At 42.9% G+C, this 72,089-nt stretch overlaps 2 protein-coding genes across 5 annotated transcripts in view; both read left to right on the top strand.

Moving 5' to 3' along the window:
- LOC103115793 (insulin-like growth factor 2 mRNA-binding protein 1) overlaps positions 1 to 5,488 on the top strand; it is a 24,856-nt gene extending 19,368 nt beyond the window's left edge. For 2 of the 4 annotated variants that reach the window (XM_060184160.1, XM_060184159.1), the window contains exon 10: positions 1 to 665. This exon is cut by the window's left edge and continues 5,872 nt beyond it. Coding sequence is in view for 2 of the 4 variants with exons in the window: in XM_060184158.1 (XP_060040141.1) it covers positions 5,213 to 5,341 (129 nt within the window). In the remaining 2 variants the exon portion in view is untranslated. Of the gene's footprint in view, positions 666 to 5,212 lie in introns of those variants that run through there. The other 2 variants (XM_060184158.1, XM_060184157.1) reach the window with 2 other exon arrangements.
- Positions 5,489 to 22,285: 16,797 nt separating this feature from the next.
- On the top strand, positions 22,286 to 69,246 carry LOC103115800 (beta-1,4 N-acetylgalactosaminyltransferase 2; the record flags this gene model as incomplete). The annotated part of the gene is made up of 7 exons (XM_060184156.1): positions 22,286 to 22,541; positions 49,869 to 50,063; positions 51,011 to 51,145; positions 56,538 to 56,644; positions 60,180 to 60,217; positions 67,474 to 67,654; positions 69,160 to 69,246. Coding segments are annotated over exons 1-7 (757 nt in total), but the record flags the coding sequence as incomplete, so codon positions are not given.
- Between the last annotated feature and the right edge of the window lie 2,843 nt (positions 69,247 to 72,089).

The following is a 72,089-nucleotide window of genomic DNA, read 5'->3' as shown; positions in this document are numbered from 1 at the left end:
TTTTGTTTTTGTTTTTTATTTTTATTTTTTTTAGCTACATACCACTTTGTTTCTGCTGTTTCAATTTCAAAATAAAAGCAATCTTCTATTGAAAGTCAAGTGTGTCTTTGTGTCAGGGAGGGTTTTCTGGGTCTGGGGTCTGAACTGTTTAGACTTACAGAGATTGAGTTATGAAAGCAAAAGATTTCAAATGCATAGTGGGCATCCTTTTTAAAATGCTATTTTTTTATTTCTTTATTGGGGGACTAATGTTTTATAATTGATGGTAAATACAGTAGTTTGTACATGCATAACACTTCTCGGTTTTCCACACAACAACACAGCTCCCGCTAGATCCTCTGCCATCCTGTTCCAGGACCTGAACTCTTCCCCCACAATGGGTATTTTTTTTTAACTTAAGAATCTAGAGTGACGAACGCACTCCCCCCAAGATATATTTCTTTTTTTTTTTTTTTTTTTAACGATTTAGGAGAGGGAGTGGGCAGAGCACTGGCATTTGCAGTGCTGGAGGTTGAACTTGGGTCTTCATGCTTTTGAGTCACTACTTCTTGGACCACTATTCATTTCTTTTTGAAATATGTATTTATTCCCTTTTGTTGCCCTTGTTTTTATTGTTGCAGTTATTATTGTTGTCATTGTTGGATATGACAGAAAGAAATGGAGAGAGATGGGGAAGACAGAGAGGGGGAGAGAAAGACAGACACCTGCAGGTGGGGAGCAAGGGGGCTTGAACCGGGATCCTCATGCTGGTCCTTGCACTTTGCGCCACGTGCACTTAACCTGCTGCACTACTGCCCGACTCCCTATTGATTTATGTTTTACAACAGATAAAGGCCAGAGTGACCATACTCTGGCATACATGGTGCCAGTAAGTCAAGTTCATGGCTTTGAATCCAGAGTTCTACTGCTATACTACCTTCCAGGATGCTGGAGTGGCTTAAGAAGAAGTGTGTGCCTTCCTTAGTTTGCTTTGTATAATAGAGTAGAACCACTATCTGATTCCTGGACCAGTCCTTTCCCACTCTTTTATTTATTTATTCATGAGAAAGATAGGAGGAGAGAGAAAGAGCCAGATATCACTCTGGTACATGTGTTGCTGGGGATTGAACTCAGAATCTCATGCTTGAGAGTCATGCTTTATCCACTGCACCACCTCCCGGACCACTCTGTCTCTCTTCTTACCCCTTCCCTCTCAATTTCTGGCTATCTCTATCAAATGAAGATAACAAAAATAAAATAAATAAAAGGGAAGAGGAATTGGGTTGTTGGAAAAGTCATGTATTTTTCTATGTGAAAATATGTCGTGACTTTTCTGACTAGCCAACAGATAGGGAGAGCCAGAGTATCAATGCAATGCTCAGGATCAAACTTGGAATTTTATGCTTTAAGGTCCAGCACTATCCACTGCATCACTACTTGGGCCATGGAAGGTGGGGGAGGCGGTGATGTCCTCTTTACCTCTATAAGGAAACAGTGGTGTGATCCGGGAGGTGGCATAGTGGATAAAACACTGGACCCTCAAGCACAAGGTCCTGAGTTTGATTCCTGGCAGCACGTGTACCAGAGTGATGTCTGGTTCTTTCTCTCTACCCTCCTATCCCTCTCATTAGTGAACAAATTAAACTACTTAAAACAAAAAAAGGAAAAGAAACAATGGCTACTCTTAAGAGGTGTTAGCAACCATGGCAACTGCAAGAGGAAGCTCTAATTTGCATCAGAATGGATTTGTGCTTGGGCACAGGTGCTCAAACCAGGATCCTAATGCTGGTCCTTGCGCTTTGTACCACATGCAACTTTCCTATTTTTTTTTTTAAGATTTCTTTTTTTAAATGTTTATTCTTTTATTCTTTCTCTCCCCCTCTGTCTTGCCCTCCTCTCTCCATTTCTGTCTGTCCTATCTAACAGCAACATCAATTACAACAATAACAACTACAACAATAAAACAACTAGGGCAACAAAAGGGAATAAAAAATATTCTTTATCACTCTGGGAGTATGGTCATTGTGGGATGCAGAAGGTTGAAGATCTGGCTTCTGTAATTGCTTCCCTGCTGAACATGGGCATTGACTGGTCGATCCATACTCCCAGCCTGCCTCTCTTTCCCTAGTAAGGTGGGTCTCTGGGGAAACGGAGTTGCAGGACACATTGGTGGGGTTGTCTGTCCAGGGAATTCTGGTTGGCATCATGCTAGCATCTGAAACCTGGAGGTTGAAAAGAAAATTAGTATACAAAGCGAAACAAATTGTTGACCAATCATGGACCTAAAGGCTGGAATAGTGCAGGTGAAGAGTTGGGGGGGGGGGAACTCTTGTAGATAGCTAGTAGGCATATTTTAGTTATATTCCAAAGGCCCTGTGGCTATACTAGTGGGTTTCTTTGGGGGTTTATTGCTTGAGCCTGAAATCTGATATGCAGGGGAATCCTAATTATTGTCTGGGAAGATGATGTCATGGCTGGCAGAAGGACCATTAAGATGGACCCTTTGATTTAATTTAATTTAAGCCCCCAGCTCCCCACCTTCAGGGGAATCACTTCACAGGCAGTGAAGCAGTTCTGCATGTGTCTGTCTCTCCCCCTCTCCATTTCTCTGTCATATCCAACAACAATGACATCAACAACAACAATAATAACTACAACAACAATAAAAAACAAGGGCAACAAAAAGGGAAAATAAATATTAATTTTTTTAATTAAAAAAATAAATTCTTAAAAAAAAGAGTAGCCATTGTTTCCTTTTTTTTAATAGTTTAATTTGTTCACTAATGAGAGGGATAGGAGGGTAGAGAGAAAGAACCAGACATCACTCTGGTACATGTGCTGCCAGGAATCAAACTCAGGACCTTGTGCTTGAGGGTCCAGTGTTTTATCCACTATGCCACCTCCTGGATCACACCACTGTTTCCTTATAGAGGTAAAGAGGACATCACCGCCTCCCCCACCTTCCATGGCCCAAGTAGTGATGCAGTGGATAGTGCTGGACCTTAAAGCATAAAATTCCAAGTTTGATCCTGAGCATTGCATTGATACTCTGGCTCTCCCTATCTGTTGGCTAGTCAGAAAAGTCACGACATATTTTCACATAGAAAAATACATGACTTTTCCAACAACCCAATTCCTCTTCCCTTTTATTTATTTTATTTTTGTTATCTTCATTTGATAGAGATAGCCAGAAATTGAGAGGGAAGGGGTAAGAAGATAGAGTGGTCCGGGAGGTGGTGCAGTGGATAAAGCATCTGATTCTCAAGCATGAGGGAAGAGGGTAGCTCCCAAATATGGGAAAGGGTAATAAACATTGTTGATTGTAAACCCTATCGATCTGATGTGATCTGGGGCCCATATTCAGCTTAGGAGCCTATGTGACCTCTGCGTCCCTGTAGATCTGAGCTCACGTTCTGTGGTCATCAGTAGGAATGTTCCAAACTGCCCCGATATCAGGACCCATCTTCTTCAGGTGTAGCATAGAATATGTTGCCTCCCTTCGCAGGATGGAACATTCTCTACCATTGTTGATCTAAGTTGAGGGCAAGGTCCTATGGGGGCCCACAAAGGGGTCTATTGTGTTGTTCCTGATAGAGATGACCAGTAACGATAGAGAGAGGGGTTTATTCAAGGTATAGGCCCATCGTGTCTGTTTGGGAATCTCAGGACTCCTCAATTAGGGTCCTCCCTCTCTTTTTTTTATATTTTATTTATTTATTCCCTTTTGTTGTCCTTGTTGTTTTATTGTTGTTGGATAGGACAGAGAGAAATGGAGAGAGGCGGGGAAGATGGAGGGAGAGAGAAAGACAGACACCTGCAGACCTGCTTCACCACTTGTGAGGTGACTCCCCTGCAGGTGGGGAGCCAGGGCTCGAACCAAGATCCTTGCTCCGGTCCTTGTTCTTAGTGCCACATGCGCTTAACCCTCTGCACTACGGCCCGACTCCCTTTTTCTTTTTTTCTTTTTTTAAAGAGAGAAGGCAGAGTGAAAGAGACTTACCACTGAAGCTTCTTTTAATGTGGAGGCCAGACTCAAGCCTGGATTTGAGCAAAGCAGCACACTGTCCAAATGAGCTGTTATTTCACCGGCCTAGAAAAAGTTGTCTGGACAGCCATGTTTCTAGTTGTAACAGAACACAAGAGAGGGTGGTGGCAGTAGTGCACTGGGTTAAGCGCAGATAGTACAAAGCGCAAGGACCTGCTCAAGGATCCTTGTTCAAGTCCCCAACTCCCCACCTGCAGGAGGATCCCTTCTCTCTCCCTCTTTCTCTTTCCCTCTTCTCCATTGTTTAGAATTTCTCGAAGTGACACATTTATTTATTTATTTTTGCTTCCAGGGTTATCACTGGGCTCAGTGCCTGCACTATGAATCCACTGCTCCTGGAGGCCATTTTTTCCCCATTTTGTTGCCCTTGTTATTGTCGCCATGGATATTGTTGTTGGACAGAGAGGAATCGAGAGAGGAGGGAGAGATATACTTTTATTTTTATATTTATTTATTTATTCCCTTTTGTTGCCCTTGTTGTTGCTATTGATGTCGTCATTGTTGGATAGGATAGAGAGAAATGGAGAGAGGATGGGAAGACGGAGAGAAAAACACCTACAGACCTGCTTCACCGCCTGTGAAGTGACTCCCCTGCAGGTGGGGAGCTGGGAACTCGAACACAGATCCTTGCTCTGGTCTTTGCACTTTGTGCCATGTGCACTTAACCTGTGCACTACCACCAGACCTCTACTCTATCTTTTAAAAGTAATATCTGTTTAAGAGGGCCAGGCAGTAGCATATGGAAAAATAGCCTCCAGGAGCAATGGATTCAGATTCGTAGTGCAGGCATCAAGCCCCAGGAATAACCCTGGAGGAAGAAAAAAGTAATAATATCTGTTTTGCCTTTTAAATTAACATTTTGGGGGGCAGGGGAGATGCTGGGCTAGCTTCGCAGGTGGGAGAGAGACAACCAGGGACTCATGACTGAGTGCGACGCAGTTCAATCTTTATTGAGTGGGAATGTAGTGTGATCTAGCTTCGCAGGAAGAGAGATTCTGGGCCTCTCAGAGTTGGAAGGCAATTCCACTGTGTTCAAACAGAAGAGCAGCTGTATATATACTCGCCAAGTAGGGTGGAAACAGGATGTGACGTAGAGAGGGTGGAGCGAAAAGAGAGCAGTGGAAATCAGGGTCTGTCTAGGAGAGGGGACAAAGCAAAAAGAGGGGTTTTGCATGCATTTTTCCATAGAATTACTCCAAATCTGTCTGGGATCCTGCCCACCATGTCCGGCAATACCCACATGATGGCGCTGATATCCCTGAGGAAGAAGAAATACTGCAAGAGGACTGGCTGCAGGACACACCCCAGGATCTATAATATGACATGGCAAAATCTGAAAAATCTGATTCACAGAGCTCTCCCCCCCACCCCAATGTCTTATGCTTATTCTATGACTGGCCAGTTGTGTTTTGTGAGTGAGTGAGTTGAAAAAAAAAATTGAGTGACCAAAATTTTTTGTACAATCCATTTTTCTCAGAGTACTCTGAAACTTAATTGACTTAAAAAAAAATGTTGGATGCAGCCATGATTTCTAGAGACATCCAGAAATAGTCCAAAAAATTGTCTTTTTTCTCTTGATTTTTTACGTCTTGGAAACTAATCCTGAAAACTGTATGACTGACACTTCTATCGGACTTATTGGTACACCTCTTGGATGCTTTATACAACTTTACAGCAGCTTCCCTTTATGTTGATGGGTTTCTCAAAGACTGACCGCAGCAGTCCATGGACTTTGCAGCCATCTGCCTTGGGACTCTATAGGCCACATCCCCTCGCCTGCAGGCCCTGTCCCCAGAAGCAGGAAATCCCCCCTCCTTACTAGGTCCTCCTCCCAGAGGCAGGAAACGCCCTTTGAGGCATGAAACGCCCCCAGAGGCAAGAGATGCCCACAGAGGCAGGAAAAACCCTTTGAGGCAGGAAACGCCCCCTCGGGCCTCCCCTTGGCATTACACTGGTTCTTGCTGCTCTCCTATTTGTTCCTCCATGTCTAATGCCAGTTCTTTGGAAAATGCCTGCACAATATAGGTTTATATTCACCCCAGACTACTGATACTATGGCCATTAGTTAAAAAGAAAGGTGGAGATGTTGGTCTGTTTCTAAATTCTGCTTCTAAGACCCCTAATGTTGCACTGCTTAATTGCTGAGGATCCAATGTCCTGGTTCTGGGGTGGGGTGGGGGGGAACAGTGGTCTGAGAGGTGGCCCAGTTGATAAAGCACTGGACTTTTTAAAAAAATATTTATTTATTTTCCCTTTTGTTGCCCTTGTTGTTTTTTATTCTAGTTGTAGTTATTATTGTGTTGAATAAGACAGAGAGAAATGGAGAAAGGAGAGGAAGACAGAAAGATAGACACTTGCAGACCTGCTTCACAGCTTGTGAAGCGACTCCCCTTCGGGGGGGGGGCTGGGGGCTCGAACCAGGATCCTTACACCAGTCCTTGCGCTTTGCACCACCTGTGGTTAACTCACTATGCTACTGCCCAGTTCCCACCCTTGTTTTTTTATTGTTGTTGTTGTTGTTATTGATGTCATTGTTGTTGGACAGGACAGAGAGAAATGGAGAGAAGAGGGGAAGACAGGGAGAGAAAGACACCTGCAGATCTGCTTCACCACTTATGAAGCGACTCCCCTGTAGGTGGGGAGCCAGGGGCTCGAACCAGGATCCTTATGCCATTCCTTGTGCTTTTTGCCACCTGCACTTAACCGCTACTGCCTGACTCCCAGCACTGAACTTTCAAGCATGAGGTCCTAAGTCAATCCCCGGCAGCACTAGTACCAGAGTGATGTTTGGTTCTTTCTCTCTTTTCTCATTAATAAAATCCTAAAAAAGAAAAAGATAGAAAGAAAGGAAGGAAAGAAATTAAGGGAGTCAGGCGGTTTAACACAGGTGGCACAAAGCACAAGGATGGGCCTAAGGATCCTGGTTTGAGGCCCTGGCTCCCCACCTGCAGGGGAGTCACTTCACAAGTGGTGAAGCAGGTCCACAGGTGTCTATCTGTCTTCCCCTCCTCTCTCCATTTCTCTCTGTCCTACCCAACAACGACAGCATCAATAACAACAACAATAATAGCTACAACAATAAAACAAGGGCAACAAAAGGGAATAAATAAATATAAAAAAGAAGAAATTAAGTTTTCAACAGTAAAATATAGTAGTTTGGGGCACTGGGAGGTGGTGCAGCGGGTTAAGCACATATCATGTGAAGTGCAAGCACTGGCCTGAGGATCCTGGTTCAGCCCCCAGCTTCCCACCTTCAGGGGAGTCGCTTCAACAAGAGGTGAAGCAGGTCTGCAGGTGTCACTCTTTTTCTCTCCCCCTCTTGGTCTTCCCCTCCTCTTTCCATTTCTCTCTGTCCTATCCAACAAAAATAACAACAATAATGATAATGGTAACAATAAACAACAAGGGTAACAAAAGGGAAAAATACTCTCCAGGAATAGTGGATTCGTGGTGCAGGCACTGAGCCCCAGCGATAACCCTGGAGGCAAAAAAAAAAAAATTTTAAAGTACCTATAAATATACATATTAGTTTGTATATGTTAACATTTCTCAGTTTTCCATATAACAATTCAACCTCCAGTAGGCCCTCCTCTGCCATCAGTTTCCAGGACCTGAGCCTTCCCCACCATCCCAGAGTCTTTAACTTTGGTGCAATTCAAAGACATTTTCATGGATGATAGATTTTGCGCTGGGGAGATAGCATGATAGTTATGCAAATAGCCTTTCAGGGCCAGTTGGTGGCACACCTGGTTGATTGCAGATGTTATAATGGGCAATGACCAAGATTTGAGCACCTGTTCCCACCTGCAGAAGGAAAGCTTTGCAAGTAGTAAAGCAGTGTTCCAGGTGTCTCTGTCTCTCTCCCTATTACCCCCTTCCCTCTCAATTTCTGGCTGTCTCTACCCAATAAATAAATAAAGGTAACAAAAAGCCTTTTATGCCTAAGACTCCAAAGATTCCAAGTTCAATTCCCAGAACCACCATAAACCAAATAGGTAGATTAGCAATTGCTGGACATTGTTGAAAGGGAAGATAAAGTGGGTGAAGGAAAAGGGCAGCAAACTTCCAGGTTTAAAATAAAAAATCTGTGGGCTGCAGACATAGCCTAATGGTTATGCAAAATGACTTTCATGCCTGAGGCACCAAAAGTCTCAGAATCAGTCCCTAGAACCCACTGTAAGCCAGAGCTGATCAGTGCTCTGATAAAAAATAAATAAGGGCAAGTAGCTATATCAAGTAGACAACTGGATACTCAGGGTTGTATAATGAAGAATTTGTCTCTAGCCTCTGGAACGAAAGCTTTAAAATCTTTGGAATTTCCCAAATGATACTTACTATGTCTTTGTTATTGACTTATGAGCCCAGACAAGTTTATGTTAGTAAAATAATATAGGATGGGGGCTGGCCAGAAGGATCAGCTCTGTGATTGAAGGGTTGGAGTTTAGAAAAGTGGTGTAGAGGGAGTCGGGCTGTAGCACAGCGGTTTAAGTGCAGGTGGCGCAAAGCGTGAGGACTGGCCTAAGGATCCCAGTTCAAGCTCCAGCTCCTCACCTGCAGGGGGTCACTTCACAAGTGGTGAATCAGGTCTGCAAGTGTCTATCCTCTTCCCCCTCTCTGTCTTCCCTTCCTCTCTCCATTTCTTTCTGTCCTATCCAACAACAATGACATCAATAATAGCAACAATAAAACAAGGGCAACAAAAGGGAATAAATTAAAAAAAAAGTGGGAGACAGCCCTTCCAATCAAAGCAAAGCTGTTAAGACTAAATATTTTACTTTTTACAGAGGAGTATAATTTATATGACTCAACTGCTACAGTATGGAAATATTACTCACTTCTTCAAAGTCTCCAGGTCATTCAGTCTTTGAGGAATGACTCTCAGTGAGATACAGCAGATGTACCTGCATGGGCCACTTGGGACAGAAACATAAATAGGGAGGCGGAGCTACGAGCAGCAGCAGATCGCTTTCTCTCCTCTCCCAGATCAACTAGGAATACCAAAGGAGACCACCCGGGTCCGAAACAAGACAGGACTAGAATGACCACAGAAACCCACTAAATCACTGGTGAGTACAAACACGTGTGGCTGGTGACAGAGAGGAGAGAGGAGCCTAAGGAGAGATTAAGTGACTGCTAACAGTTCAGCAGTTTATCAGTTGAGACACCACCTCTAGTCTGCTCCACCAACAAGGGGACAGCTTAAGGGAGGAGAGGACTCCCCAGAGACTCACCAAGTGCAACTCTGAGTCTTCATTGCTACTACCCTCAGAATCTGGAGCAGGAAGGGACACCAGGGGACAGAGATCTAACCAGGAAACTCAGGAGAAGACCTATACCTCAGTGGCATAGCTGAGGGGCTGTGAAAGTGTCTTTGCATAACCACTGGATTATCTCTGCCACACCCTGCTTTATCTCTTGGTCAGGAGTCAGTGATTAAGCTGATGCCTATTGATAGTTTAAAAGCCCTCAGGCTCCCATAGCCTACAGGGAAGAAAAAAAAAAAGAGGCTTTTAAACCACTGAGCTCCAACTCAGGGATTAAAATACTAGTGAAACAATTGTTAACTTCCACCACTGTGACCCTTTAATTAACTTACTTAGACACAAGTCAATCCAGGCAATAGTGATCAGTAATTTGAAAAGTACTGATAAATGGAACTCATAACATAATATATAAAATGGTTAAAACAACAAGAAAAAATATTGGAGAATTGAACCAGGACAAGAGTCCAGCTAAAAGTCCTCCAGAGGGTGAAGCACAAAATAATGAGTTCAACATCCAAACATTAGCTAAGGAAATAATAACAGGAGTGAGTAAATAATTTGAAAAAATTGTAATCAGAAATACAGTAACAACAAATGAGACTATGGAAGAAAATACTAATTATCTCATGGTTATTAGAGAGCTGAAAGCTGAAATCGCTGAGCTAAGAATGCAACTAGCTGAACAAGCTAAAACAGTATCAGAACAGGGCAACAAAAAAACTCCAGAAAGCAGTAGAGGGCAGAGAGAATAGAATCAATGAGGATGAAGACAGAATTAGCAAGATTGAGGATGAATTAGAGACAACTAAAAAAGAAGTAAGAGATCTCAAAAAGAGATTAAGAGATGCTGAAAACAACAACAGAGTCCTATGGGATGACTTCAAAAGAAACAATATATGCATTATTGGCATACCAGAGGAAGAAAGAGAAGGAGAGGAAGAAAGCATTTTCCAGGCCATAATAGCTGAAAACTTCTCTAGTCTAGACAACATCAAAGACATAAAGATTCAAGAAGTCCAGAGGGTCCCAAACAGAATTAACCCAGACCTAAAGACACCAAGACATATCATACTTAGAATGGAAAGGAATAAGGATAAAGAAAGGATCCTCAAGGCTGCAAGAGAAAAACAAAGAGTCACCTACAAAGGAAAACCCATCAGATTAGCAGCAGACTTCTCCATACAAACACTACGGGCCAGAAGAGAATGGCAAGATATCTATTGAGTGCTCAATGAGAAAGGGTTTCAGCCAAGAATACTATATCCTGATAGACTGTCATTCAGACTAGATGGAGGCATCAAAACCTTTTCAGACAAGCAGCAGTTGAAGGAGTCAACTATCACCAAGCCTGCCCTGAAAGAAGTTCTGAAAGGTCTCCTATAAACAATCAGACCACCACAAATAGGACATATATCAAAACACTCTAAAACTCTACAAGAATGGCATTAAAATATCTTCAATCTTTGATATCAATAGATGTCAATGGCCTGAATTCACCTATTAAAAGACACCGAGTAGGAAGATGGGTGAAAAAACACAACCCAACAATATGCTGTCTACAGGAAACCCACCTAACTCAACAAGACAAACACAGACTTCAAGTGAAAGGATGGAAAACTATCATACAAGCCAATGGCCCACAAAAAAGGGCAGGAACAGCTATTCTCATATCTGACATGATAGACTTTAAAATAGATAAGATTAAAAAAGATAGGAATGGACACTACTTAATGCTCAGAGGATCAATCAAGAGGACTTAACAATTATTAACATCTATGCACCCAATGAGAAGCCATCTAAATACATCAAACTTCTACTGAAAGAGCTACAGCAATATATTAACAGCAACACAATCATAGTAGGGGACTTCAACACCCCACTCTCTCAACTTGACATCCAGGCAGAAAATCAATAAAGACATAAGGGAGCTAAATGAAGAGATAGATAAACTAGAACTATTGGACATTTTCAGAGTCATTCATCCCAAGAAACTGAAATACACATTTTACTCAAATCCACATGGGTCATTCTCAAGGATAGACCATATATTAGGCCACAAAGACAGCATCAGCCAATTCAAGAGCATTGAAGTCATCCCAAGCATCTTCTCAGACCACAGTGGAATTAAACTAACACTTAACAATCAACAAAAGATTAGTAACAGTGTCAAAATGTGGAAGCTCAACAGTACACTTCTTAACAACTTCTGGGTCAAAGAGGAAATAAAGGAAGAAATCAAAATGTTTAGAGACTTCAATGAAAATGAAGACACAAGCTATCAAAATATTTGGGACACAGCTAAAGCAGTCCTAAGAGGGAAGTTTATAGCTATACAAGCACACATTAGGAAACAAGAAAAAGCACAAATAAACAGCCTGATTGCACATCTTAAAGACCTAGAAGAAGAACAACAAAGGAACCCTAAAGCAATGAGAAGGACAGAAATCACTAAAGTTAGGACAGAAATCAATAACATTGAGAATAGGAAAACCATACAAAAGATCAACAAAAGTAAATGGTTTTTCGAAAAAGTAAACAAAATCGACAAATCTTTAGCCAGACTCACAAAACAAAAAAGGGAGAAGACCCAAATAAATCAGATACTAAATGAAAGAGGAGATATCACAACAGACACTGCAGAAATTCAACATATCATGCGAGGCTTCTATGAACAACTATATGCCACCAAGCTAGAGAACCTGGAAGAAATGAATGATTTCCTAGATACCTACCAACTTCCAAAACTAAGTAAAGAGGAAGTGGATAACATGAACAGGCCCATCACAGCTAATGAAATTGAAACAGTTATCAAAAATCTCCCCAAAAATAAAAATCCTGGACCAGATGGTTTTACAAATGAATTCTACAAAACCTTCAAAGAAGAACTAATACCTCTACTTTTAAAAGTCTTCCAGAAGATTGAAGACACTGGAATACTCCCTGCCAGCTTCTATGAAGCTAACATCACCCTGATACCAAAAGCAGACAGGGACACAACCAAAAAAGAAAACTACAGACCAATATCTCTGATGAACATAGATGCAAAAATATTGAACAAAATTCTAGCCAACCGGATACAGCAGTATATCAAAAAGATTGTTCATCATGACCAAGTGGGGTTTATCCCAGGCATGCAAGGTTGGTTTAATATACATAAATCAATCAATGTGATCTACCACATCAACAAAAGCAAGACCAAAAACCACATGGTCATATCAATAGATGCAGAGAAAGCCTTTGACAAAATACAACATCCCTTTATGATCAAAACACTACAAAAAATGGGAATAGATGGAAAATTGCTGAAGAGAGTGGAGTCTATATATATCAAACCTACAGCCAACATCATACTCAGTGGTGAAAAACTGGAAGCATTTCCCCTCAGATCAGGTACTAGATAGGGCTGCCCACTATCACCATTACTATTCAACACAGTGTTGGAAGTTCTTGCCATAGCAACCAGGCAGGAGCAAAGAATTAAAGGGATACAGATTAGAAGAGAAGAAGTCAAACTCTCCTTATTTGCAGATGACATGATAGTATACATGGAAAAACCTAAGGAATCCAGCAAGAAGCTTTTGGAAACCATCAGGCAATACAGTAAGGTGTCAGGCTATAAAATTAACATTCAAAAGTCAGTGGCATTCCTCTATGCAAACACTAAGAAGAAATTGAAATCCAGAAATCAATTCCTTTTACTATAGCAACAAAAACAATAAAATATCTAGGAGTAAATCTAACCAAAGAAGTGAAAGACTTGTATACTGAAAATTATGAGTCACTACTCAAAGAAATTGAAAAAGACACAAAGAAGTGGAAAGATATTCCATGCTCATGGGTTGGAAGAATTAACATCATCAAAATGAATATATTACCCAGAGCCATCTACAAATTTAATGCTATCCCCATCAAGATCCCAAGCACATTTTTTAGGAGAATAGAAAAAATGTTACAAATGTTTATCTGAAACCAGAAAAGACTTAGAATTGCCAAAACAATCTTGAGAAAAAAGAACAGAACCGGAGGCATCACACTCCCAGATATCAAACTTTATTATAGGGCCATTGTCATCAAAACTGCTTGGTACTACAACATGAATAGACAGACTGACCAGTGAAATAGAATTGAGAGCCCAGAAATGAGGCCCCACACCTAATCTTTGTCATCTAATCTTTGACGAAGGTGCCCAGACTATTACATGGGGAAAGCAGAGTCTCTTCAACAAATGGTGTGTTGGAAACAATGGGTTGAAACATGCAGAAGAATGAAACTGATTCACTGTATTTCACCAAATACAAAAGTAAATTCCAAGTGGATCAAGGACTTGGATGTTAGACCAGAAACTATCAGATACTTAGAGGAAAATATTGGCAGAACTCTTTTCCTCCAAGTCTCTGATTGTCAGAGAAATGCAAATAAAGACAACAATGAGATATCACTTCACTCCTGTGAGAATGTCATACATCAGAAAAGGTAACAGCAGCAAATGCTGGAGAGGGTGTGGGGTCAAAGGAACCCTCCTACACTGCTGGTGGGAATGTCAATTGGTCCAACCTCTGTGGAGAACAGTCTGGAGAACTCTCCGAAGGCTAGAAATGGAACTGCTGGTGGGAATGTCAATTGGTCCAACCTCTGTGGAGATCAGTCTGGAGAACTCTCCGAAGGCTAGAAATGGAACTGCTGGTGGGAATGTCAATTGGTCCAACCTCTCTGGAGAACAGTCTGGAGAACTCTCCGAAGGCTAGAAATGGACCTACCCTATGACCCTGCAATTCCTCTCCTGGGGATATATCCTAAGGAACCCAACACATCCATCCAAAAAGATCTGTGTACACATATGTTCTTGGCAGCACAATTTGTAATAGCCAAAACCTGGAAGCAACCCAGGTGTCCAACAACAGATGAGTGGCTGAACAAGTTGTGGTATATATACACAATGGAATACTACTCAGCTGATCTTGGATGGACCTTGAAAAATTCATGTTATGTGAAATAAGTCAGAAACAGAAGGATGAATATGGGATTCTCTCACTCTCAGGCATAAGTTGAAAAACAAGATCAGAAACAAAAACACAAGTAGAACCTGAAATGTAATTGGCATATCACACCAAAGTAAAAGACTCTGGGGTGGGTGGGTGGGGAGAATACTGGTCCATGAAGGATGATAAATGACATAGTGGGGGTTGTATTATCAAATGGGAAACTGGGGAATGTTATGCATGTACAAACTATTGTATTTACTGTTGAATGTAAAACATTAATTCCCCAATAAAGAAATAAATTAAATTTTAAAAAGTGGTGCAGATACAGATTTGATAGTTTGCGTGGAGATGGTATGACATGTGTATTTGATTTCTAACAATTCCATGCGCCTGGAGTCATGCTCACAATTCTTTCCTGCTTTTCTCCAGACACCTACTATCAGATATTTAAGAATGGGCATATTAGGCTTCTGTGGTTCTGCAGTGTTTATCATTTGAGGAACCCTTTTGTCTGGCTGAATGGATCTACAGACATGGCCTTAATCCTTCCAGAGGCCTTTACAAAGGGATGTGATTGGCACACTTGTTGATTCAGTCTTTGCTCCAAAGTAATGTGGTAGATTACAATAATGGCCACAAATTCCTCCCATTGTGTGCCCACAGAAAGATGGATTCTGTTTGTCATGCTTTTAATCTGGGTTTAGCCAGGTGGCTTGCTTTATGTAACAGTGTCTTGACAAAAGTGATGAAAGCAGAGACTTAAAACAAAGGGTTTTATCTGTTCTTTCTAAGTATAGGTATGTTCCTATCACCTGTGAAGAAGTCAGCTGGAAAATGGGAGGGAGGCCAGAGCAGAAATCAGTACTTCTTACTGAGTTACCTTTTACCCCTCAACCTGGTCTAGGGTATTCTTAGGTCACTCAGTGTTAGACAGTCAGACTTGGGGGTGAGATTCTCTTATGTCATTCTTCCCCAGCTCCAGCTGAGCCAAGAGAGCTACCCTGAGAGAATCATGAGAAATAATATATTTCTTGAGCTTGGGAGATAGCATAATGGTTAGGCAAACAGCTTTCATGTCTGAGCTCTGAGGTCCCAAGTTCAGTCTCCAACACCACCATGAGCCAGAACTGTGCAGTGTTCTGGATAGGAAAAACAAACAAACAAACAAAAAAAACACATACTCATCTCCAGGCTGGCTTTTTCAAATATAGACCAAGAGGCAGAGAGAGTGAAAAAGACCATAAACTATTGGGAGCCATAATGAGACTGCACATCACGCCCCTAAGATGGCGCCGGCCACGTGGTGGCTAAACCAGTAAAGTGGTAAATCCAACTGAACAGACTGCGTGCTGTACACGTGAACTGTTTTATGATTGATAGAAGGCTGCATGATCTCTGAATGCTGTATGCTTGCTTAATGCCCATTGGCTGACTATGTAACAGTGAAAGGTACTTAAGGTGGCCATAAGAAGGAAATAAAGGAAAATTGAGGAAGGAGACTCTGGTGTCCATGTCGTTGTTGCGGGTCGACAGCGACAAGTGGTGCCGAAACCCAGGAATCTCAAAGCGGTCTGTGAGTAAACCGAAAGCTAGTCAAACAGACTAGGGAGCTGCGAGAAGTGCAGGATTGTGATCACAGGTTAAGCTGCTTTGAAGCAGGGAGTCACCATGGGAGGCTTTCAGTCAAGCCAGCGCATGGAGGGAACTATTAAGAAATTACTGAAGAGTAATGGGACCCCCATTAAGATGGGGACCATTAGGACTTTCATGTCGACGGTAGGAGAGGTCGCTCCATGGTTCCTGGAAGAGGGACTTCTTACCATCCCGCAATGGGAGCACCTTGGAGAAGTTTTCAGAAAGATAGAGGACAAGGAGGGCCCCCTGAGGCTGGGAACTTTGGGATTGTGGACCCTGATCAAATCCTGTCTAGTAAAGAGGGGAGAATCAGCAGACGCCTGTGTGGATCCCGGAAAGGCTGACCTGTGCTGTGACGCATAAAGATGACTCCCCCACATGCCCTGCTGATCATGATGATGGTGATGATGACGGCCAGGGCACAAACGCGAACCCTGTGGAGTCTGGCCCGCGCGTGGCCATTCCCCCTGCCAGTGACCAATGAGTCCAAAATCCTGCCAGCCTTCCTGTCCACAAATGCCTCCACGGGACTTCCTACAGTGCCTTTCAACCCGGCCACAGGATACTTCAATACCACAGACTTTCTACTCCAAGGGACTGTCTGCTTTCAAGCCCCCGGGGTCTCGGCAGACTCTGTCGGACCCTGCGTGACGCTTTTGAATCAGACCCTGGGACATTTCTCCAATAGCTCTGGGCGCCCCTGGGCAGTCACAATGACTTCTGCCACTGTCCTGCGGGTCTGCCCTCATCGGGTGTGCAACTCCACCTTGCAGGTTCCCTACCTTTAGCAACAGCTATTTTGGAGGATATAACTACTCCTTTGTCAACGCTACGCAGGGTGCCCCAGTCAACCCTTGGCAAGTGTGGCTGTTCTGCACCTCGGGCGGGGGTTGCTCGGACATTTCCCCTTTCCCCTTTGTACGGGGGGCTACGTGGAAAAACTGCACCTATTCTTATACTTCCGGAGAGACGTTTGAAACTAATGTTTCTCCTTCTGAATGCAGTGCTACATTGAACTTCCCCCCTACACCTGTATGTGTACAGCCCCCATTCATGTTCATTGTTCATGCTTCGGTTAATACCACTCGGCTGCCTTGTAAGTCAGGGAGATGTAACCTGACACAATGTTGGAACGGTATGGGCACAGCTGTAGTGGCCAGGGTACCCACTTATCTCCCTGTACCCACTAAGATAGAGGAAGGAGAGTTAGAGATTTTGCTCCGCCCCAGGCGAGATTTTGGCATTACAGCGGCAATTGTTGCTGCCATTGCTGTATCTGCCACCGCCGCAGCGGCAGCAGGCATTTCCCTAGCTACCAGCATACCTACTGCAGAAGCTCTAAATAATCTCACCGCATCCATGGCTGAGGCCTTACAAACCAACCTAGCTGTTGTTCAACACCTCAGAGCAGGTATCATGATTGTGAACCAAAGGGTAGACCTTCTCCAAGAGTCAGCTGAGCAAATAGAGGGTATGCTGGCTGCTCATTGCGTGCAGAGCATGCCTGGAGTGTGTGTCACCAGTAAGGCATGGGTCAATAACAGTCTGGCAGCTAATCACTCCAGGCGATTATCCCTGATGCTCAATGGCACCTGGTCCGCTGAGTTTGACACGCTGACCAAGACCATGAGACGCCAAATTTTCTCCATTAATACCACCAAAGTGCAGATTGCCACGGCAAAAGAGTTTGCCGCTTATGTGCTCTCAGCAGTCTCCCACCTAAAAGAATGGGCTGGAGTAGGGGTCCTCGGGACAGCGCTTGTGGGTGCCATCATCCTGGGCCTTTACTGTCTGTGTCGTCTCAGAGCACAGGCTCGAGTCGAATGACAAATTATGGTCCAGGCCATGTTGGCTATGCAAGGTGGAGAGACCCCTCAAATCTGGCTAAGCATGCTGGACCAGTAGCCAAAGACGGGTAAGTTCCCTGGGGTTCCTATACCAACCTAAGACAGGTGGCGTGCCAAGCTGCCCGGCCGCTGAAGACGGGTAAGGGTACAAACAGTCTGGGACAACCTAAGACAGGCATGGTCTACTGCTCATTTTATTATATATAAACAGGGGAGCTGTCGGGAGCCATAATGACACTGCACATCACGCCCCTAAGATGGCGCCGGCCACGTGGTGGCTAAACCAGTAAAGTGGTAAATCCAACTGAACAGACTGCGTGCTGTACACGTGAACTGTTTTATGATTGGTAGAAGGCTGCATGATCTCTGAATGCTGTATGCTTGCTTAATGCCCATTGGCTGACTATGTAACAGTGAAAGGTACTTAAGGTGGCCATAAGAAGGAAATAAAGGAAAATTGAGGAAGGAGACTCTGGTGTCTGTGTCGTTGTTGTGGGTCGACAGCGACAATAAACATGAAAACTTCAGTGTGATGGAGGCCAGGCTTGAACCTATACACATAGCAAAGGAGCACTATCCAAGTGAGCTAGTTTGCCAGCCTGATGGTTCATTTACGTCATAAAATTTGAGTTGAGAGTAGTTTTCTAGGGAACAAGAAGTGACTGATGAAGGCTGAATCTTTTAGGAATTGTTTTTAATTTAATTTATTTTTTGGTAGGACAGAGAGAAATTGAGAGGCAAGGGGCAGATAGCAAGAGAGAGACAACTGCAGACATGTCTCACTACTTGTGAAGCTTCCCCTTTGCAGATAGGAACTGGGAGTTTAATCTTAGTTCAAGTTTGATATCATGTGTCCTCAACAGGGTACACCACTGCCTGCTCCCCCCAAATCACTAGGCTACCTACCTCCTCAGTCTTTTTTTTTTAATGATTTAAGAGAGGGACCAGAATGCCACTTTGCTGTGGCATATATAGTGCCAAAGTTTAGATTTTTGGGTACACAAATTAGTTATTATGGAAAGTCAATACTTATTTTTTTGAAAGCTTTATGCATTAGTGAGAAAGATAGGAGGAGAGAGAGAGAGAGAAAGAACATCACTATGGTACTGCTGGGAACTGACGTCCAGACCTCATGCTTGAGAGTCCAGTGCTTTATCCACTGCTCTACCACCCGGACCACAAGTCAATACATGAAGTATGGTTTTTTTTTTTCTCTTTCTTTCTTTTTGTCTCCCCCCCCCCCCGCCAGCTGGGGTCTTGTGCATGTGTAATTTCACTCCTGCAGGGCTAGGGCTACTTTTTCCCTTTTTTCTTTAACTTTTTCTCTTTTTCTTTTGCCTCAAGAGTTATCGCTGGGGTTCAGTGCCTGCACTACAAATCCACTGCTCCTGGAGGCTATTTTTCCCCTTTTTGTTGTCCTTATTATCGTTATTGCTATTGTTGCTGCTGTTGGTGGTGGATAGGACAGAGAGAAATTGTGAGAGGAGGGGAAGACAGAGAGGGGAAGAGAAAGATAAGATACCTGCAGACCTGCTTCACTGCTTGTGAAGTGACTCCCCTGCAGGTGGGGAGCCAGGGGCTCCAACCGGGATCCTTGCACAGGTCCTTGCACTTCACGCCATGTTCACTTAACCTGCTGCACTACTGCCTGGCTCCCACTTTTTCATTTTATTTATTATTTTTTTCTAAAGACAGTCATTAAAAAATTATTTATTTATTTTTCCTTTTGTTGCCCTTTTTTATTGTTGTAGTTATTATTGTTGCTGATGTCATCATTGTTATATAGGACGGAGAGAAATGGAGAGAGGAGTGGGTAACAAAGAGGGAGAGAGAAAGATAGACACCTGCAGACCTGCTTCACCACCTGTGAAGCGACTCCTCTGCAGGTGGGGAGCTGGGGGTTTCAACTGGGATCCTTAGGCCGGTCCTTGCGCTTTGTGCCACCTGCGCCACTGCCCGACTCCCCACTTTTTCATTTTTTTAATTTTCAGAAAAAGAAAGGCAGAAATTGGGGCCAGGTGGTGGTGTACCTGGTTGAGTGCACATGTTACAGTGTGCGAGGACCCAGGATTGGGCCCCCATTCTCCACCTGAAGGGGGAAAGCTTCAGGAGTGGTGAAGCAGTGTTGCTGTTGTCTCTCTGTCTCTCTCCCTCTCTATCACCCACACCCTTCCCTCTCAATTTCTGGTTGTGTCTATTCAATAAATAAATAAAGATAAAATATAGCTACTTAAAAAATAAAAGAAAGGCAGAAATAGGAGACATCACAGCATGTTGGCGCCCACAGTCCAAAACCATAGCTCTCAAACAGCTCTCCTCCTATGCAGAATCTATAGAGCAGAGCTGAGCAGCAGCCCAAGGGCCAGTGAGAACCTGAGGCTTTTAGAAAAGGAGCTGTGCAACTGGCATGTAGATATACCCCTCAGCTCAGACCCCAGCAGACCTCAAGAGACCATAATACCTGGGACTAAAGTGAGCTTGCTCCATTTTCCAAAGAATGTCAATTTATCCACCCCATCATCTGGGGCCCTAGTTGGGGAGTCCTGGGATTCCCACACAAACACGATGAGCCTAGACCTCGAATAGATCCTTCTCTCCCTTATCACTGGTCATCTCCATCAGGAACCCTATGGGGGCCCTCATAGGACCTGGCCCTCAATTTGGATCAACAATGGTAGGGAATGTTCCATCCTCTAAATGGGGCTTGGATAATACACTCTTATCTACCACCTGAAGGAGATGGGTCCTGAAATTGGTGCAACTCGGAATGTTCCTGCTGATGACCACAGAATGCAAGTTCAGACCTACAGGGATGTAGAGGATACATAGGCTCCTATGCTGAATATGGGCCCCAGATCAAATCGATGGTGTTTACAGTTGACAATATTTATATACTTTTCCCACATTTTGGAGCTACTCTCTTCCTTGATCCAGCTTTCTAGCCCTTTTTCCAGCCATGACATCATCTCCCCAGACCTGGGTTCACCTGCATATCAGATGTTAGGCTCAGGCAAAAACTAATAAAGTCATGGGCCCTTAGGAATACACCTGAAATAGATCTACTAGCTGTTTCCAAAACAGAGACCCCTAATCTTCATCTGCAATATCCAGCCTTTAGGTTCATGACTAATCAACAATCTGTATGGTTTTATATGTTAACTCATTTTTCAGCCACCAGGTTCCAGATGCTACCATGATGCCAACCAGACTTCCCTGGACAGATGACCCCACCAATGTGTCCTGGAGCTCTGCTTCCTCAGAGCCCTGCCCTACTAGGGAACAAGAGAGACAGGCTGGGATTATGGATCAACCTGTCAATGCCTATGTTCAAAGGGGAAGCAATTACAGAAGCCAGACCTTCCACCTTCAGCACCCCCTAATGACCCTGGATCCATATTCCCACAGGGTTAAAGAATAGGAAAGCTATCAGGGGAGAGGATGGGATATGGAGCTCTGGTGGTGGGAACTATACCCCCTCTTATCCTATAGCCTTTTCAGTGTTTCCATTTTTATAAATAAGTAAATTAAAAACAATTTTAAAAAGAATGTCAGCTTACCATAAGGTGGAAATGTGGGGTAGATAGCATAAAGGTTATGCAAAGAGGCTCCAAAATCCCAGGTTCAGTTCCCCACACCACCATAATCTAGACCTGAGTAGTGCTCCAGTAAAAATAAATAGGGGAGAGAGTAGATAGCATAATGGTTATGCAAACAGACTCTCACACCTGAGGCTCCAAAGTCCCAGATTGAAGTCCCCACATCACTATAAGCCAGAACTGAACAATGCTCTAGTAAATAATAATAAATAAATAAATATTTTTAAAAGGTTCAAGTGGCAAAATATAATATAATATAATATAATATAATATAATATAATATAAAGGAGAAGGGAGAGAGAAGTGGGAGAATCAAGGAAAGCTTGGATTTGGGCAATCAGGAAGGGCTTGCTTCCAGCCTCTTTTTTAAAAAAAAAATTTTTTTTTATTTATAAAAAGGAAACATTGACAAAACCAACCAGCCTCTTTCTAGAATCTTGTCCTGATGGACCAGCAGGGACAGAGCGTGCAGAGGAAGCTTCTAGTGCCCTCTGCAGCATACCAAGCCCATCTTTTATTTTAGTATGCATCTCAAGGGACGTCCTCTCTTGCCCCAAGGCCATGTTATATCTTGGGACCCTGTTTCACCGCCCACCTTCTGACTGTACGGAAGTTTAGGTAAAAGGAGAGTCCAAGGGTTTCTCTGCAGAGTTCTCCCCAGTGCCACGAGTCTGCCCAGAACTGCGCTCAAGGTGCCACAAAGCTCGACGGGGCTCCGGGCTATGGAATCACTCCCGCAAGGCTCGAGGATTCTCCACTTACTACTTATAACTTTGCCTAGGCTCCCCCACCGCCACCCCAAAAGTGGGAGCTGATAACTGTCCTCACTACTGACAGCGATTGTGACGAGTAAATGGCACAGGCGTGAATAAAGTGCTCAGCACCCCGGGGACTGCAGCCACTGCGGTCACCTTGGCGGGCTCTGGGCCACGCCGGGGCGGGGCTGCTCCCCGTGGGTGGTTCTCTAGGCCCCTAACATCAACAAAAATGCCTGGAAGGACTCAGTCGGAGATTCAGGAAGCAGGAGGGGGTAGGCGGTGACGCCAACTGGGACCGGCCCAAACTCGTGGGATTCCTCCAAGTGGCCTGCGCCCGGACGACCTTGCAAGGGCGCTGCCAGGACCTGGCAGTGCACGGGGCTGTTTGACCAGCTCAGCTGGCAGAGGCGCAGGCTCCGGGATGACTTCCACCTGGTGAGTGTCTCTGGAGTAGAGAAATGTGGGAGCTGAAACTTCGCTAGCCAGGTAAAGGGGCGCGGGCGCAGGAACCCAGGGCTAGAGTGAGCGAGTAAACGAGCGGGGGCGGTAGATCTCCAAATTAGACCCCACAGGTCAGGATAGGGAGATAGGAGAATAATTATGCAAAGAAAGGCTTCATGCTTGAGGAACCAAAGGTCCCAGACTCAATCCCCCATACCACCTTAAGCCAGAGCTGAAGAGTGTTCTGGTAAATAAATAAATAAATAAATAAACAAATAAACCTTGTTTTACCATAATCTGTTAAATAAACAAACAAAGCCCGATATATCCCAGAGTGGGTGGTTAGGGCAGCGCAGAGGGCGCGACTCCTGGAGACACAGGTGGGGAGCCTCTGCTAGTTCGCCCACTTTGTGCCCCCAGGAGACACCGGGGAAACGAGGAAATACCACCCGAGGGTGCTTCTAGCGGTGGGGTTTGCGCGGCTTGGATCACGCGAGGGAGGGATGGGGTTGGCGCTGGAGGTTGGAGACCAAAGGCTCTACTCTTGATCCTTTTCGGGCAGCGCAGGAGCTGAGACATTTATCTTTCCGTAGCTTCAGAAGACAGTCCAGAATTTGGGGAGGTGATTTTTCAGGTCCAGGAGCACAGGAGTGCTTCTGTATTGTAGTTCTCCTCCCTAACGAGCATTTCAGGAGTAGCGTATTAATCACTGGAGGGTGGGGGGCGGGGGGGGGTAGGTGGGTGGGTGGGAGGGGGCGGGAGTAGACTCGGAGGCCTAATGAAGGATCAGAAATATATTTTGTGCCTTTTTATTACCTACTCCCCCCCCCCCCAACTAGAGTAATCATTAAAAATGCTGGCAAGCTGCAAGGAAATGACTGGTAGAGCGTGGGTTTGCTTATTTGTGGCTTCTGGGTCATCCCCCCCTCTTATATCAACTAACTAAAATGAATCTTGTAGAAAAATTTTTATTATATTTATTTATTGGATAGAGACAGCCAGAAATTGAGAGGAGGACGGGAGATAGAGAGGGAGAGAGACAAAGACACCTGTAGACATGCTTCACCACCCGCAAAGTTTTCCCATTGCAGGTGGGGACTGGGGGCTTGAAGGCAGTCTTTGTGCACTGTAACATGTGCACTCAACCAGGTGTGCCGCCACCTAGCCTCTAAAATGAATCTTTTATTTTTATTTATTCATTGTTGGATAGAGACAGAGTGAAGTTGAGAGGGGAGAAGGAGATAGGGAGAAAGAAAGAGCACCTGCAGCCCTGCTTCACCAAGAAGGAAGCTTTCCCCCTGCAGGTGGAGACCCGGGGCTTGAACCCTGGTCCTTAAGCATGGTAACATGTGCACTTAATCAAGTGCACCACTGCACAACCCAAACTGAAATGAATCTTAATAACTAACTAACTAAATAAAAAGAAACACTACCAAAGTACTCAGCACATGCCTTTTGGTGATGGGTTCCCTGTCCACACAGCACAGCAAATGACCCAGCAGAGAGAGAAAAGGAGGAACAAAGAGAAAAAGAAAAGAAAACACTGGCAAAGAAATTATCCCCTAAGTGGTCAGAGAGGTGGCGCAGTGGATAAAGCATTTGACTCTCTAGCATGGGGTCCAGAGTTCTGCTCCCCGCAGCACAAGTACTGGAGTGATGTCTGGTTCTTCTCTCTCCTCCTATCCTCATTCATAAATAATTTTTTTTAAAAAAGGAATCATCCCCTAATAACACAAAACCCATTAAGGTAATATTTTATCAGTTCTAGACTGAAGCATGAGCTGAACAGAGGCTGTGGCAATGACACGTTCCTGGTTATGTCTTTATGTCTTTCATTTCAGAGGCTCCTTCACTAACTGCCACACAACCCTGCCCCCATCCATTCTTTATAGAGTGGCTGGTATCAAGCTCCAAATGAGTCCTGGCACCAGGCTCCAAAATTGGCAAGTCCTGAGCAAACTTGACTGTTCCTTCACATATGGACAGCTAGAACAGCCACAAAAGGTCTTGTGTTTATTTGTTTTTGCCAGGACACCGCTCAGTTCTGGCTTATGGTGGTGCAGGGGATTAGACTTGGGGCTTCAGAGCCTCAGGCATGAGAGTCTTGTTTACTACTTTTATATCTATAACTATATAGGTGTCGTTCCCCTCATCCCCTATGGATTTCATGCTGGCAAGATTCTGCTGGTGCTTGCAGACTTTTTTTTCTTTATTGGATTAATGGTTTATAGTCAACAGTAAAATACAATAGTTTGTACATGCATAACATTTTTACATAACAATCCAACTCCCGCTAGGTCCTCCTCTGCCATCATGTTCCAGGACCTGAACCCCCCACCCCACCCCCACCGCCCCCACCCCAGTCTTTTACTTTGGTGCAATACACCAACTCCAGTTCAAGTTCTGCTTTGTGTTTTCCCTTCTGATCTTGTTTTTCAACTTCTGTCTATGAGTGAGATCATGCCATATTCTTCCTTCTCTTTCTAACATGATATCTACAAGCTCCATCCAAGACAGAGTAAAGAAGGTGAATTGACCATGAGCCTGAGACTTTGGAGCCTCAGGAATAAGAGTCTCTTTGCATAACCATTATGCCATCTACTCCTGTTCACGTTTCTCAGTTTTCCACATAACAATTGAACCCCTCTCTCTGTCCTCCTCTGCCATCATATTCCAGGACCTGAACCCTCCCCCTTAACCCCAGAGTCCTTTACTTTGGTGCAATACCCAGTCCAAGTTCTGCTTTGTGTTTATTGTTCAATTATTTATTTATTTTTTTTCTCCAGGGTTATCACTGGGGCTCTGGGCCTGCACCAGGAATCCACTGCTCCTGGAGGCTATTTTTCCCCCTTTTATTGCTCTTGTTGTTTACAGTTGTTGTTGTTCTTATATTGTTGTTGCTATTGCTGTTATTTTGTTGTTGGATAGGACAGAGAGAAATCAAGAGAGGAGGGGAAGACAGAAAGGAGGAGAGAAAGATAGACACCTGCAGTCCAGGCTTCACCGCTTGTGAAGTGACCTCCCTGCAGGTAGGGAGCTGGGAGCTTGAATCAGGATCCTTGCACCAGTCCTTGAGCTTTGCACCATGTGCGCTTAACCCGCTGTGCCACTACCTGGCCCCCCCATTACTATTATTTTTTGTAATTGGATTCATTTCATTGAAGATGCCTTTAAAAATTAGATGGAAAAGAGTCATGCCAATATTTTCTTCTAAGTATTTGATAGTTTCTGGTCTAACATCCAGTGGGTGCTGAAATCTCCTACTATTACTATGTTCCTCTTAGTGTATTGCTATAGTTCTTTCAGTAGATGTTTGATGTATTTAGATGGTCTCTCCTTGGGTGTATAGGTGTTAGTAACCATTAAGTTCTCTTGATTGACTTATCCTCTGAGCATTAAGCAATGTTTATCTTTATCTTTTAAAATTTTATTTATTTTAAGGTCTGTTGTATCAGATTGAAAATAGCTGTTCCTGCCTTTTTTTGTGGTCTACTGGCTTGTATGATAGTTTTCCATCCTTTCACTCTTAGTGTGTGTTTGTCTTGTTGAGTTAGATGGGATTCCTGCAGACAACATATGGTTGTGTTGTGTTTTCTGATCCATCTTCCTACTCTGTGCCTTTTAATAGGTGAATTTAGTCCATTGACATTTACTGATATTATAGAATGGAGATATTTTAATGCCATCATTCTAAAATTTTAGAGTGTTCTGATATATGGCATGTTTATGATGATGTGATTATTTATAAGAGACTTTTCACAACTTCTTGCAGGGCAGGGTTGGTGATAGTTGATTCCTTCAACTGTTGCTTGTCAGAGAAGGTTTTTTTTTTTTTTTAAGAATTTATTTATTCATGAGAAAGAGCCAGGGGCTCGAATTGGGATCCTTGTGCTGGTTCTTGCGCTTTGTGCCATGTGCGCTTAACCTGCTGCGCTACTGCCCAACTCCCAAAGTGTATAATATTTCTTTTGGGGAGTCAGGCTGTAGTGCAGCAGGTTAAGCGCAGGTGGCGCAAAGCACAAGGACCGGCATAAGGATCCCGGTTCGAATCCCTGCTCCCCACCTGCAGGGGAGTCGCTTCATAGGCAGTGAAGCAGGTCTGCAGGTGTCTATCTTTCTCTCCTCCTCTCTGTCTTCCCCTCCTCTCTCCATTTCTCTCTGTCCTATCCAACAACGACAACAACAATAATAACTACAACAATAAAACAAGGGCAACAAAAGGGAATAAATAAATAAAATAAATATTTAAAAATATATATATATTTCTTTTGAAGTCATTCCATATGTCTCTGCTATTTTCAGTTTCTCTTAATCTCTTTCTGAGATCTCTTCTTTCTTAGTTTTCTCTAGTTCATCCTCAACCTTGATAATTCTGTTTTCTGCCTCATGTATTCTATTCTCTCTCCCCTCTGTTGTTTTCTGTAGCTCAACTACTTTGTTACCCTGTTCTGATATGGTATTAGTTTGTTCAGTTAGTAGTGCTCTTAGCTCAGCTATTTCAGCTTTTAGCTAGTTACCTCGAGATAGTGTTTTCTTTCAGAGTCTCATTTGCTGTTTCTTCTTTCAAATTCTTTCCTCACTCCTGTGACTAATACCTCAATTAGTGTTTGGGTCTTATTCACATTCTTAAGTGCTTCTACCTTTGGGGGAGTTTTATCTGAGCTTTTGTACTGGTTCATTTTGTGACAGGGTCCCCACTTCCTTAGCATAACTGACTCCATCTTGACCTGAACCTGAAACTGTGCAACTGCTTTACTTGCCGAACAAGAAGTAGATCTTAGTGTCCTGTAATTATTGATTTATTGTTTTTTGTTTGTTTTGTTTTGTTTTTCCTCCAGGGTTATTGCTGATGCTCGGTGCCTACACGATGAATCCACTGCTACTGGAGGCCATTTTTCCCCTTTTTGTTGCCCTGGTTGTTTTATCCTTGTTGTAGTTATTATTATCGCTGTTATTGATGTCTTTGTTGTTGGATAGAACAGAGAGAAATGGAGAAAGGAGGGGAAGACGGGGGGGGGGGAGAAAGACACCTGTAGACCTGCTTCATTTTCCCATATAACAATACAACCCCCACTAGGTCCTCTGAATCCTTCTTGGACCTGTATTCTCTCCACCCACCCACCCCAGAGTCTTTTACTTTGGTGTGAAACGCCAATTCCATTTCAGGTTCTACTTGTGTTTTCTTTTCTGATCTTGCTTTTCAACTTCTGCCTGAGAGTGAGATCATCCCATATTCATCCTTCTGTTTCTGACTTATTTCACTCAACATGATTTTTTCAAGGTCCATCCAAGATCGGCTGAAAACGGTGAAGTCACCATTTTTTACAGCTGAGTAGTATTCCATTGTGTATATATACCACAACTTGCTCAGCCACTCATCTGTTGTTGGACACCTGGGTTGTTTGCAGGTTTTGGCTATTACAATTGTGCTGCCAAGAACATATGTGTACACAGATCTTTTTGGATGGGTGTGTTGGGTTCCTTAGGCTATATCCCCAGGAGAGGAATTGCAGGATCCTAGGGTAGGTCCATGGTTCTTTATTTTTAACCAGAGCACTGCTCAACTCTGACTGATAATGGTTCCAGGGATTAATCCTGGGACCTCAGACATTAAAGTTGCTTACACAGACAGTCATTATGTTATCTCCTTGGCCTTGCTATGATTAGGAACCATTTTAGCAATCCAGTATTACCATTTAGATATGTTTTTTCATTTTTTTTTGTACTGTAAAGACATATTTATTTTGCCTCCATGGTATTTCTGGGGCTTGGTGCCTGCACTACGAATCCACTGCTCCTGCAGGCCATTTTTCCCCATTTTTGTTGCCCTTGTTGTTGTTGTTGTTATTGTTGCCATTGATGCTGTTGTTGAGAGGAGTAGAAGATTGAGAGGGAGAGAGAAAGATACCTGCAGACCTACTTCATCACCAACCCCCCTGCGGGTGGGGAGCCCGGGGTTCAAACCAGGATCCTTATGCTGGTCCTTACTCTGCGTCATGTGCGCTTAATGAGTTTTTAAAATTATTTTTATAAAGTGTTGTATATTTAAATTTTTTTCTTTATGGGGGTACTAATAATCATTTACAGTCAACAGTAAAATACAATGGTTTGTACATGTGTAACATTTCTCAGTTTTCTATGTAACAATTATTCAACTCCCCTAGGTCCTCCTCTGCCATCAGGTTCCAGGACCTGAACCCTCTCCCCCATCCCAGAATCTTTTACTTTGGTGCAAAGTGACCCAGCCCAAGTTCACGCAAACATTGTAAAAATGTTCTGGTGTTTATTTAAATGCTGCACTTCTAGTTTCCTCCTTATGTTTCCAAGCTATCAAGGTGCCATGGTTTACAAAAAAAAACCTCTGTGGAGGGCTGGGTAGTGGCACATCCAGTTAAGTGTACATATCACCAAGCACCAGGACCCAGGTTCACTCCCCACCTGCAGGGGGGACACTTCACAAATGGTGAAGCAGGTCTGCAGGTCTTTCTCCCTCTCAGTCTCTCATCTCTCCTCATATCTCTCTGTCCTGTCAAATAAAATAGAAAGGAAAAAAAAAAGTACCACTAGGAACAGTGAATTCATATTGCTAACACTGAGCCCCAGTGATAAACCTGGTGGAAAAAAAAGTTTTGTAATAAAGTGCACAGAAATCATGAGATTCCTTTCACTAGATGAAATGAAGGACTTGGCAAACCACCTTGTCTGAAGAGACAATTTGAGCTCAGGGCCATCCCTGGTGGGGTGAAGGAGCCCCTGGGAACAATGAGGGTTGCCATCTTTGGTCTTAGGACCCAGGTTCCTATTCTAGTTTCTGCCTATCCTAAAACTGCATACCTGGAATATTAGAATCACTAGCACATTAAAAAACCTTACCTAGACCATGCAGTGGTACACCGAGTTGAAAGCACATATTAGTATATACAAGGACCAGGGATCAAGTCTCTGGTCTCCACTCTGGGGGTGGGGAGCTTCACGAGTGTTGAAGCAGTGCTGCAGGTGTCTTTTTCTCTCTTCTCTTTCTTCTCCTTCTCCTCCTTCTCCTCCTCCTCCTCCTCCTTTTTCTTCTTCTTCCTCCTCTCTTTCTCTCTCTCTCTGTCTCTCTCTTTTGCCTTCAGGTTTATTGCTGGGGCTCAGTGCTGGCACTATGAATCCATTATTCATTTTATTGCAAAGGGGATGGGGAGATAGAGAAGGAGAAAAATGAGAGAGTGGGGGTAGATAGCATAATGGTTATGCAAACAGGCTTTCATGCCTGAGGCTCCAAAGTCCCAGATTCAATCCCCACCCCACCATAAGCCAGAGTTAAGCAGTGTTCTGAGAGAGAGAGAGACCTGCTTCACCACTCGTGAAGCAGGCCTGCTGCAAACAGGCTTTCATGCCTGAGGCTCCAAAGTCCCAGATTCAATCCCCACCCCACCATAAGCCAGAGTTAAGCAGTGTTCTGAGAGAGAGAGAGAGACCTGCTTCACCACTCGTGAAGCAGGCCTGCTGCAGGTGGGGAGCAGGGGCTTGAACCTGGGTCCTTTTGTGGCCTTTGCTCTTAGTAGTAGTGTGGGTGCCCCACTTCCCTCTCTCCTCTATCTGCCCCTTCTCTCTCAATTCATCTCTGTCTCTATAAAAAGAAAACAAATAAATTAAAAAAAAAAAACTTGTCCCTGGCTTCAAGGAACAAGTTGCTATTAGCTGTTATGGATGACTGGCTCATTTCCTTATTGCTCAAGGAAATTAATTGGATTTTGACAATCAAACAAACAGAACAAATATTTAATCCTTACTTAAGCATATACACAGTGTGATTTTAAGCATAGAAGATATATTTGAGAAAAGGTCAATATCTGATACAAATTTAACCATTGACTCTCAGCATCACATCCTGACTTTGATCTTGGCATCTCATGTGCTAGAGTAATGCAGTGGTTCTCGTTCTTTCACTCTCATTGTGGTCTCTCTCTCTCTCTTTCCTTCTTTCTGCCTCTCTGTGTCTATCTAAAAATAAATTCAGAGATTTGGGCGGTAGCTCAGCTGGTTAAGCGCAGGTGGTGCGAAGCTCAAGAACTGACAGAAGGATCCTGGCTCAAGGACATGAAGCAGGTCTGCATGTGTTTATCTTTCTCTCCCCCTCTCTGTCTTCCCCTCCTCTCTCCATTTCTCTCTGTCCTATCCAACAACAACAACAATAATAACTACAACAATAAAACAACAAGGGCAACAAAAAGCAATAAATAAATAAATATTTAAAAAAAATAAGAAAAAAAATTTAAAAAATAAATGCATAAGGGACCAGTTGCTGGTACACTTGGTTGAGTACACACATTATAGTGTTCAAGGACCTGGGTTCAAACCCCTGGTCCCTGCTGGTGCTCACGTGGGGTGGCTCCAGCCAGAAGGTAAGCCACCAATCTTCCTTCACTAGCTCAAGGGCTCAGTGATCCAGAAAGGAAGAGTCGGGGAGTATTCTGGTACAAACACTCAATTTATTGGAAGGTGGGTTTGGGTATATATAGAAAGTTAAACAAAGAACATTTTTCAAATAAGTCAGAAATTACAGGTTTCTTAAAGGTCAGCTTGCCCCTATGGTAGGGGGCTGGTATGACAAGAATTGATGCAATACATAAAGGTCAAGACAATTAGTCTCCATGATGCAAGCAACTTAATTATCCAAAGGTATTTGAGAGAAACATAGGGGTTAAACCAGTAGGGTGAGACAGAGAAAAGATTAACAAAGCTTGATGTAAATCATAGATATCAAAAGACACAAGGAAATGAAAGTTTGGAGTTTTTCCTCTGTCTGGTGTTAGGGAGGTGTATGACGGAGTGTGTTTTCATTTGTGATCAAAAGGTGAAGTGGATGTGTGAACTTTGAGTGACTATCATGAACTTTGAATGAACCTTAAAGCAGACAGCCATGTGGCCTGCTTGCAGGGAGAAACTAAGTGTGAGAGGCCTGTAGGATTTCTGTGAGCTTGAGAGATTAATAAGGAGAAACAGAGTCTGGGAAACTTTTCCCTCTTGGCTCTATGAGGAGAGAGGCTAACAAGTGGGGTGTCTTTCCAAACCTCCATCCAAGGATGGGGAGAGCTTCCCTAAGCTCTACCAAGCTTTCACATAGTCCTACAGGTCCCCCACCTGTAAGGGGGAAGGAAGTATGTGGAAACTTCACAAATGATGAAGCAGTGCTACTTCTTAGGGACTCTTTCCTTCTCTCTCAATTTCTCTCTGTCCTATATAGTTAAATGAATAGAATTAAAAATTCTATTAAAAATTCAGCCACTGAACATTTTTTTTTTTGTAATCTTATACCACGTAGTTTTTATTGACTTTGTCACTAGATGCTGTCCCTAACTAGACAGGTTTGGTGACTCAGACTCAAGTGAAGACTAGTCTGGTAAGAGAATTAAACCTGATAAGGATGAAACAAAGATCTATTAGTTTTTCTTTTTTTCCTTTTTTTTTTTTTTTTTTTTAACCAGAGCTCTGCTCAGCTCTGGCTTATGGTAGTCCAGGGGATTAAACTGGGATCTTTGGTGCCTTAGGCATGAGCCTTAGGCATGAAAGGCTTTTTTTTTTTAAAGATTTAAAAAAATATATTTATTTGGGAGTCGAGCAGTAGTACAGTGGGTTGGTTAAGTGCAGGTGTCTCAAAGTGCAAAGACTGATTTAAGGATCCCTGTTTGAGCCCCCCGGGTCCCCACCTGCAGGGGAGACCCTTCACGAGCAGTGAAGCAGGTCTGCAGGTGTCTATCTTTCTCTCCTCTCTGTCTTCCCCTCCTCTCTCCATTTCTCTCTGTCCTATCCAACAATGACAACAACAATAATAACTACAACAATAAAACAACAAGGGCAAAAAAAGGGAATAAATAAATAAAATAAATATTTAAAAAAAAGAATAACTACAACAATAAAACAACAAGGGCAACAAAAGGGAATAAATAAATATTTTAAAAAATTATTTATTTTTGTTGCTCTTGTTTTATTGTTGTAGTTATTATTGTTGTTGTTATTGATGGCATTGTTGGCCATCATTGATGGCCCCCCTTCCCTCTTTCTTGGCTCAGGGGACCAGGATAATTGGATTTCTAGATCACTGCCATCTCCCTGTAAGGAAATTCTAGTTGGTTGGCCCAGGTCAGAAAAGTACTTACTCTTGAGTCAGTCAACCATGGCAGAAGACTTTCATGTGACACAAACTATAATCATAGGTATCACCACTGTGGGTCAGGATAAAAAAGTCCTTTTTTAAAAAAAGTATATACCTATTTATTTACTATTGGATAGAGACAGAGAGAAATTGAGAGGGGTGGGGGAGATAGAGAGGGAGAGAGATACACTTGCAGCCCTGCTTCACCACTTGTGAAGCTTTCTCTCTGGCAGGGACTAGGGGTTTGAACCTGGGTCCTTGCACACTGTAGTGTGAGGTTTTTCTTCCTTCCTTTCTTATTTCTTTTTAAAAATATTTTTATTTATTTATTCCCTTTTGTTGCCCTAGTTGTTTTTTATTGTTGTAGTTATTATTGTCGTTGTCGTTGTTGGATAGGCCAGAGAGAAATGGAGAGAGGAGGGGAAGACAGAGAGGGAAAAAGAAAGATAGACACCTACAGACCTGCTTCACCGCTTGTGAAGTGACTTCCCTGTAGGTGGCAAGCTGGGGGCTTGAACCGGGATCCTTACCCCCCTTGCTCTTGGCGCCATGTGCGCTTAACCCGCTGCACTACCTCCCGACTCCCTTTCTTCTTCTTTTTTTTTTGTCCTTCAGGGTTATTGCTGGGACTAGATGCCTGCACTACGCATCCTCTGCTCCTGGAGGCTATTTTTTCCCCTTGTTTTATCGTTGTTGTGGTTATTATTGTGTTATTGATGTCATTGTTGTTGGATAGGACAGAGAGAAATCAAGAGAGGAGGGAAGACAGAGAGAGGGAGAGAAAGATAGACACCTGCAGACCTGCTCCACTGCTTGTGAGATGATGCCCTGCAGGTGGGGAGCCGCACTGGTCTTTGTGCTTAGCGTGATGTGCGCTTAACCCTCTGCACTACCACCCTACCCCCTGTAATGTGAGTTTTTTTTTTTAAGATTTTATTTATTTATTAATGAGAAAGATAGGAGAGAGAAAGAATCAGACATCACTCTGGTACATGTGCTGCCAGGGATTGAACTCATGGTTGAGAGTCTAGTGCCTTAGCCACTGTGCCACCTCCCAGACCACAGTAATGTGAGTTCTTAACCAGATGCGCCACTGCCTGGCCCTAGGGAAAAAAAAGTCTTAAGAGGGGAAGTCGGGTGGTAACACAGCTGGTTAAGCGCATGTGGCACAAAGTGCAAGGACTGGTGTAAGGACCCCGGTTCGAGCTCCCAGCTCCCCACCTGCAGGGGAGTCGTTTCACAGGCGTTGAAGCAGGTCTGCAGGTGCCTGTCTTTCTCTCCCCCTCTCTATCTTCCCCTCCTCTCTCTATTTCTCTTTGTCCTACCCAACAACGACGACATCAATAATAACAACAATAACTACAACAATAAAACAACAAGGACAACAAAAGGAAGTAAATAAATATTTTTTAAAAAGTCTTAAGAGGAATTATAAACTAGGCAGATTACCTCCCCCCCCAAAGTTGTCTATTCAGTTAGTGCTTAGATTCATCAATCATTCTATTAATATTTCAAGTTTTTAGAAGTCTAATTCACTACTTTTTTGTTTGTTTATGAGGAAGATAGGAGAGAGAGAAAGAACCAAACAGCACTCTGATACATGTGCTACTGGGGATTGAACTCAGGACTTCATGCTTGAGAGTTCAATGTTGTTTTTTTAAAAAAATATTTATTTATTTATTTCCTTTTGTTGCCCTTGTTTTATTGTTGTAGTTATTATTGCTGTTGGATATGACAGAGAGAAATGGAGAGAGGAGGGGAAGACAGAGGGGGAGAGAAAGATAGACACCTGCAGACCTGCTTCACCGCCTGTGAAGGGATTCCCCTGCAGGTGGGGAGCTGGGGGCTCAAACTGGAATCCTTACCGGGTCCTTGAGTTTCCGCCTGACTCCTGTGAGTTCAATGTTTTATCTACTGCGCTACCTCCCGGACCACTAATTCACTACTTTGTATTTGAGTTTCTCTTAAGTTATTGTTTCTGTTTTTCTTAGATTCTTTTGCTTTCTTTTTTTTTTTTTCTTTCAAAATTCTTATTCAGTTGGTAGACTTTTATTTTATGGATAGACATTTGTACTTGTATTATGAAAAATTCCACAATATTGCTCTCCAGTGTTACAGCTCAAAAGTAACCAAAGAACTAGACGGAGGCCACATGGAGGGCAGGGAGTTACATTTATTTCATCTTGACAGGTTACATTTAAGTAGATTCCTACCAGGCTTGAACAACCTTGTACTCAGTACCCAGTGTTTATCTGTTTCAAGCTGGGCTTGGCACAAGCTGATTTGTTACAGAGTCCATCAAGGTGCTGACAAAGTTTGGCTGCAACCAGAGGCCTCCATTTGGGATACTGGAATGCAGAAGTGAGAATCCACCAGCAGCAGTTCTCTCTCTTTTTTTTTTTTTAATTTTTAAAATATTTATTTTAGTTAGTTATTTTCCATTTTGTTGCCCTTATTGTTTTTTATTGTTGTTGTTGTTAATATTGTTGTTAGTTATTATTACTGATGTCGTCGCTGTTGGATAGGACAGAGAGAAATGGAGGGAGGAGGGGAAGACAGAGAAAGGGGAGAGAAAGATAGACACCTGCAGACCTGCTTCACCACCTATGAAGCGACTCCCCTACAGGTGAGGAGCAGGGCTCAAACCGAGATCCTTACTCCGGTCTTTGCGCTTCTTGCCACGTGCGCTTAACCTGCTGCGCTACCACCGCCTCCCTTAGTTTTCTCATTCTTTTGCCTATGGATTTTTCATTTCACTTGAAGACTCAAGTTTTCTTCTCAGTAGAGTTTTTGTTTGTTTTTTTTCCTCCAGGGTTATCGCTGGGGCTCGGTGCCTGCACTAGAATCCACTGCTCCTGGAGGCTATTTTTCCCCTTTTGTTGCCCTGTTTACAGTTGCTGTTGTTACTGTTGTTCTTATTGTTGTTGGATAGGACAGAGAGAAATCGGAGAGAGGAAGAGATGACAGAGGGGGAGAAATAGACAGACACCTGCAGACCTGCTTCAACCTTTGTGAGGCAACTCCTCTGCATGTGGGGAGTTGGAGACTGGAACCAGTCCTTGCACTTTGCGCCTGTGCGCTTAACTCGCTGTGCTACCGCCTGGCCCCCCAGTATAGTTTTATTTATTTATTTATTTATTTATTTTATGATGGTGTGGGGGATTGAACCTGGGACTTTGAGCCTCAGATGTGACAGTCTCTTTGCATAACCATTATACTATCTTCCCCACCCTTCTCAGTATAGTTTTAGCATGTTCCATACTTTTGCCATACAGTGTCTTTATATATATATTTACAGTCAGATCTTTATTCAAAATTATGATCTTGTCAATTTAGCATTTCCCACCAACTCAAGCAGAAACCTTCACAGGCTTCACAATCTTTTGTTTAGGTGCTGCCTTTGTGGGAGCGTTGGAGTATTACAGTATTTTTTGATGCTTGCTTAGATTCTTTGCTTCCTTGGCAGTCCTTATAACCTGCTCTCACTGAGCTTTCCTAACCTCAGGTTTCTGGTTCCTTTTGGCCATTATATCAGCCAGAGAAGCACCTTCTGGAATTTGACTGCATAGCGAGTGTTCCTTTCTTCTGAATTTCTTCCAATTGCCCTTTCTTGTGTTTTTGTCTGTAGAGGACAGTCCAGTCCAGTTTATTTACCAGGGATTTCTTTTGGAAAGGAAGGCCGACTTACATTTTGTATTAAGAAGCTGGAAAACCTATTGCACCAAAGTAAAAGACTCTGGGGTGTGTGTGTGGGTGGGGAGAATACAGGTCCAAGAAGGATGACAGAGGACCTAGTGGGGGTAGTATTGTTATATAGGAAACTGAGAAATGTTATGCATGTACAAACTATTGTATTTACTGTTTAATGTAAAACATTAATTCTCCAATAAAGAAATGAGAAAAAAAAGAAAAGAAGAAGCTGGAAAACTTTCCTATTGGTCCTAGCATAGCATGCCTCCCGTGTCTGGGGTAGATCTTTTTTTTTCTCTGTAAATATTATATAATGTTTATTAAAAAAAAACACCAAAACCTAAAGACTAAAATGTTAATTAGATCTGTTAAATGAATATCTTCACAGCAACATCTAGACTGGTATTTAACTAAACAACAGGAACCACAGCTTAGCCAAGTTGACACGTAAAGTTAAACCCTGCAATGTTCTTTCCATTTTTTTTTTTTTTGCCCTTACACATATTTTTTCCCTTTTTGGGGGGATTAATATTTTACATTCGACAGTAAATACAATGGTTTGTACATGCATAACATTTCTCAGTTTTCCATATAACAATACAACCCCCACTAGGTCCTCTGTCATCCTTTTTGGACCTGTATTCTCCCATCCACCCACCCCAGAGTCTTTTACTTTGGTGCAATACGCCAACTCCAGTTCAGGTTCTACTTGTGTTTTCTCTTCTGACCTTGTTTTCCAGCTTCGGCCTGAGAGTGAGATCATCCCATATTCATCCTTCTGTTTCTGACTTATTTCACTCAACATGATTTCTTCAGGCTCCATCCAAGATGGGCTGAAAGTGGTGAAATCACTATTTTTAATAGCTGAATAGTATTCCCAGGTGTCCAACAACAAATGAGTGGCTGAACAAGTTGTGGTATATATACACAATGGAACACTACTCAGCTATTAAAAATAGTGATTTCACCGAGTTAGATCTTATAGCCGCTGAAATCACACAGCTTGACTTTCATGACTGCTGCTGGCCAGGGAGAGGAAAGATGGTGAAGAGTGTCTTTATATTCTTTTTTTTTTAACTTTTAAAAAATTTTATTTATTTTTTTCCCCTTTTGTTGCCCTTATTGTTTATCATTGTTGTTGTTGTTATTGCTATCATTGTTGGATAGGACAGAGAGAAATCGAGAGGAAAGGAAGACAGAGAAGAGAAGAGAAAGATAGACACCTGCAGACCTGCTTCACCACCTGTGAATCGAACTCCTTGCAGGTGGGGAGCCAGGGGCTAGAACCGGGACCCTGATGCCAGTTCGTATGCTTTCTGCCATGTGTGCTTAACTCGCTGTGCCACTGCCCAGCTCCCTATATTCTTTTAAATATATATATATAATATTTATTTATTTTCTATTTTGTTGCCCTTGTTTAACATTGTTGTGGTTATTGATGTCGTTGTTGTTGGATATGACAGAGAGAAATGGAGAGAGGAGGGGAAGACAGAGAAGGGGAGAGAAAGATAGACACCTGCAGACCTGCTTCACCACCTGTGAATCGAACTCCTTGCAGGTGGGGAGCCAGGGGCTAGAACCGGGACCCTGATGCCAGTCCGTGTGCTTTCTGCCATGTGTGCTTAACTCGCTGTGCCACTGCCCAGGTCCCTATATTCTTTTAAATATATATATATAATATTTATTTATTTTCTATTTTGTTGCCCTTGTTTAACATTGTTGTGGTTATTGATGTCGTTGTTGTTGGATATGACAGAGAGAAGTGGAGAGAGGAGGGGAAGACAGAGAAGGGGAGAGAAAGACAGACACCTGCAGACCTGCTTCACTGCCTGTGAAGAGAGTCCCCTGCAGGTAGGGAGCCGGGGGCTTGAACCAGGATCCTTATGCCAGTCCTTGGGCTTTGCGCCACATGTGCTTAACCCGCTGTGCCACTGCTTGACTCCCTTAAAAATATTTTATTTACTTTATTTTAATGAGAGAGATACAGAGAAAGATAGAAATGCAGAGACTAGAGCAGACATAAGCTCTGGCTTCTGATGGTGCTGGGGATTAAACCTTAGACCTCAGAGCTTCAGGCATGAGAGTCTTTAGCATAACCATTATGCTTTCTCCCTGGGTACTATTTTTTTTAATTTTATTTTATTTTAAATTTATTTCTTTATTGGGGAATTAATGTTTTATATTCAACAGTAAATACAATAGTTTGTACATGCATAACATTCCCCAGATTCCCATATAACAATACAACCCCCACTAGGTCCTCTGTCATCCTTCTTGGACCTTTATTCTCCCCACCCACCCACCCCAGAATCTTTTACTTTGGTGCAATACGCCAATTCCATTTCAGGTTCTACTTGTGTTTTCTTTTCTGATCTTGTTTTTCAACTTATGCCTGAGAGTGAGATCATCCCATATTCATCCTTCTGTTTCTGACTTATTTCACTCAACATGATTTTTTCAAGGTCCATCCAAGATCGGCTGAAAACGGTGAAGTCACCATTTTTTACAGCTGAGTAGTATTCCATTGTGTATATATACCACAACTTGCTCAGCCACTCATCTGTTGTTGGACACCAGGGTTGCTTCCAGGTTTTGGCTATTACAAATTGTGCTGCCAAGAACATATGTGTACACAGATCTTTTTGGATGGATGTGTTGGGTTCCTTAGGATATATGCCCAGAAGAGGAATTGCAGGGTCATAGGGTAGGTCCATTACTAGCCTTCTGAGAGTTCTCCAGACTGTTCTCCACAGAGGTTGGACCAATTTACATTTCCACCAGCAGTGTAGGAGCGTTCCTTTGACCCCACACCCTCTCCAGCATTTGCTGCTGTTCCCTTTTCTGATGTATGACATTCTTACAGGAGTGAAGTGATATCTTATTGTTGTCTTTATTTGCATTTCTCTGACAATCAGAGACTTGGAGCATTTTTTCATGTGTTTCTCAGCCTTTTGGATCTCTTCTGTGGTGAATATTCTGTCCAAGTCCTCCCCCCATTTTTGGATGGGGTTATTTGTTGTCTTGTTGAGTTTGGCAAGCTCTTTATATATGTTGGTTATTAAACTCTTATCTGATGTATGGCATGTAAAGATCTTCTCCCATTCTGTGAGGGGTCTCTTGGTTTGGGTAGTGGTTTCTTTTGCTGTGAAGAAGCTTTTTAATTTGATGTAGTACCATAGGTTTATACTTGCTTTAGTCTTCTTTGTTATTGGATTCGTTTCATTGAAAATGTCTTTAAAATTTATGCAGAAAAGAGTTCTGCCAATATTTTCCTCTAAGTATTTGATAGTTTGTGGTCTAACATCCAAGTCCTTGATCCACTTGGAATTTACTTTTGTATTTGGTGAAATACAGTGATTCAGTTTCATTCTTCTGCATGTTTCAACCCACTGTTTCCAACACCATTTGTTGAAGAGACTCTGCTTTCCCCATGTAATAGTCTGGGCCCCTTTGTCAAAGATTAGATGTCCATACGTGTGGGGCCTCATTTCTGGGCTCTCAATTCTATTCCACTGGTCAGTGTGTCTATTCATGTTCCAGTACCAAGCAGTTTTGATGACAATGGCCCTATAATACAGTTTGAGATCTGGGAGTGTGATGCCTCCGGTTCTGTTCTTTTTTCTTAAGATTGTTTTGGCAATTCTAGGTCTTTTCTGGTTCCAGATAAACATTTGTAGCATTTTTTCTATTCTCCTAAAAAATGTGCTTGGGATCTTGATGGGGATAGCATTAAATTTGTAGATGGCTCTGGGTAATATATTCATTTTGATGATGTTAATTCTTCCAACCCATGAACATGGAGTATCTTTCCACTTCTTTGTGTCTTTTTCAATTTCTTTGAGTAGTGACTCATAATTTTCAGTATACAAGTCTTTCACTTCTTTGGTTAGATTTACTCCTAGATATTTTATTGTTTTTGTTGCTATAGTAAAAGGAATTGATTTCTGGATTTCAATTTCTTCTAACTTAGTGTTTGCATAGAGGAATGCCACTGACTTTTGAATGTTAATTTTGTAGCCTGACACCTTAATGTATTGCCTGATGATTTCCAAAAGCTTCTTGCTGGATTCCTTAGGTTTTTCTATGTATACTATCATGTCATCTGCAAATAAGGAGAGTTTGACTTCTTCTCTTCCAATCTGTATGCCTTTAATTCCTTGCTCCTGCCTGATTGCTATGGCAAGAACTTCCAATACTTATGTTGAATAGTAATGGTGATAGTGGGCAGCCCTGTCTAGTACCTGATGTGAGTGGAAATGCTTCCAGTTTTTCACCATTGAGTATGATGTTGGCTGTAGGTTTGCTATATATAGACTCCACTCTCTTCAGCAATTTTCCATCTATTTCCATTTTTGTAGTGTTCTGATCATAAAGGGATGTTGTATTTTGTCAAAGGCTTTCTCTGCATCTATTTTTATGACCATGTGGTTTTTGGTCTTGCTTTTGTTGATGTGGTGGATCACATTGATTGATTTACGTATATTAAACCAACCTTGCATGCCTGGGATAAACCCCACTTGGTCATGATGAACAATCTTTTTGATATACTGCTGTATCTGGTTGGATAGAATTTTGTTCAATATTTTCGCATCTATGTTCATCAGAGATATTGGTCTGTAGTTTTCTTTTTTGGTTGTGTCTCTGTCTGCTTTTGGTATCAGAGTGATGTTAGCTTCATAGAAGCTGGCAGGGAGTATTCCAGTGTCTTCAATCTTCTGGAAGACTTTTAAAAGTAGAGGTATTAGTTCTTCTTTGAAAGTTTTGTAGAATTCATTTGTAAAACCATCTGGTCCAGGACTTTTATTTTTGGGGAGATTTTTGATAACTGTTTCAATTTCATTAGCTGTGATGGGCCTGTTCATGTTATCCACTTCCTCTTTACTTAGTTTTGGAAGTTGGTAGGTATCTAGGAAATCGTCCATTTCTTCCAGGTTCTCTAGCTTGGTGGCATATAGTTGTTCATAGAAGCCTCGCATGATATGTTGAATTTCTGCAGTGTCTGTTGTGATATCTCCTCTTTCATTTAGTATCCGATTTATTTGGGTCTTCTCCCTTTTTTGTTTTGTGAGTCTGGCTAAAGGTTTGTCGATTTTGTTTACTCTTTCGAAAAACCAACATTTACTTTTGTTGATCTTTTGTATGGTTTTCCTATTCTCAATGTTATTGATTTCTGCCCTAACTTTAGTGATTTCTGTCCTTCTGGTTGCTTTAGGGTTCCTTTGTTGTTCTTTTTCTAGGTCTTTAAGATGTGCAATCAGGCTGTTTACTTGTGCTTTTTCTTGTTTCCTAATGTGTGCTTGTATAGCTATGAACTTCCCTCTTAGGACTGCTTTAGCTATGTCCCAAATATTTTGATAGCTTGTGTCTTCATTTTCATTGAAGTCTCTAAACATTTTGATTTCTTCCTTGATTTCCTCTTTGACCTAGAAGTTGTTAAGAAGTGTACTGTTGAGCTTCCACATTTTGGCACTGTTACTAATCTTTTGTTGATTGTTAAGTGTTAGTTTAATTCCACTGTGGTCTGAGAAGATGCTTGGGATGATTTCAATGCTTTTGAATTGGCTGATGCTGTCTTTGTGGCCTAATATATGGTCTATCCTTGAGAATGACCCATGTGGTGGTCTGATTGTATTCCAGTTTCTTGGGATGAATGACTCTGAAAATGTCCAATAGTTCTAGTTTATCTATCTCTTCATTTAGCTCCCTTATGTCTTTATTGATTTTCTGCCTGGATGATCTGTCAAGTTGAGAGAGTGGGGTGTTGAAGTCCCCTACTATGATTGTGTTGCTGTTAATATATTGCTGTAGCTCTTTCAGTAGAAGTTTGATGTATTTAGATGGCTTCTCATTGGGTGCATAGATGTTAATAATTGTTAAGTCCTCTTGATTGACTGATCCTCTGAGCATTAAGTAGTGTCCATTCTTATCTTTTTTAATCTTATCTATTTTAAAGTCTATCATGTCAGATATGAGAATAGCTGTTCCTGCCCTTTTTTGTGGGCCATTGGCTTTTATGATAGTTTTCCATCCTTTCACTTGAAGTCTGTGTTTGTCTTGTTGAGTTAGGTGGGTTTCCTGTAGACAGCATATTGTTGGATTGTGTTTTCTGATCCATCTTCCTACTCTGTGTCTTTTAATAGGTGAATTCAGGTCATTGAAATTTATTGATATAAAATATTGAAGATATTTTAACGCCATTCTTGTAGAGTTTTAGAGTGTTTTGATATATGTCCTATTTGTGGTGGTCTGATTGTTTATAGGAGACCTTTCAGAACTTCTATCATCAGGACAGGCTTGATGATAGTTGATTCCTTCAACTGTTGCTTGTCTGAGAAGGTTTTGATGCCTCCATCTAGTCTGAATGACAGTCTAGCAGGAAATAGTATTCTTGGCTGAAAGCCTTTCTCATTGAGCACTCGATAGATATCTTGCCATTCTCTTCTGTCCTGTAGTGTTTGTATGGAGAAGTCTGCTGCTAATCTTATGGGTTTTCCTTTGTAGGTGACCCTTTGTTTTTCTCTTGCAGCCTTGAGGATCCTTTCTTTATCCTTATTCCTTTCCATTCTAAGTATGATATGTCTTGGTCTCTTTGGGTCTGGGTTAATTCTGTTTGGGACCCTCTGGGTTTCTTGAATCTTTATGTCTTTGATGTTGTCTAGACTAGAGAAGTTTTCAGCTATTACGGCCTGGAAAATGCTTTCTTCCTCTCCTTCTCTTTCTTCCTCTGGTAAGCCAATAATGCGTATATTGTTTCTTTTGAAGTCATCTCATAGGACTCTGTTGTTGTTTTCAACATCTATTAATCTCTTTTTGAGATCTCTTACTTCTTTTTTAGTTGTCTCTAATTCATCCTCAATCTTGCTAATTCTGTCTTCATCCTCATTGATTCTATTCTCTCTGCCCTCTACTGTTTTCTGGAGTTCATCTATTTTGTTGCCCTGTTCTGATACTGTTTTAGCTTGTTCAGCTAGTTGCATTCTTAGCTCAGCGATTTCAGCTTTCAGCTCTCTAATAACCATGAGATAATTAGTATTTTCTTCCATAGTCTCATTTGTTGTTCCTGTATTTCTGATTACAATTTTTTCAAATTCTTTACTCACTCCTGTTATTATTTCCTTTGCTAATGTTTGGATGTTGAACTCATTATTTTGTGTTTCACCCTCTAGAGGACTTTTAGCTGGACTCTTGTCCTGGTTCAATTCTCCAATATTTTTTCTTGTTGTTTTAACCATTTTATATATTATGTTATGAGTTCCCTTTATCAGTACTTTTCAAATTATTGATCACTATTGCCTGGATTGACTTGTGTCTAAGTAAGTTAATTAAAGGGTTTACGGTGGTGGAAATTAACAGTTGTTTCAATCCCTGAGTTGGAGCTCAGTGGTTTAAAAGCCTCTTTTTTTTTTCTTCCCTGTAGGCTATGGGAGCCTAAGGGCTTTTAAACTATCAATAGACTTCAGCTTAATCACTGACTCCTGACCATGAGATATAGCAGTGTGTGGCAGAGATAATCCAGTGGTTATGCAAAGAGACTTTCACAGCCCCTCAGCTATGCCACCGAGGTATAGGTCTTCTCCTGAGTTTCCTGGTTAGATCTCTGTCCCCTGGTGTCCCTCCCTATCACTGCTCCAGATTCTGAGGGTAGTAGCAATGGAGACTCAGAGTTGCATTTGGTGAGTCTCTGGGGAGTCCTTTCCTCCCTTCAGTTGTCCCCTTGTTGGTGGAGCAGACTGGAGGTGGTGTCTCAATTGATAAACTGCTGAACTGTTAGTAGTCACTTAATCTCTCCTTAGGCCCCTCTCTCCTCTCTGTCACCAGGCACGCGTGTTTGTACTCACCAGTGATTTACTAGGTTCCTGTGGTCATTCTAGTCCTGTCTTATTTCGGTCCTGGGTGGTCTCCTTTGGTATTCCTAGTTGATCCGGGAGAGGAGAGGAGAGGAGAGGAGAGGAGAGGAGAGGAGAGGAGAGAAAGCGATCTGCTGCTCGTAGCTCCCCCTCTGGAAGTCGAATCTCTGGGTACTATTTTTATATTCTTGTTTTGATACTGTCCTTGATTCTAGCATAGTGGTCTTGTAAAAAAAAAAAAAAAAAAAGCCTTCTCATGCCTGAGACTATAGTCCCAGGTTCAATCCTCCACATTACCATACACCAGAGCTGAGCAGTGCTCTGGAAAAAAAAAAGTTTTAAAGATGACCATATTATTAGGTTACATTTTGAAGGCACAGTCAGAATACATAATCTGCCCTATTTTTTTTTTTTTTTATTGCTGGGGCTTGGTGCCTGCACCACGAATCCACTGCTCCTGGAGACCATTTCCCCCCCTTTTGTTGCCCTTGTTTAACCTGCCCTATTTCTATTTTGTTGCAGTTTTCTCTGTATCCAAATATGGGATCGATCTTCATAAAAATTCAGAGAGCTCCTTCTTTTTGTTTTAATGAGAGAGAGAGATACAGAAAGAAAGGCCAGTGCACTGCTCAGCTGTGATTTATAATGGTACTGTGGATTTAACAACTTCAGGCATGAAAGCCTTTTGCGTAACCATTATGCTGTCTCCCCAGTCCAAGCTTCCTTACTTCTATCATTTTTTTTAAAGGAGAGACAGAGAGAGTGAAAGAGACTACAGCAACAAAGCTCCTTTCAATGCAGTGTGGTCTGGGCTCAATCCGGGGTCATGTACATGGTAAAACAACACACAATCTAAGTTGGCTATTTCACTAGCTTACTTTTATCGTTTTTTAAAAAAATACTAACTTATTTTATGACAGAGTGAGAGGTCTGAGCATTGTTCCTTCTTTGATACAGTACCAGGGACAGAACCCAGGGATTTATGAATGCAAATCCTGCCTTTACTCACTGTACTACTTCTTTGGTGACCAGTCCTATAATTTAGTTGCTTTCCTGATATGTATTCACACATATTTGCAACTTGATCTGAGATACAATACTGTGAGATGTGAAAATGTTAGAATCTCTGACTGTCATGGTATTTTTTTCTTTTTCATCTTTTTAAAAATATTCATTTACTTATCTGATAGAAATTGAGAGGGAAGAGGAAGATAGAGGGACTGCGGGACTTCCAGGAGGCGTGGCCATGGAATAACTGGAACCAGATCACCTCTCCTTCCAAAACAACAAATAAATACAACAAGAGGGAGTCAGGCGGTAGTGTAGTGGGTTAAGTGCAGGTGGCGCAAAGCACAAGGACCGGAGTATGGATCCTGGTTCGAGTCCCCAGCTCCCCACCTGCGAGGGAGTCGCTTCACAAGCAGGGGAGTCCCTTCACAAGAGGTGAAGCAGGTCTGCAGGTGTCTGTCTTTCTCTCCCCCTCTCTGTCTTCCTTTCCTCTCTCCATTTCTCTGTCCTATCCAACAATGACGACATCAATAACAACAATAATAAGAATTACAACAATAAAACAAGGGCAAAAAAAAGGGAATAAATATTAAAAAAATAAATATCAGAGGACCTAGTGGGGGTTGTGTTGTTATATGGGAAACTGGGGAATGTTATGCATGTAGAAACTATTGTATTTACTGTTCAATGTAAACCATTAATTCCCCAATAAATAAATAAAAATAAAAAAAGAAAATAAACTATACCAAGACATCTTTTTAAAAATTAAAAATAGGGAATCAGGCCATAGCACAGTGGGGCAAGCGCATGTGGCATGAAGCCCAAGGACTGGAATAAGAATCCCAGTTCGAGCCCCGACTCCCCACCTGCAGGGAAGTCACTTCACAGGTGGTGAAACAGGTCTGCAGGTGTTCTATCTTTCTCTCTCCCTCTCTGTCTTCTCCCCTTTCCATTTCTCTCTGTCCTATCCAACAACGATGACATCAATTACAACAATAACTACATCAATAAAATAAATAAATAAAATAAATATAACTAAAGACCCAACTGAAGTCAATCTACAGCTGAAAGTTGTGCAGCCTCAGGTGGGTGCTCACATGCAGCTGGAGCAAAAAGGGATGCAGGCAAGGACTGAAGAACAGCAAAGTTAAATCAGAGATCTGGGTGGTGCAGGTGCTAAGCTGTGCCATTTTGGCGATTTCACTTTAAGCACAGCAAACAACATTGTTCATAGTGCCAGAAGAAAACAGACAGGGGTTTAAAACCTCTCAGTCTTTGACTCGAGTGGGGGGCTTTAACTTTCTGAATTTAAGTCACAACATAAAATAGGGCATTTGTGACCACAAGACCACCCAAAGCAACCCCCCCATCTCACCCATAGCAGATCATACAAACAGGAGAAACCTAGAGATCACAAGAGCACCACCTGCTGGCCATCAATAACCAACACACAAAAAATGCAGAGAAACAGAACTAAACAGCCAACCATGCCGTATCAGCCAGACAGAAATGACACAGGAAATCCAAGGAATTACAGACTTAGAGAGACTCTCAGAGACAGACTACACAGAGCTCACTATGAGGACTCTCCAAGAAGTTTAGCAAGAATTAAAAGAGCATGTTACTATGGAATTAAAACACATGAGAGAGGAACTTATAACAGAGATCACTAAGAATCTTCAAATCTTGAAAGAAGAACTTTAGTCAGAACTTCAGGGAATAAAAGACACTCTAACTGTAGTCCATGCCCAGGTATAAGGCTTAGGAAGTACATCCACAAATTCAGAAGAAATAATCTCCAGTCCAGAAGATACTCTTTCAATTCAAAGATGAGGGAGAGGAATAGTTTAGAAAGACTGAAGCAATGCTCTGTGAAATTGCAAGACTCCAACAAAATATCGACTATAAGAGTGATAGGTATATCTGAAGATGAGGACAAGGTCAGAGGCCCAGAGTCCACTTTCAGAGCAATTTTAGCTGAGAACTTCCCTCACTTAGGAAACTATCAGAATATTATCATCTAAGAGGCAGAATTTATAAATACAAAGCCAGATTTATAAATACAAAAAGACAGATGCCAAGGCACATTATTGTAAAACTATCAAAAGTCAGTGACAAGGAAAAAAATGGGCTAGTTGCTCGGGAAAGGAAAGAAGTTACATACAAAGGCAAAGGTATAAGACTTTCATCATATTTTTTTTTTTACAAAGTCTAGAGGCAAGGAGACAGTGGAATGACAAAGTTCTAAAGGAGAGGGAATTCCAGCCATGAATATTGTATCCTGCAAAATGACCCTTCAGATATGAGGGAGAAATAAAGGTTTTCTCAAATATTCAAGAACTAAAGGAACTTGCCACAATCAACCCCACCTTACAAGAACTACTGAACTGAGTCCCACAAGAAAGGAGGAAGCGGGGGGGGGGGGGGCGCACCTGGTTGAGCGCTCACATTATAGTGCACCAGGACTCAGGTTTGAGTCCCTGGTCCCCACTTAAAGGGGGAAAACTTCACGAGTGGTGAAGCAGGGCTGCAGGTGTCTGCCTCTTTCCTCTCTATCTCCCCTCCCCTCTCAATTTCTGGCTGTCTCTCTCCAATCAATCAATAAATAAACATAATTTAAAATGTTAAAAAAAGAAGGAATCAAAGGAATACACATTCCAAACACCAAGTTGCAGATGCTACCATGATGTCAACCTGACTCGCCTGGACAGACAACCTCACCAATGTACCCTGGAACTCCATCTCTCCAGAGCCCTGCCCAGCAGGGAAAGATAGGGACAGGCTGGGAGTATGGATCAACCTGTCAATGCCTATGTCCATTGGAGAAGCAATTGTAGAAGCCAGACCCCCCACCTTCTGCATCCCATAATGACCCTGGGTCCATGATCCCAGAGAGATAAAGAGTAGGAAAGCTTCCTATGTGTGGAGGAGATGGGATATGGAAATCTGGTGGTGGGAAATGTATGGAATTTCACCCCCCTTATTATTTTATTTTTTAATTTTTTAATCATCTTTATTTATTTATTGGGTAGAGACAGCCAGAAATTGAGAGGGAAGGGTGGGATAGAGAGAAAGAGAGACAGAGAGACACCTGCAGCACCGCTTCACCGCTTTCCTCCTGCAGGTGGGAACCGGGGGACTCAAACCGGGGTCCTTGCTCATTGTAACATGTGCGCTCAACCAGGTGCGCCACCACCCAGTCCCTCACTCCTCTTATTCTATGGTTTTGTTGATATTTTCTATTTTTTATTTTACAAATAAGTTGAATTTTTAAAAAGGGAGAGAGAGGGACTATGTGGTGGTGAACCTGGTTATGTGCAGTTATTAGCAAGCTCAAGGATCTGGGTTCGAACCCCCGCTCTCCACTTGCAGGGGGTCTGCTTAATCATCAGTAAAGCAGGTCTGCAGTTGTCTTTTTCTTTTTTGAAAAAAATATTTATTTATTTATTCCCTTTTGTTGTTCTTGTTGTTTTATTGTTATAGTTATTGTTGTTACTGATGTCATCATTGTTGGATAGGACAGAGAGAAATGGAGAGAGGAGGGGAAGCAACTTGTGAAGCAACTCCCCTGCAGGTGGGGAGCCTGGGGCTGGAACCAGGATCCTTACACTGGTCCTTGCACTTTGCGCCACCTGCGCTTAACCCACTGTGCTACTGCCCAACTCCCTACAGGTGTCTTTTTCTTGATCTCTATCTCCCTGCTCTTTCTCAATTTATCTCTATCTTATCTAAAAGAAAAGGGGGGGAATCAGGGGTAGTGCAGCGGGTTAAGCACACATGGCGCAAAGCACAAGGACAGGTGTAAGGATCCCGGTTCCAGTTCCTGGCTCCCCACCTGCAGGGGAGTCACTTCACAGGCAGTGAAGCAGGTCTGCAGGTGTCTATCTTTCTCTCCCCTCTCTGTCTTCCCCTCCTCTCTCCACTTCTCTCTGTCCTATCCAACAATGACATCAACAGCAACAATAATAACTACAACAATAAAACAAGGATAACAAAAAGGAATAAATAAATATTTTAAAAAAAATTTAAAAAAGAGGAGAGAAAGAGAAGCACTTCAGCACTGCTTCATTGCTCATGAAGCTCTCTACTTCAGATGGGGACCCTGGGCTTGAACCCAGGTCCTTCACATTGTAATATGTGCAAGAAACCAGGTGTGCCACCCCCAGCCTGTGTCTTGGTATTTCTTTCTTTCTTTTTTAAAGATTTTATTTATTTATTCATGAGGAAGATAGAAGAGAGAGAAAGAACCAGACATCACTCTGATACATGTGCTGCCAGGGATTGAACTCATGATGCTTTCCCCTGCAGGTGGGGACTGGGGGCTTGAACCCAGGACCTTGCACCTTGTAACGTGTATGCTCAACCAGGTGCGCCACCACTCAGCCCCAGTTAATCTGTTCTTTTATTTATATTTATTTATTTATTTTTGAGTCTTTTTGTTAAAACTTGATTCTTTTCCATTTTTTTAGAAATCAGTTTTGGTAAAAGTAGAGGACATAGGGTCAACTTACAGTTGTTTTTTTTTTCTTTCTCAAGTTACTATTTCTGTGTGGATAACATAATCAAATCACTTGCTATGAAATTTGCAGCATTTAATGGAGTTTCCTTTTGTGTGTGTGTGTGTGTGTGTCCTGACAGCTCTAGGTTTTTATGGCTCCTCAAGATATCAGTCTTCATCTTGGGACTTGGCCTTGTCTTACTTATAGTCAGAAGTGTGTACCTCCAGGAGAAGTTCAGCAGCCTCAATCCTTCATATTCCGGTCTGGATGTCCAGATGCCAAAGCTTCTACCTGAAAAGCATCTCAGGCAGCTCTTCACCTATGATGGAGTCTGGTGAGTGATCAGATTCTTCTGTCCTTGTCCAGCACCTCCCTTGCTCCTGTTATGATTTACCTTGTCCTGCTGTACTTATTGTCCAGCTAGTCCCCCAAATTCCTGGCTTTGTGTTAGCTACTATATGATTCCAAACTGCAGAACCAGGAAATTGCTTGGTCTGTGGGTGTAGTCTCTGTTCTCAGTTCTCAGTTTTCAAAAGCTAGCTGGAAGGCAGATTTAAAAGAGGAGTCTCTCACTCCCTCTCCCTCCCCCCCTCCCCCTCTTCCTCTCCCTCTCCCTCCCCCTCCCCGTCCTCTCTCATTTTTCCATCAGGGTTTTTGCTGGGGTTTGGTGTTGGCATTACAAATCCACCATTCCCAATGGCCATTTTTCCCTTTTTATTTAACAGGACAGAGAGAAACTGAGAGGGGAAGAGAGATAGAGAGTGAGAGAGAAAGACACCTGCAGGCCCACTTCACCACTTGTGGTGTTCCCTCTGCAGGTGCCAGGTGACATGTGCACTTAACCCAGTGTACCACTGCCTAGACTTTAGAGCCTTAAGCATGAAAGTCTTTTTGCATAACCACCATACTATCTGCCCCTTCCTTCCTTTTTTCCTTTTCTTTCTTTCTTTCTTTTTTTTTTTTTAATAGAGATGAGAGGGTGAGAGGAAGAAAGACAACCACAGCACTCCTTCACCACTCCTGAAGGTTCCCCACCCCCTGCAGGTGGGAACTAGGGGTTTGAACTGGGTTCTTACACACGGTAAGAGAAGGGAACCTGCTTCCTTTCTCTCCTGTTGAAGAGTTTCTGGAAGGGGCACCTGCTGCGACTCCAGGGTTCCACATAGGACAGGTGGATAGGGAAAATGGAGATTCTCAGGAAAGTGACCCCCCAGATCAGACTTCAAGTTCCCTCTCTCTCACCCAAGCAGCCCACATTCACTGTCCTCTTGCTCCTTTCAGGCTGTTTCCAAAAAATCAGTGTGAGTGTGGCACCATCAACCAACAGAGCCATAACCTTGAGGATGCGTATAGTCAGAGAAGCCTTCCTGCGGTGAATGCAAGGCGACAAGCTCAATTTGAACATTTCCAGAGGAGGTAATGCACACCATAAGGGCTCTAGGGTTCTAAGGCAAAACAGAAGCTCTCTCTATTCTTTCCTGAGGGTGTACATCTCAAGAGAAAAGCAAGGGTCTTTATTATTATTGTTATTATTACTACTACTACTACTACTATTATTATTTTGCCAGAATATTGCTAAACTCTAGCTTATGGCATTGCTGGAAATTGAATCTGGGATCTTTGGTGCCTTAGGCTAATCATCAATGTTTAATAGGTGCTGCCAAACTGCTAGGGAGATACTTCATATTAGAAGCCTTAGATTTGGGAGTCGGGCGGTAGCGCAGTGGGTTAAGCGCACGTGGCGCAAAGCCCAAGGACCCGTGGAAAGATTCTGGTTCCAGCCCCTGGCTCCCCACCTGCAGGGAAAAGTCGCTTCACAGGTGGTGAAGCAGGTCTGTAGGTGTCTTTCTCTCCCCGACTCTGTCTTCTCATCTCTCGACTTCTCTCTGTCCTATCCCAACAACGACGACATTAACAACAATAACTACAACAACAAAACAACAAGGGCAATAAAAGGGAAAATAAATAATAATAAAAAAATTTTAAAGAAAGAAGCATTGTGGTCCGGGAGGTGGCACAGTGGATAAAACACTAGATTCTCAGCTATGAGGTCCTGAATTTGATCCCCGGCAGCACATGTTCCAGAGTGATGTCTGGTTCTTTCTCTCCTATCTTTCTCATGAATAAATTAATTCTTTAAAAAAAAAGCATTAGATTTGCATGCCTGAGCTTCCCAGTTCGATCCAGTACCATGTCTACTTGTTAGTTTCTCTCCCCTTCTCTCTGCCTCATGTGAAATTCTCATAAGTATCAAATAAAAATTAATGTCTAAGGAAATAAGTACTGTGGTCTAGGAGGTGGTGTCGTGGGTAAAACATTGGACTCTCGAGCATGAGGTCCCAAGTTCAATCCCTGGCAGTACATGTACATGTGATATATGGTTCTTTTTCTCCTTCCTCCTTTCTAATTAATAAATAAAATCTTAAAAAAGAAAGAAAGAACTGTCAAAACGCCCTCAAGAGAAGGCCTATAGTGTAGGTAAACATAGTGCCTAATATACACCCTACCTAATAAACATCCATTGTCATTTATTATTATCATCATCATCAGGAACCAATGCCAGATCTGACTTTCAGTTGTGACCCCTGAAGTGCAGTGATCCTGAAGCAGCATTGGCTCATGCAGTCGATTTTCTTTCTTTCTTTTTTTTTTAAAGGGGGGGTTTGTGGTGCCTGGCAGAATAGCTCATTTGGATAATGTTTTGTTTTGACATTTGTGGGATCCAGTTATGATGAATCTTCAGTGCTCTGGTCTCTCTCTCTCTCTCCCTCTGCTTTCTCTTTCTCTGTCTCTATATTATAAAAAAGAGAGAGGGAGCTGGGGAGACAGCATAATGTTTATGCAAAAGACTTTCATACCTAAAGCTCTGAGGTCCACGGTTCTATTCCCAGCACCACCATCAGCCAGAGCTGAGAAGTCCTCTGGGCTCTCTGTGTGTGTATCTTTCTTTTTCTTTTTTAATTTTTAATTTTTTTATTTGTTTATTGGATAGAGATAGCTAGAAATTGAGGAGGGAGGGGGGTGATAGAGAAGGAGAGAGACAAGGGCTGAGTAGTGGTGCATCTGGTTGAGCGCACATGTTACAGTGCTTAAGGACCTGGGTTCAAGCCTCCAGTCTGCAGGGGGAAAGCTTTGCAAGTGGTGAAGCAGTGTTGCAGGTGTCTCTCTGTCTCTTTCCCTATCACCCCTTTCCCTTTTGGATGTCGCTACTCAATTAACAAAGATAATACAAGGAGATGGGTGGTGACACACCTGGTTGAGCACACATATTGCCCTGCAGTGGCGGGTGGCTAAAAAGACTAATTAAAAAAAAATTATATTTATTTATTTCCCTTTTGTTGCCCTTGTTTTTTTATTGTTGTAGTTATTATTGTTGTTGCTATTGATGTTGTCATTGTTAGACAGGACAGAGGAAAATGGAGAGAGGAGGGGAAGACAGAGAGGGGGAGAGAAAGATAGACACCTGCAGACCTGCTTCACTGCCTGTAAAGTGACTCCCCTGTAGGTGGGGAGCTGGGGGCTCAAACTGCGATCCTTACACTGGTCCTTGCGCTTTGTGCCACATCCGTTTAACCCTCTGCGCTACGGCCCTATTCTTGTACTATGCACTTACCCAGGTGCACCACTGCCTGGCCCTCAACCTTTATATTTTAATTAAAATTTTTATTTATTTGATAGAACAGAGAGAAACACCTGCAATATTGCTTCACCCATTCATGAAGCTTCTCCCCTGCAAATGGGGACTGGGGCCTTGAACCCAGATTCTTGTGCATTGTAATTTGTGCATTCAACCAGGTGTGCTATCATCCAGTCCCTTTTTATTAATTAAACATTTTATTTATTTATTTATTTATTGAATAGAGATAGTCATAAGTTGAGAGGGTAGGGGAGACAGAGCGACACCTGTAACACTGCTTTACCACTTGCAAAACTTTCCCCTGCAGGGGGGGGTTGGGGACTCGAACTGGGGTCCTTGCACATTGGAACATGTGTGCTCAACCAGGTGTGCCACCGCTCCAGCCCCCTTTTTATTAATTAAAATTTATTTATTTATTTATTAATGAGAAAGGTAGGAGAAAGAGAATGAACCAGACATCATTCTGGTACATGTGCTGCCAGGGATTGAACTCAGGACCTCATGCTCAAGAGTCCAATGCTTAATCCACTGCACCACCTTCCAGACCACTTTTATTAATTTTTTATATTTTTTATTATTTATTTATAAAACGGAAACACTGACAAAACCATAGGATAAGAGGGGTACAACTCCACACAATTCCTACCATCAGAATTCCGTATCCCACCCCCTCCCTTGATAGCTTTCCTATTCTTTAACCCTCTGGGAGTATGGACCCAAGGTCATTGTGAGGTGCAGAAGGTCACTTTAAAAAAATATTTTTAAAGATTTTATTTATTAACGAGAAAGGTATGAGGAGAGAGAGAGAAAGAACCAGACACCACTCTGGTACATGTGCTGCTGGGGATTGAACTCAGGACCTCATGCTTGAGAGTCTAGTGCCTTAGCCACTGCGCCACCTCCCAGACCACTTTTTAAAATTTTTATATTTATTTATTTTCCCTTTTGTTGCCCTTGTTGTTTTTCATCGTTGTAGTTATTATTGTTGTTGTTGGATAGGACAGAGAGAAATGGAGAGAGGAGGGGAAGACAGAGAGGAGGAAAGAAAGATAGACACCTGCAGACCTGCTTCACCACTTGTGAAGTGACTCCCCTGCAGGTGGGGAGCTAGGGGCTTGAACTGGGATAGCTTACTTACTCCGGTAGGGGCACTTTGCGCCACTTGCGCTTAACCCACTGCACTACCACAGGTAGAAGGTCACTTTTATTAATTTTTAAATATTTATTTTCCCTTTTGTTGCCCTTGTTGTTTTTAATTTTTTAATCTTTATTATCTTTTGGATAGAGACAGCCAGAAATTGAGAGGAAGGGGAAGACAGGGAGACAGAGAGACACCTGCAGCGCTGCTTCACCACTTGTGAAGCTTTCCCCCTGCAGGTGGGGACCAGGGGCTTGAACCTGGGTCCTTGAGCACTGTAACATGTGCACTCAACCAAGTGCACCACCACTTGGCCTCTGTTGCCCTTGTTGTTTTCTTGTTGTAGTTATTGATGTTGTCGTCGTTGTTGGATAGGACAGAGAGAAATGGAGAGAGGAGGGGAAGACAGAGAGGGGGAGAGAAAGGTAGACACCTGCAGACCTGCTTAACCACTTGTGAAGCGACTCCCCTGGAGGTGGGGAGCCAGGGGCTCGAACCGGAATCCTCACTCAGGTCCTTTGCGCTTAACTCGCTGTGCTACCGCCCAACTCTCTTTAATTTAATTTTTTATTAAATTTTTAAAAAATATTTATTTTATTTATTTATTTATTCCCTTTTGTTGCCCTTGTTGTTTTATTGTTGTAGTTATTATTGTTGTTGTCGTTGTTGGATAGGACAGAGAGAAATGGAGAGAGGAGGGGAAGACAGAGAGGAGGAGAGAAAGATAGACACCTTGCAGACCTGCTTCACCGCCTGTGAAGAGACTTCCCTGCAGGTGGGGAGCCGGGGTTGGAACCGGGATCCTTATGCCGGTCCTTGTGCTTTGCGCCACCTGCGCTTAACCCACTGCGCTACAGCCCAACTCCCCTAATTTAATTTTTTAACTAGAGCATTGCTCAGCTTTGACTTATGGTAGTGTTGAAGATTGAAGTTGGAGCCTCTGAGTCTCAGGCACGAAAGTCATTTGCATAGCCATTATTCTATCTCTCCAGCCTGCAATCCACTTTTAAAAATTTTTTTTAAATCCATTTATTTATTCAGTATTGAATAGATAGAAATAGAAATTGAAAGGGGAAGGGAAGATAGTAAAGAAGACAGACAGAGGGAGTCAGGCGGTAGCACAACAAGTTAAGCTCAGGTGGCACAAAGAGCAAGGACCTGGCATAAGGAACCCAATTCAAGCCCCCGGCTCCCCACCTGCAGGGGGGTCACTTCACAATTGGTGAAGCAGGTCTGTAAGTGTCTCTCTTCCTCTTCCCTTATCTGACTTCCCCTCCTCTCTCTATTTCTCTCTGTCCTATCCAACAATTACGTTATCAATAATAACAACAATGATAACTACAGCAATAAAAAAAACCAAGGGCAACAAAAAGGAATAAATAAATAAATATTAAAAGAAAAGAAGAAGACAGACAGAGAGACACCTGCAGCCCTGCTTTACCACTCGAGAAGCTTTTCTTGAGGTGGGAACCGGGGCTTGAACCTGGGTACTTGCGCACTGTAATGCGTGTATTTAACCAGGTGTGCCATCACCTGGCCCCCAATCCACTTAATTTTTTTTTAAAGAATGTATTTATTTATTCATGAGAAATATAGGGGAGAGAAAAAGAACCAGACATCTCTCTGGTACATTTGCTGCTGGGGACTGAACTCAGGACTTCATGCTTGGAAGACCAATGCTTTATCTACTACACCAACTCCCAGACTACCCCAATCCATTTAAAAAAATATTTAATTCATTTATTCATTGGATAAAGACAGAGAGAAATTGAGAAAGAACAGGAAGTTAGAGAGGGAGAGAGGCAGGGAGACACCTGCAGCACTGCTTCACCACTTGTAAAGCTTTCCCTGGGGCTTGAACCTGGGTCCTTGCACATTGTAATGTGTGCTCAACCAGGTGCACCACCGCCCAGATCCTGCAATCCACTATTGCTCTCTTCCCATGGCAATACAGGGCTCTAGGCACGGGCAACACTTTAAGATCTAACCAGGGACAGAGTCAGGGAGCTGCTGATGGTTCTCTTTCCCTACAGGGAAGGGCTGCCCCGCCCACCACCCCTGCTGGCTGAGCCCAACCTTCCTTTTGGGTACCCCATCCATGGGGTGGAGGTGATGCCCCTGCACACAATTCTCATTCCAGGTAGGTATATCTCCATCTGCAGAGAATGGGACAGGGGAACAGTCTTTCACTGAATACCTTCTATATAGACAATATAATTGGGATCACGATGTGACGTCATTTAATGTAGGGTTCACGGTTCCACCACTGGCACGTATTCTGTGTACTAACTGTGCCCTCCCCCCTTTCTGGGGTTCTGAGACAACCGAGAAGAATACAATCTGTGTGACTCAAGAAACCCTAGAGTACATCTGACTTTTTGGGGGTCTTCCCCCCCTCATGGGAACAGGCAAAGTAAACTTGCACCCACCTCCTGGGAGGACATGTTGAAAAGGACATGTGTGTTGGTTAAAACTCCCCTCCGAACAGGATTATACATATTCCTCTATTTCAGCATGGCATTCCTACAAAGTAAATGTCACCTTGACAGTTTCACAGGTGCCTTTGCAAGGTATCTAAAGTCATATAGGGAGGATATATTTGAATTAGGACTTGAGCTAGTAGTTTTATGAGTAGAGGTAGAGATGGCCTCTAAAGAAAACACGTTTGGGGGAGTCGGATGGTAGCGCAGTGGGTTAAGTGTACGTGGCGCAAAGCACAAGGACTGGCTTAAGGATCCCAGTTCGAGCCCCTGGCTCCCCACCTGCAGGGGAGTCGCTTCACAGGCGATGAAGCAGGTCTGCAGGTGTCTATCTTTCTCCTCCCCCCTCTCTGTCTTCCCCTCCTCTCTCCATTTCTCTCTGTCCTATCCAACAACAACGGCATCAATAACAGCAGCAATAACTACAAGAATAATGAAAAACAACAAGGGCAACAAAATGGAAAATAAATAACTATTAAAGAAAACACATTTGGGTGGTCTCGGAGGTGGTGCAGTGGATAAAGCACTGGATTCTCAGCCATGAGGTCCTGAGTTCAATCCCCAGCAGCATATCTACCAGAGTGATATCTGATTCTTCCTCTCCTCCTCTCTCTCTCATGAATCAATAAATAAATTATTTAAGAAAACACATTTGGGATGAATTGTTAGTGGTTTTGAATATTCTATTCATTAATTTTTATTTGTATTTTATTCATTTATTCATTCATTTATTTATTTATTTTTACCAGAGCACTGATCAGCTCTGGCTTATGGTGGTATGGAGGATTGAACCAGGTACACTACCACTTGGCTCGCCTAATTCATTCATTTCAGACAGAGGCAGAGATAGAAATAGAGATAGAGAGATAAGATAGATAGAGAGGCCACAGTACTGAAGCTTCCTTTAGTTTGGTGTGAGGCCGGGGCTTAATAGCACAGTAGTGCACTACTAGTAGTTCCAAGTGAACTGTTTCACCGGCTCTGAATATTCATTTTTAAATGATTTGCTATTTTTCTTTATGGTTGCTTGCTTGTTATTATTAGGGCTTCATCACTCCAGATCAACTTTTTAAAAAATATTTATTTATTTATTGGATAGACACAGCCAGAAATTGAGAGGGAAGGAGGTGATAGAGAGGGAGAGAGACAGAGAGACACCTGCAGCCTTGCTTCACTACTCATGAAGCTTTCCCCCAGCAGTTGGGGGCCGGGGACTCGAGACTGAGTCCTTGTGCACTGTAACATGTACCCTCAACCAGGTGCTCCACCACCCGGCCCCTCCAGGCCAACTTTAAAAAAAAAAAAATTGGAAGTCAGGCGGTAGCGCAGCGGGTTAAGCGCATGTGGCATAAAGCGCAAGGACCAGCATAAGGATCCCAGTTCGAGCCCCTGGCTCCCCACCTGCAGGGGGGTCGTTTTACAAGCGGTGAAGCAGGTCTGCAGGTGTCTGTCTTTCTCTCCCCCTCCCTGTCTTCCCGTCCTCTCTCCATTTCTCTCTGTCCTATCCAACAACATCAATAACAATAATAACTACAACAACAATGAAAAACAAGGGCAACAAAAGGGAAAATAAATAAATATAAAAATTTTTAAATATATTTTTATTTATTTAAAAACTAATTTATTTATTTGTTATTGGATGGAGACAGAGAGAAATTGAAAGAAGAGGGAGAGATAGAGAGGGAAAGAGACAGAGAGAGACACTGTAGACCTGTTTCACTTCCTTCCATGCTTGAGGCTCCGGGGTCCCAGGTTCAATCCCCAACACCACACTAAACCAGAGCTGTGCAGTGCTCTGAAATAAATAAATAAATAAATAAATAAATAAATAAATAAATAGAGGGACCGGGCAATGGTGCACCTGATAGAGTGCACACAGTACCATGCATGAGGACCTGGGTTCAAGCCTCTGGTCTCTCACTGCAAGAGGAAACTTCCCAAGCAGTAAAACAGCACTTTCCCTTTCTTGCTCCTTCTCTGTCTTTCACCCTCTATCAAAAGCAAAAATACATAAATAAATGATAAAAAAAATCTGATGCAATTGATGGAGCCACACATGCACTAAGCCCCCGTAAAAATAAATAAATAAATAAATAAAAATAAAATAAGAGATGAATAAACAGTAAATTTCACACTGTGTATATTTTACCAAAACATAAGCAATGTGCTTGGGCAGGCAGATGTCACTTGGATACTGTGCTTACTTTGTCATGCACATGACCCGGATTCAAGCCTGGCCCTGCACCGTCTGTCTCTCTGTCTCTGTCTCTGTCATTCTATCTGAAAAAACTGACCTGGGAAAGTCAGGCAGTAGCGCAGCGAGTTAAGCGCACATGGCATGAAGCGCAAGGACCGGCAGAAGGATCCATGTTTGAGCCCCCAGCTCCCCACCTGCAGGGGAGTTGCTTCACAAGCGGGTGAAGTAGGTCTGCAGGTGTCTGTCTTTCTCTCCCCCTCCCTGTCTTCCCATCCTGTCTCCATTTCTCTCTGTCCTATCCAACAATGACGACAACAATAATAACTACAACAATAAAAAAACAAGGGCAATAAAAAGGGAATAAATAAATAATATTAAAAAAAAACTGACCTGGAAGGGGGCCAGGTGGTGGTGCACTTGGTTAAGCCTCACATTATAGTGCTCAAGGACTTGGGTTCAAGTCCTTGGTCCTCACCTGCAGGTAACCATTATGCTGTCTCTCCAGCACCCTTATCCATTTTTAAAGTGCACATTCTGTTGCATTAAGCACATTCAAATTGTTCTGCAGCCATCACTACCACCCACCTCTAAAGCTGATACTCTGTACCCACTTACCGTTACCCCACTCCCCTTCCTGTGACTGTTACACTGCTTTCTGCCTGTGAAGCTGACTACTCTGGGAACCTCACACAAGGGTGATTCATTGTTCACCCAATGCTTCCTTCTCTCCAGTAACAGAAATACTGGAAGGGACTGGATTAATTAACACCATCTACTCAAAGCTGAGTGTGGACACTAGAGGACATAGAACTAGTGAGAAGGACCATGGGACACCTGGGGAAAAGGTAGCCTGTAGCAAACACCCTGGAGAGAAAGTGACACTTGAATAGGCGCTGGCAGGATATGTAGAAGGTAGTTAGGAAGGAGAGTGCATCAGTCAGGGAGCTCTTGGCTACCTCTCAGATGGTATCTTTTATCCTCTTTCCTGTCTCTTCTAGGTCTCCGGTTTGAAGGACCAGATGCCCCCATCTACCAGGCAAGAGTCCCTTTCATAGTCCCTTTTTTGCTGTTGATAATTCTGTCCCCTGCTCACCACCATGCTCACCACTGTCCTCAATGGTGACAGATCTCAGATCTTGACAGCCCCTCTCAAGATTAAATGTCAAGTAAGAGTTCAAGGTTGGGAGAGGGTACTTCCAGAAGGTATAATTTTTCCCAGCCAAGGGAGTGGCTGAAGTCTCAGGGAAGATTTTAAAAAAAATAATTATTATTAGGTAGAGAGAGAAAAAAAATTGAGAAGGGAGGGGGAGATAGGGAAAGAGACAGAGAGACACCTGCAGCACTGCTTTACCATTTGTGAAGCTTTCCCCCTGCAGGTGGGGACCAGGGGCTTGAACCTGGGTCTTTGTGCACTTAACCAGGTGCACCACCACCTGGTCCCCTCAGGGAAGATTTCTAGAACTGGGTCAATGACTGGGGAGACAGCTCAGTGGCAGAGCACAAGACTTGCATGTATAAGGTCCAGTGCTCTATCCCCAACACCTCATGTGCTGGTGTGGTGCTCTGGTCTCTTTCTCTATAAATTAACAAATGCCGGGGGCCGGCCCTGGCCATAGTTATTCAGGGTCTTCTGAAGGGAAGGGGAATCAGCGATGAAGAAATGGAGTGAGTGACGCATTAGCTGCTTTAGGTGCAGGAGAGAAATGCCTCTGGCCTCTGTCTGCCAAAGTTTATTATTTAGACACTTTTCACTTGGATACGGTTGCCATCATGCAAAACTATTTTTTATTAACAATAAAAATAACTCCAGACATTATTATCACTATAGACATTATTATCATTTTTAAAAATTTCTTTATTGGGGAATTAATGTTTTACATTCAACAATAAATACAATAGTTTGTACATGCATAACATTCCCTAGTTTTCCATATAACAATACAACCCCCACTAGGTCCTCTGTCATCCTTCTTGGACCTGTATTCTCCCCACCCACACACACACCCCAGAGTCTTTTACTTTGGTGCGATACACCAATTCCATCAATTTCATTTCAGGTTCTACTTGTGTTTCTTTTCTGATGTTGTTTTTCAACTTCTGCCTGAGTGTAAGATCATCCCATATTCATCCTTCTGCTTTTGACTTATTTCACTTAATATGAATTTTTCAAGGTCCATCCAAGATCGGCTGAAAATGGTGAAGTCACCATTTTTTTACAGCTGAGTAGTATTCCATTGTGTATATATACCACAACTTGCTCAGCCACTCATCTGTTGTTGGACACCTGGGTTGCTTCCAGGTTTTGGCTATTACAAATTTGCTGCCAAGAACATATGTGTACACAGATCTTTTTGGATGGGTGTGTAGACATTATTATCATTATAGGCAAGTTCTCCTTGAGAGTTTCTTTGGTCTTGAGACAGCCTGCCCCCCCCCCCCCCTAGGTTTTGACCATCTGTATGGCCTTGGTGTGGCCAAAATTGCTTCAGACATGATTCCCTTTGTTTTAACTGTCTTTGTTGGTTAGCATATCTTTTCTGGAGCTCAGTCTAACAGCTTTTCTTCTTAACCCATTCTTGGATGGTTCTAAGTAACATTAAAAATTTTTTTAAAATTATTATTTATTTTCCCTTTTGTTGCCCTTGTTGTTATTATTGTTGTTGATGTTGTCGTTGTTGGGTAGGACAGAGAGAAATGGAGAGAGGAGAGGAAGGCAGAGGGGGAGAGAAAGATAGACACCTGCAGACCTGCTTCACCTGCAGACCTGTGAAGTGACTTCCCCTGCAGGTGGGGAGCCAGGGGCTCGAACCGGGATTCTTACTCCAGTCCTTATGCTTTGCACCACGTGCGCTTAACCTGCTGCGCTACCGCCTGACTCCCAGTAACATTTTTCTAATATCTAGCAAACTGTCTACGTAAAGAAATCTGCTGTGAAGTAAGCACACACCTTGAGGGCTCTCTTTTAGCCAACCTTTGAATATATGAGAGTTCACTAACTTTTGCCTATTTAGAAGTTTACTAACTTTTATTCATTAACCCTTACATTAGCTATTTAACTACACAACTTCTATATTCATCATAGATACCGGTAAGTGGAAGCAGGGGGTGTGTGGGTGAGGGAAAACAATAGGGTCTCTTTATAATTAGGTAGAGACCACAGTCTGTCACTCATACTATAAGCCACCTGTAATTCTGGCTTTTGGTCTGAGTTCAGCTAATTGAGAAGCTGTAGTGGTGACAAATAGCTTTTTCTGAAAGCCTTTCAATGGGTATGGCAGCTTCTGCTCCTGGCCATTTTTAGTCTTGTCACACTCACTGCCATAATTGCTGTCACTATGTACTTCCCCGGGGATCTCACTCTCTTTCATAGTCCCCAGGTATATTTGTGCATACCCAATATAGCCAATACGTCTTTATCAATGTAAGGAAAAATAGCTTCAGTTTAGTCTTAGGACTCCCTGCTTTGCAGTGAGCCCTAGCCTGCCGGGGACTGTGCCATATAGCAGGCCTGACTTGCCTCTGCCATTTTTTATTGTCCTCAGGTAATAGTTGTGTATTTTCAATATACCATTAAGTCTTTAAATTATCAATGTAAGGAAAAATAGCTTCAGTTTAGTCCAGGACTTTCCATTTTGCAGTCAGTCCTAACCTTCTGGAGACTGCCATCCAGCAGGCCTGACATCAGTAATGTTGCACCCACAACTCAAGGCTCCTGTGGAGTACTGTCTCTCTCAGCCTAGCACTTGCAAGATGGACTCTCTGGGCCCTATACTACTTCCATCATTTCACATAAATTTACCTCAAGGTCTTATGCAAGTGTATCCAGCTAGTGAGTATAAATCAAACCCAGGACCTTAACTAAAGAGGTATCTGGAAAATGTAATTTTAGTTTTCCCACCAGTGAATGAGGCCTTGAGTGCAGGCCCCAGTATTTCATGTGCTAAAGTGATGTTCCAGGTTTCTCTCCTTCTTTCTCATATTAATAAATAAACATATTTTAAAAGGCTATTGCTTTATTTTAATTTTATTATTTAAAAAAATATTTATTGGGGGCCAGGTGATAGCACAGCAGGTTAAGTGTGCACAGCATCAAGTGCAAGGACCAGTGTAAGGATCCCGCTTCAAGCCCCCAGCTCCCCACCTACAGGAGGTCACTTCACAGGCAGTGAAGCAGGTCTGCAGGTGTCTGTCTTTCTCTCCCCCTCTTGTTTTCCCCTCTTCTCCCTATTTCTCTCTGTCCTATCCAACAACAACAGCAGCAGTGGCAACAATAACAAACAATAGCAATGGCAATAACAACAAGGGCAACAAAATTATTTATTTTTTGGATATAGTCAGAAGTCGAGGGGGAGCAGGGAGAGAGAGGGATAGTGACAGAGAGAAACCTACAGCCCTGCTCATGAAACTTTCCCCCTGCAGGTGGGGCTGGGTACTTCCACCTGGTCCTGGCATATTGTAACATGTGTGCATAAATAAATCCTTTTTAAAAACTTTATTTATTCCCTTTTGTTGCCCCTGTTGTTTTATTGTTGTAGTTATTATTGTTGCTATTGATGTTGCTGTTGTTGGATAGGACAGAGAGAAATGGAGAGAGGAGGGGAAGACAGAGAGGGGGAAAGAAAGATAGGCACCTACAGACCTGCTTCACCGCTTGTGAAGTGACTCCCCTGCAGGTGGGGAGCCAGGGGCTCGGAACTGGGATCATTAAGCCAGTCCTTGTGCTTTGCGCCATGTGCATTTAACTCGCTGGGCTACTGTCCTACTCTCCTCCCCCCCTTTTTTTTAACTGGAGCATTGCTCAGTTTTGGTTTATGGTGATAAGGGGAATTGAACGGGACATTAGGGCACTTTCCCCCATCATAAATAAATCTTTAAACAGCAAAACAACAAAAGTATGTCTGCAGGGCATATCTTTTGCCTACCAGGCTGGTTGCTCTTCTAGCAACTCAAACTACTTTCTTCAAAATGGAGCTATTGTCTGTGTGTGTGTGTGGGGGGATAGACAGCATAATGGTTATGCAAACAGACTCTCATGCCTGAGGCTCTAAAATCTCAGGTTCAGTTCCCTGTACCACTATAAATCAGAGTTGAGCAGTGCTCTGGTAAAAAAAAAAAAATCAAAATTGATTTTTTTTTCTCTGTTAACCTGTTCCCCACCCCCCACTGCAACTTCAGCCACTAAGTAAACTGTTCAAGTCATTTAAGACAGAGGTTACAATGGTGATGAGCAAATCTATAAAATGATGACATCTTCCAGAAGAAAAGTCTCCTATCAAAGGGCTGGGCGGTGGCACACCCAGTTAAGTGCACACAGTGCTAAGTGCAGGGACCCATGCAAGGATCCTGGTTTGAGGCCTTGGCTTCCCACCTGCAGCAGGGACCCTTCACAAGCTTCCAAGCAGCTCTGTAGGCATCTGTCTTTCTGTTTTCCTCTCTATCTTCCCCTCCTCTCTCAATTTCTCTTTGTTGTATCCAATAATATGGAAAGAGTAGCTGCCAGGAGCCGTGGATTTATGTTGAGGCACCGAGCTCCAAAGATAACCCTGGAGGGTGGTCTGGGAGATGGTGCAGTGGATAAAGTATTGGACTCTCAAGTGTAAGGTCCTGAGTTCAGTTTTTGACACCACATGTATCAGAGCGATGTCTAGTTCTTTCTCCCTCTTTGCCTATTTTCTTCATGAATAAATAAAAAAAATATTTTTATTAATATGATTTGGTTTTATAATTTTATAACTTTTATTTATTTATTATTGGATAGAGACAGGGAAATTGAGAGGGGAAAGAGATATAGAGAGGGAGAGAGACAGAGTGACACCTGCCACATTGCTTCACACTGTCCAAGTGTCTATTTTGTTAGTGCCTCCCCCCCCCCTTCTCCTCTTCCTCCTCCTTTTCCCCCAGAGCAGTGCCTAGTTCTGGCTTATGGTAGTGCCACTGACTGAACCTAGGACCTCTAAGCCTATGGCAGGAAAGTCTGTTGTGTAAAACACTGTGATATCTCCCTGACCCTTAGCCTATTGGGTTGTTGTAAAAGTCATAATGTATTTTTCTGTGTTTTTTTTTTAAAGATTTTATTTATTAATGAGAAAGATAGGAGGAGACAGAAAGAAAGAACTCAGGACCTCATGCTTGAGAGTCCAAATCTTTATCACTGCGCCATCTCCCGGACACGATGTATTTTTCTATTTTTCTATGCAAAAATATGTCATGACTTTTCTGACAACCCAATAAGTTTCATGAAGATAGCAAACTGTTGCAGAAGATAAGAAGGCAAGAGAAGAGAGTGGTGCTAGAAAGTAGCAATAGGGATGGAGAAAAGCAGTTCTTTTGTAGGTACATTTTGAAGCCAAGCTGGCAGGATGAGTAGGGGAAATAGCACAGTGGCTATGTAACCACTCTCCCACCTGAGGCTCTGAGGGCTCAGGTTTAATCCCCCTGCATCACCATAAATCAGAGATGAACAGTGCTTTGGTATAAAACAAACAAACAAATAGACTGGCTGTTGGCATGAGGGAAAGAGCAGAATGGAGTGACTTGCATTTGGGACTTGAGCTGCTTAGTAATCAAGGGTGCAGCAAGAACTAGCAAGAGAGTGGAAAGCAGGTTAGTGGGGGAAAATTAATAGTTCAATAGCAAAGACATCAGTCTGAGTTTCTAGAAAAGCAAATAACCTGAAAGAAATGCACTGGAGATGTGCTTTTTGTGTGGAGGGATTAAATATTTATTAACATGAATGAGAAGAAGAGAAAGAGAACCTGGGTATCACACTTGCACATGCCACGGATGGAACCTTGTGCTTTTAAGCTTAATGATTTGATACTGTGTGGTCCTTGCCCCACCACAGAGGCTTGATTTTTTTTTTTATTATTGTTGTTGTAGTTATTGTTGTTATTGATGTCGTCATTGTTAGGACAGAGAGAAATGGAGAGAGGAGGGGAAGACAGAGATGGGGGGAGAAAGATAGAAACCTACAGACCAACTTCACTGTCTGTGAAACGACCTCCCTGCAGGTGGGGAGCCAGGGGCTCGAACCTGGATTCTTATGCCAGTCCTTGCACTTCGCGCCACGTGCACTTAAACTGCTGTGCCACCGCCGGACTCCGGAGGCTTGGGTTTTTAAACTATCAAAATGTTAATGTTGGAGGTGGGGTGGAGAGACAGGATAATGGTTATCCATGCCTGAGGCTCCAAGGTCCCAGGTTCAAGTCCTACACAAGCCAGAGGTGTGCTACTCTGGTTAAAAAAGAAGGAGGAAGAGGAGGGGGGAAGAGGATGAGGAGGAGGGGGGAGGAGGAGGAGGAGGAGAAGGAGAAGGAGAAAAGAAGAAGGAGAAGGAGAAAAGAAGAAGGAGAAGGAGAAGAAGAAGGAGAAGAAGAAGAAGAAGAATGGAGTCAGGCGGTAGCGCAGCGCGTTAAGCGCACGTGGTGCAAAGCGCAAGGACAGGCGGAAGGATCCAGATTCGAGCCCCCCCCCCCACCTGCAGGGGAGTCACTTCACAGGAGGTGAAGCAGGTCTGCAGGTATCTATCTTTCTCCTTCTCAGTCCTAACAACGACATCAATAACAACAACTACAACAATGAAAAGAGCAACACAAGGGAAAATAAATAAGTAAATATTAAAAAAAAAAAGACTTAAAGTTATTTAAACCCATCTCCTATATAGAGGTGTAAAAAGAGGAGGCCGGATGGTGGTGCACTGGGTTAAGCTTACATTGTACAGCACAAGGATTAGTGCAAGGATCCCTGTTTGAGTCCCTGGTTCCCCACCTGCAGGGAAATCACTTCACAAGAGGTGAAGTACATCTGCCAATGTCTATTTTTCTCTCCCCTACTCTTTCAATTTCTCTCTGTCTTATCCAACAACACATCAATAACAACAACAATAGCAACAACAAGGGCAACAAAAATGGGGAAAATGACCTCCAGGAGCAGTGGATTCACCGTGCCAGGAAAAAGAGGTGGAAGGAAGTGTAGAACTTAACTTGGAAAAACTCTTGTTTTGGGGGGTCAGAAGGAGAAGGGAGAGCTGGCAAGCAGAAGTCAAACAGAGCAGCCAGTGGAATATGATGGTGGATTGCAGAAGGATAGTATCCTGCTAAGCAAGAGCAAAGAAGTGACTCTTGAAGGCATCTGACTCTAGAGCTTGCTTTTCCTTTAACGACGGGACATCAGGCTCTAACTTAACAAGGGTTTCTGTGACTCCTCTCGCTCATGTGTGCTCTGCCCCCTGGTGGCCATCATACATATGTACCTCTCCTTCTAGTGAGCGTCTTTCTCCCTCATGAACCCTAGGTCAACCTCACAGCTTCTCTGGGGACACTGAACACCCTCGTTGACATCTCAGACCGGGTGGTGCAGGGCAGAGGAAAGAAACAGCTGACAATTTCAACTAGTAACCAGAAGCTTTTGAATTTCATCCTCCAACATGTGGCATACACCAGCACAGTGTACCAACACAACAGAGTGGATATAGGTAAGAGCCCGTTCTTGCAGGAAGCCCCGGAAGACCACCAGGATCTCTCCTCTTCAAGGACTTCCTCCTCCAGGAGCCTGCCTACATTGAAGACTCTTCCCTTGCTCCTGTCTCTAACCTTCAGACACCTAGCTTCCTAACTGTGGTCTTTAATACTAACTAGCCCTACATTCCATTACCCCATAAATGACATAGAGAGACTGCAAGGAAAAAACAGATGAAGTGCCCACTTTGTGAGGAGAGACCATTCAGGCTATGAACCTGGGAACCATTTACGTTCTTTTTTTATTATCTTTATTTATTCATTGGCTAGAGACAGCCAGAAATCAAGAGGGAAGGGGTGGGGGGATAGAGAGGAAGAGAGACAGAGAGACACCTGCAGCACTGCTTCACCACTTGTGAAGCTTTCCCCCTGCAAGTGGGGACTCGAACCTGGGTCCTTGCTCATTGTAACATGTGCGCTCAACCAGGTGTGCCACCACCCGGTTCCCCTCATTCTTTTTTTTAAAATTAATTAATTTATTTTCCCTTTTGTTGCCCTTGTTGTTTTTTATTGTTGTAGTTATTATTGTCATTGATGTCATCATTGTTAGATAGGACAGAGAGAAGTAGAGAGAGGAGGGGAAGACAGAGGGGCAAGAAAGACAGACACCTGCAGACCTGCTTCAGTGCCTGTAAAGTGATCCTCCTGCAGGTGGGGAGCCAGGAGCTCGAACCGGGATCCTTAACGCCAGTCCTTTCGCTTCGTGCCACGTGCACTTAACCCAGTGCACTACTGCCTGGCTCCCAACCATTTATATTTTATGACCCATTCTCTGCAAAGCTAGCTGGAGGCTTCAGCTGCTGCAGAGGGAAAAATGCCTTGCATGTTTCTGAACCATTTTCAGGAAAGAGGGGGTGTGGGGGCTGTCCTGTCCCTTTCTTCCTAATTAAAGTAGTCCTTTTCTCTCTGCTGACCACACAGGATGCATTGCTAGAACATTAAGAGAAACAGTGGAAATGGAGCCCAAAGGGATCATCACACTGAACTAAGGAAAATGTTCTCTCCACCCTCAGGTTTTCAGATATTCCCTTTTATAAAGTAACTTTTGATAGTTTTTAAAAGTGTTAAATAGTGCAGGTCGTAGTAGTTCTTTCGTTGAAGTCTCTCTGAAATTTAATTTATGGGTTCAATGGTAATGTAGGGATAGCATGGAGAAGAGGAAATTATCTACCTAGTGCACTTCAGAAAGTAAATGGCAAAAGTCAATTCAGTCCTCTGATTCCAAGCCTTCTCCATACCCACAGATTCTAGCAGGGACAGAAGCTTTGAGATAAGGAGACTTTGAGCACAGAGCAAGTCAGAATCAAGAATGTCATGGATACACTGGGGTTCTCTATTTCATCCTGGCCAGGGCAGTCTCTACCAAATCTTCACCTCACCCCCATCTTCCCAGGCTTCCTTGGGGCAGTATGGAGTGACCCAGACCTGGTGCCACCCACTCTGATCTTTTTCCTCCATCTAGTGAGACTGAAGTTCAACTCCTCGGTAGCCAAGTTCCCAGTGACCATCCGATATCCTGTAATGCCCAAGTTATATGACCATGGACCAGGTAAGACCCTTGTGCTGCTATTCTGATAGAAACCTGTTGAGCTATTCAGAAAGAACATTCAGAAAGAACCTCCTATGAAATGGAGCAGAATCCATCAACATAGCAGTTCCAATAGAATTCTTTTCCACGTGGTGTAGTGGATAAAGCATCAGATTCTCAAGTGTGGGGTCCTGAGTTCAATCCCCAGCAGCACATGTACCAGAGTGATGTCTGGTTCTCTCTCTCTCTCTCTCTCTCTCTCTCTCTCTCTCTCTCCTATCTTCTTCATTAACAAATAAATAAAATCTTAAAAAAAAAGAATTCTTCACATCCTCCTTCCTCCTCCTTTTTTTTTTTACACTTTTGTAATGTTTTCCCCATTTTATGACAGAGAAAAACTGAGAGGGGAGGGGAAGATAGAGAGGGAGAGAGAAAGATAGACACCTGCAAATCTGCTTCACCTTTTGTGAAGTGACTCTCCCCACCCCACCCCCAGCAGGTGGGGAACCAGGGGCTTGAACCAAGATCCTTGTGCGGGTCCTTGTGCTTCATGCTATGTGTGCTTAACTTGGTGTGCCACCCACCCCCCCCTTTTTCTTTCCCCATCAAGATTGTTGCTAGGGTTTGTTGCCTGCATGAGTACTCCACATCATTTCTCCTGCTCCTCCTTCTCTCCTATCTTCCCTTTCCTCTCTTTTAATTTATTGGATAAAGACAGAAACTGAGAAGGAAAGGAGAGGTAGAGAGTGAGAGTAAGAGAGAGACCCACAGCCCTGCTCCACCACAGGTGGGGACCAGAGTCTTCTTTTTGACAGAAGTGAGAGACAAAGAGGGCTAGGCAGAGAGAGAGAGAGAGAGAGAGGGATAGACACCACAGCACTGCTTCACCACCCATAAAGCTTCCTCCCTTGCAGATGGGAACTTGAGACTTGAACCCTGGTCCTTGTACATGGTATCATGTGTGTTTTACTGGGTATGCCACTGCCTAGCCCAAATATAATTCTTCTTAACGTGCTTTATTCTTATTATTACTACCAGGGTTATTTATTTATTTATTTACTTACTTACTTATTCTGCTTCCAGGATTATCTCTGGGCCTGGGTGCCTGCACTATAGATCCACTGCTCCTGGAGGCCATTATTCCCCCATTTTTTGTTGATCTTGTTGTCATTATTGTTATTGTTGTTATCACAGTTAAGCAGGACAGAGAAATCGAGAGAAGAGGGGAAGATGGGGTGGGGGGGGGAAAGACACCTGTATACCTGCTTTATTGCTTGTAAAGTGACTCCCCCCACCCCCACAGGTGAGGAGTCGGGGGCTTGAACTGGGACTCTTACTCTGGTCCCTGCCTTCACCCATGTGCACTTAAAACTATTGCACTACCATCTGCCCCCAGGGTTACTGCTGGGGCTCAGTGCTTACACTATGAATATACTGCTCCTGGCAGCTTTTTCTTTTTTTTAAATCTTTTCTGTTTATTTGATAGGACAGAGAGAAATTGATGGGGTATAGGGAAAGAGAGATATAGGCAGCTGCAGACCTGCTTCACTGCTCATGAAGTGTCTCCACTGCAGAGGGGGAGCAGGAGCTTGAACCAGGGTCTTTGCTTGGGTCCTTGCACATAGTACTATGTGTGCTTAACCAGGTGTGCCAGTGCCCAGCCCTCTTTTAACATGCTTTGTTTAAGGGAGAAAATTCCCAGGGCATACTGTTAATTTTATTTTATTGTACTTTTATTTTATTTTATTTTTTACCAGAGCACTGTTCAGCTCTGGTTTATGTTGGTGCAGGGGATTGAACCTGGGACTTTTGAGCCTCAGGCATGAAAGCCTCTTTGCATAACCATTATGCTATCTACCGCTGCCCTCAGGGCATACTCTACTACTGCTTAATTATATTTGACTTAAATAGTTGTGTTTATTTATATTTATTTATTTGATAGTTTAAAAAAATTTATTTATTCCCTTTTGTTGCCCTTGTTTTATTGTTGTAGTTATTATTGTTGTTGTTACTGATGTCACTGTTATTGGATAGAAGAGAGAGAAATGGAGAGAGGAGGGGAAGACAGAGAGGGGGAGAGAAAGACACCTGCAGACCTGCTTCACCGCTTGTGAAGCGACTCCCCTGCAGGTGGGGAGCTAGAGGCTCGAACCAGGATCCTTACGCCGGTCCTTGGGCTTTGTGCCACGTGCGCTTAACCCGCTGTGCTACTGCCCTGCCCCCGTCTTTCTTTTTATCTCTGTCTCTCTCTATACCTACGGGGTGTGTGTGTGTGTGTGTGGATAAATCAGCCCAGGAGCACTGAAGCCCTGTTGATAACAAAAGCAAACAAATAAGTAAATAACTTGTAAACAAGTAATCGTGTAACTGGGGGATAAAACGTTGAGGGGTCAGGCAGTGTACCTGATGAACACACATTCCAGAGCACAAGGACTTTTTTTCCTGCTACTGGAGCTTTGCACACTTACTGCTACCAGCAGATCCCCCCCCTTTTTTTTTTCTTGTGAGAGACAGAGAGGGAGAGAGGAGAGACAGCACTGCTTCATCACTCATGGAACTTCCCATTTTATTGGTAGTACAGGTTCTTGCATATGGTTAAGCATAAGCTTGACCTTGTGAGCTATCCCCTGGACTCCTGATTTTTGGAAGAAAATTCTGGTGACCTGGGAGGTGGCTCAGCAGCTCCCCTTTGATGATCCCTAACACCATGCTTGACTGAGTGGTGCCCTGATTTCTCTCTTGTAAGATAAATAAATACATAAATAAACCTCATAAAAATAAGAAGACTTGGGAGTCAGGCTGTAGCGCAGCGGGTTAAGCGCAGGTAGCATAAAGACCGGCATAAGGATCCCGGTTCGAACCCC

This window comes from Erinaceus europaeus, unplaced genomic scaffold (genome assembly GCF_950295315.1).
Source record: "Erinaceus europaeus unplaced genomic scaffold, mEriEur2.1 scaffold_464, whole genome shotgun sequence".
Lineage (NCBI taxonomy): Eukaryota > Metazoa > Chordata > Mammalia > Eulipotyphla > Erinaceidae > Erinaceus > Erinaceus europaeus.
This window is presented reverse-complemented; position numbering and strand designations above follow the sequence as displayed.